Source organism: Diplotaxodon limnothrissa, linkage group LG5, assembly GCF_057381915.1.
Source record: "Diplotaxodon limnothrissa isolate DT_005_m linkage group LG5, D_limnothrissa_male_GT1.1, whole genome shotgun sequence".
Lineage (NCBI taxonomy): Eukaryota > Metazoa > Chordata > Actinopteri > Cichliformes > Cichlidae > Diplotaxodon > Diplotaxodon limnothrissa.
The window spans coordinates 31,734,224-31,806,312 of record NC_140600.1 but is presented as its reverse complement, the minus strand read 5'-3'; positions in this window follow the sequence as shown (position 1 = coordinate 31,806,312).

Genomic DNA, 72,089 nt, shown 5'->3' with positions numbered 1-72,089 from the left:
CGGTTGTTGGTGCTTTATAGTCCGTTATTGTCCTTAGTCCCCGCCACAGGCTCCTAGAGTCACTCTGTTGGAGTTGTGACTCTAGTTTCCTCCCGTAGCGCTGCTTCGCCTCTTTCACCGCCCTCCGCACGTTATATGACGCGGCTTTGTACGGGTCCATGTCCCCCGTCATGAGTCCCGTGTTGTAGGCAGCGGTGCGGGATCTCAGAGCGTCGCGGATGGTTTTATCCACCCACGGCTTCTGGTTGGGAAACGTTGTGATAGTCTTTGTCTCCACGGTATCATCCGCTAGTTTCCCGATGAATCCCACAACCGCTTCCGTAAACACGTTGACGTCATCGTCGGAGCTGTTTCTGAACATGCCCCAGTCTGCGTCATCGAGTGCGTCCTGTAACGCGGCCACCGATTGATCCGTCCAGCGCGCGACCTTCCTCTGAACCGGAACTTCCTGTTTCAGCCTTTGTTTGTATTTTGGCATGAGGAAGATGGCGGCGTGATCAGATTTGCCAAACGGGGGGCGGGATTGTGCCTTGTAGCCATCCTTGACCGTAGTGTAGCAGTGGTCCAGTGTCCTTTCACCCCTGGTGGGGCAGGTGATGTGTTGATAAAAGTTCGGCGCTGCGCGTTTGAGGTTGGCGCTATTAAAGTCCCCCGTCACAATAAGCGCAGCGTCCCGGTGTTGTGTCTGGTGCTGTGTGAGTGCCTCATGCAGCTCGCATAAGGCGGTGACCGTGTCCGCTTGTGGTGGAATATAAACGGCACTTACAATGACCGATGTAAATTCCCGAGGTAGATAAAAAGGACGACACATGATGGACAGTAGTTCCAGATTTGGTGTGCAGGAGCGTGTGAGAGGAACAACGTTCGCACTGTTGCACCAGTTGTTGTTCACCATTAAACACACGCCGCCTCCCCTTGACTTCCCCGAGTCCCGTGTCCTGTCCATGCGGTGAACCGAGAAGAACTCGGCCGGCTGGATGGCGTGGTCCGGCACCGCTGGGTTCAGCCATGTCTCGGTGAAGCAGAGGAGATTGCAGTCCCGAATGTCTCTCTGGAACTTTACCCTGGCCCTGAGGTCGTCAAGCTTGTTCTCCAGTGACTGGACGTTGGCGAGCAGGATGCTAGGCAGAGGTGTGCGGTGTGCACGAGCTCTCAGCCTGTTCCTGACGCCGGCTCGCTTCCCTCTAGGCCGCCGCCGCTTCCCTTTGTTCTCCCTCGAGATTTCACTCGGCCAGCTCGGATCCGGAGTTAAAAACTTCGAATTGTGAGTACATTGTATACCAATAGAAACAAGAGTGTCACTGTCATACCTAATGTACCCAATGGTGATGATTTTGCCGATTTAGAAACGCTGAAAACTAACTTAAAAAACAAAGACAAAGAAAAAGTGGTCGGAGCAGTCGTGACGGCAGCCGACCTCACCGGCGCCATCTCTCTCTGCGACTGTGTGTTTCTGGGTGGAGAGAGCACCTTTTTTTGTTGTTACGCTAGAGCTGCGCCGAGCGGTTGTGTTAGCGTGGTGTGTTCGTCTGTTGAATGCTAATACCTGGCTGTGCTCCCTGGCTGACTCTGCGGGAAGCAAGACCAAACGATACCTCTGTCTGCTCCTTGTCTGAGCTCGCCACAATAGACTTGATGCTGTATTATTATTTAATGTTTTGCATTCTCTATAAATTACATCTTTCGCAATAATTACATTTTAAAGAGAGCGTTTTTGAAATGAAAAAGGAAACTTTTATTGAAATGATCAAATGTAATGGAGAAGCTTGGAAAGAAGCGCCAAAGAGTGCTGGAGCAAGCACCTGTCACCAATTCCTGCCATTTCCTCCTCCTTCAAATGAGCACAGTTCAAAGCCTGAACACAATGCAGTGTCACTGTTTATCCATTTGAATAGGAGAGTGTGAAGACTGCAACAATGGGATATACAAAGACAAAGAACCTTTATCATATGAGAAAACATGTTTTCCAAAGGAACAAACATTCACTGTCTTCCGTCATTATTATGATAATCTTTTGTGATATATCTATTTTCTGATATATCAGTCTGGTCTTCGCCCCTCCCGTAGCACTGAAACAGCACTAATAAAAATAACCAATGATCTTCTTATGGCAGCTGACTCCAGTTTACTTTCCATTCTTATTCTCCTCGATCTGAGCGCTGCCTTCGACACTATTTTTCACTCCATTCTTCTCAGTAGGCTAGCCTCCATCGGTCTCTCCCATACTCCACTAGACTGGTTTAAATCATACCTATCTGATCGCACCCAGTTCATTCAACTCAAATCCTTTACTTCTCAGCCCTTTCCTCTGACCACTGGCGTGGGATCTGTCTTGGGGCCCCTTCTTTGCATTATCTACCTTCTACCGCTTGGACACATTTTCCGTAAATACAATATCCAGTTTCACTGTTATGCCGATGACACCCAGCTTTATCTGTCCACTAAACCTGATTCTGCTCTTCCCCCATCCTCCCTCACCCTCTGCTTAGCCGAACTAAATTCATGGTTCTCTTCTAATTTTCTCAAACTCAATAGTAATAAATCCAAGCTCCTCTTGGTAGGCACTAAATCAACATTATCCAGAACCAACTGTTTCTCTGTCACTATCAATAACTCGCCGGTCTTTGTTTCTTCCTCTGTGAAAAGTTTGGGTGTCATCCTCGACAGTACTTTCAATTCACACATTAATAATGTTACTCGGTCTGCATATTTTCAATTGCGCAACATTGATCGTCTCCGTCCTTTTCTCACCCCACATGCCACTGCCATTCTTATCCATAGCCTTGTTACTTCCCGGATTGATTATTGTAATTCACTTCTTTTTGGTCTTACTCAAAAATCCATCCACAAGCTTCAACGCATCCAGAACTCTGCTGCCCATATCATCACCAGGACCCCTTCTATCCACCACATTACTCCTGTTCTGCAGCAGCTTCATGGTTTCCCGGTCAAATATCGTATCAATTTTAAAATACTCTTGTACACATTTAAGGCTATTCATCATCTCTCCCCTCCATATCTTTCTGATCTGGTTAAGATCACACCCCATCTCGTTGTCTCAGATCTACTTCTTCACTCTCCGTCCCCTCCCCCCATCTTGCCACCATGGGGAGCAGGGCTTTCAGCTGCTCTGCTCCACGACTCTGGAATTCCCTACCTCCTGATTTAAGAAATATCTCTTCCTTCTCTCTCTTTAAGTCCCAACTCAAAACGCACTTGTTTCAAAATAGCTTATCCCACATAACCTCTCCACTCTGCTCTTTTAAATTTGTTTTATGTCTTGTGCTTTTATGATTGTGTAAACTGCTTGCTTTTATGTTGCTTTTTATTCTAATATGTACAGTGACCTTGAGTGTTTTGAAAGGCGCTTTCAAATAAAATGTATTATTATTATTATAAATAAGGTTATGCTTGGAAAATATTTGCCAGACTGCAGCAGCAGGATCCTGATGGTTATTTAGCCAAACTACCAACATTAGAAGTCACACAGGGTTGTATGTATTTGCCACCCTATGCTGTACCCTTCATTAGTCAGCTTGGCATGTACTTTGGGATTTAAATACCAGGTGTACATGTCAAGGTACTGAGCAGAAAACTCACAAAATTCCTGAATACATCCTATGAGGTTTATAGTTGTAACTGAATGACATTTTTAAGTTAAAATTAGAGGTTACAGTCTTTAATCACCTATGAGCCCACTATAAAATAAATAGTGTAGGGCAAAAATCTCATCCATTTGTATCAGAAAGCTATTATGCATATTTTATGACTTGGTATTTTAACACTTATAAAATGGTGTTACTGGAATGCATCTCAGATGTGAACAGTATGAATCACAGTTATACTCTGATCAACATCCAGAGGCATTAGACATGATGCTTCAGCATAGAGAAGTGAGGATGTGAGGAGTTCCTCCTGTGTCCAGTGTCACAGTGTTGAACAGGAGATAATGTCAGCACTGTAGAGATTAATCTGCTTCAGCTAAGGGCAGAGATTAAGGCCATCCATGAAAGTGGGACAACATGGCATCAGTGCTTGGCTAAATGGAACTGCTGTTTATGAGCTTGAATAGCGCCGCTCTGTGTACAGCACTTAGAGGAGAAGGTACAGCATCCTGTCAACAGAAAACCAGGATATTCTGTATTTAACCTCCCTGAGTGTAACAAAGGACGGTTGATTGTCTGTGGCTCACCCTTAGCTTTCTGTGAATCTCTTAACATGAAGTCAAGAAGTTTTCAGCTTGTGTCATTACAAGCTTTGAGTAAGCACGGGGTGAGAGCTTTTTTAAATCCCATTATAATACTTTAGTCATATAAATTTAAGACATCCTCATGGATTATTAGGAGTGGTAGACTTGTAAATGTTAAATAACATTGTTACAGCCTCCTAAATGCATCATAACTCAAAACATAGCCTCATATTAAGCAACCTTTATCATTATCCCTACTGCTGGTCCCAGTGACTCACCATTACTCATACATCAAACCCCTTAAATTAGAGCTAATTGCAGTCAGCATCATAAACAAGACACGTGCATATTAAGAGTCGTTAATGACCACACAACTAGCTTATAATTTGTGCGTAACAAGCACTTTTAGTGCTCATGCTGACTGAAGAGACACAGCTTTATTGCACTCTCACATATTAAGATAGTCCCAGTCTTTGCATTGATGCAGCTACAGAGCATCTGAAAATCAACCAGTTAATTATAGAGCTAGCTGAGGTTAAATCGGTAACAACTGTCATTAGAGAAGCCAAGGCGCATTCAAAGAGTAAAAGTGACACATTTATTAGTTCTTTCTGGCAAATTGGAATCAGATCTGACTTCAAGCATTTACAAAACACCTCCTTAATTACCTTGTATCCCATAAGTTAGTTTCTTCGTATGTGACCTAATGCATGAATCACAATTTGCCCACATCATCTCTCCCTCTCTCTGTATAGCTGCTATCTGTATAAAAGATCTGTATGTTTCCTTTTATATCTAGGAAACAAACATAACTGGTCTGCCAGAGATCAGTAATATCTTCCCCACTCGCTGTCTGAGGAGGGTGCACAGTATCCTGCGGGACCAACATCACCCTGCGCGCCACCTTTTCCATCTGCTGCCCTCAGGGAGAAGGTACAGGTCTATACAGGCCAGAACATCCAGACTGGCCAACAGCCTGTATCCACAGGCTGTGAGGCTCCTGAACTCTCTGCCCCCCTCTCACGGACAATAACCATATCCAACTTCTTAATAGCAATGAACTGGTCTGCATTGGTGCATCATATCTTTATTCTCTTCCCCCTCCTGCCCCCCTCTTTCTTAAATAGATAACTATCATATCTGATATCATATCTCACAGTACAATAATATTGAATGGGTTGCATTGTTGTATTTTGTCATGTTTCTCAGGTCTTTGTCTGAATTTCTACGAACATTATTGCTAAGGATTGTCTTATTGCATTGGAGTCACACTGGGTTAAATATGTACACTTGGGTTTTAAGGGGTATTTATTATTTTCTTCTTTTTTTTGGGTTGTATGGAAGCCCCAAACGCAATTTCATTGTTCTTGACAATGACAATAAATAAATAAATACTAAATACTAAATACTAAACTGCTCAAAAAGTTTCCAAATAATAATAATAAGACTAATATAAAATGGAGCTGAGTTACTATGATATACAGTGAACATTTAAAGGGACATTTTAATTTAACAAATGGAAAGAGTATTTACCTAAAAATTCTCATTAGTTACTAAAGGTTTGCCTTTGAAAATATAAAATTGTGCACTTGTGATATAAATAGACTTTGATAGTCCTCTGACCCTTTACAGATCGATTAAAGCTTGTGATGTAACCATAAAAGAAAACATTAAATAAGTCCATTGACAGTTAAATTAAAGCTAAATTTAGTGTCAAAATAGCAGTTTGCATAGCAATTTAATAGGGATATGGGAACAATATATGACTCTTAAATGTCAACTAAAAATAATGAATGAAGATCACTTTTATATGAAAGCGCAAACAGGCAAGACTTGACAAAGTAACATGATTTATTGAGAACCTGTCAACTGTAGACAGTCATTGTCTCTTAGTGACTTTTAATTATTGTTGCCCTCAGTTTCTTAACTACATAGTTATAATTAGTGACAATATAACTAAATTATTGAGGTTAGAATGCTAATTGTAACCTCAATAACATCACCATTATCTGAGGTTTGTTTAAGGAGCTTGGAAAGAAAAAAAAGCATCTGGACCTCTTTAAGTTTCTTGAAGACATTTCATCTCTCACCTGAGAAACTTCAGTTTTAAGAGCAATTGGTGGAGAGTCCCAGATTTTAAACCATATTGGAGTGGCTCCAAGAGGGTCATTGACCCCCTATTGATCCTCTACCTAATCACACGAGCCAAGGTGTGAAAACGGGTGTGGGTCACAATCAGCCAAGGTTTTGGGTGAACCCATTGTGAGACCTTGCCCCACCCTAATATGTGATTTACTGAGAACAAATGATAAGATGTGAGTGGGCATTAAGGCGTATGGGAAGGGATCTCAAAACTGGATTATAGATGGCAGACAGTTTGAGTCATAAACTATCCCCTCTGTTCAAAGATGGTCGTTCACAGTGGATATAGATGGCTTCTTTCACTCCTCTTTCAAATCATCTGTCCTCTCTGTCCAAAATGTGAACATTGGCATCCTCGAAAGAGTGATCTTTGTCCTTTAGATGCAGATGGACCGCCGAGTCTTGTCCCGTGGAGGTGGCTCTTCTATGTTGTGCCATGTGTTTATGAAGTGGCTGTTTGGTCTCTCCAATGTAGAGGTCTGAGCATTCCTCGCTTTGCTGTACAAGTTTGTGTTTGGATCTCCCTAGTTGGTGTCTGACTTTCTTCTCTGATTTGATGAAGGCCCAGTTAGGATAAACACATTTTAAGAGCTTTATTTTGTGTGTGTTCCCTGTTTTTCCCCTTCTAGCTTAGAGGGAAAATTTTCTGCCTGGTGTTTTAGGGTGGAGGATCAGCACCTCCAAATCTGAGGCCATGGTTCTCAGCCGGAAAAGGGTGGAGTGCCCACTCCGGGTCGGAGTTCCTGCCTCAAATGGAGGAGTTCAGGTATCTCGGGGTCTTGTTCGCGAGTGAGAAGGGAGCCGGAGATCGACAGACGGATTGGTGCTGTGGCTGCAGTGATGCGTATGCTACACCGGTCCGTCGTGGTGAAGAGAGAGCTGAGTGTAAAAGTGAAGCTCTCAATTTACCGGTCAATCTACGCCCCTACCCTCACCTATGGCCACGAGCTGTGGGTAGTGACCGAAAGAACGAGATCGTGGATACAAGCGGCGGTAATGAGCTTCCTCCGAAGGGTGGCTGGTAGGGATGGGTATCGAAAACCGGTTCTTGTTGAGAACTGGTTCCCACTATTTCAATTCCTTGGAATTGTTTGCCATTTTTCCCTTATCGATTCCAGTCGCCCCGAATGATGTCACCACGTTGCGGAGCTTCATTTACCTGGCAGGAAACATGGCGGCTCAAACGCTAAAAAGTTTACGAGAATGGAAGACAACAGGGCAACTTGCAATACTTGCAAAGTAGATATTTAATTTAAGGGAGGAAACACTACGAATATGCAAAAGCATTTGCTCACAAAACACGCGATGACCTTAAATGAATGTCGTGTTTTTAATTCCGCTCCGGACTCGTGAATCTCAACCCAGCAGCAGTGGTGGTAACGTTTGCACGTCCTCTCCCGTTAATGCGGCAGGTAAATAATCAACTAACAGTGCATATTATGTTAGCGCGATCTGCCTTATTACAAAACCTGCCATTACTGTGCATTTAGGTGACCATGATGAGAGAGACAGACAGAGTCTGGCTGGCTAAGATGCTGGCAGTTGTCGCTGCAGTCTACCGGTAGCGTCTCCTTTCAGGCCAGGATAGACGAATGTCACCGAGCAGTGACTAAGTTTGTGGTCAAAGGCTTGCACCCATTTGCCACAGCAGATGCCCCCGATTTTCGGTAAGTGAATTTGTTTAATTGTAGGCAGAGACATTACTGGATATTCTTGTGTAATTGCTACAGAATAATTTATGTTATACTTTGTTATTGCTACAGAAGAATATTTATTTTATTGTTTTACATTTACAATTTTTTTTTCCTGGGGACCCTGTGACACCCCATTGAAGAGCCATAGGCTGTGGATCTCTTAAGATCTCACTGCTGGGTTTGTAAGGCCATGTTACTCCTAAATTTCTATCTTGTTCAAAGAGAAGATATAAAACAAAGTTCTAAGCTAATCAACCTTAGTGTTCTCCTTTTTTTTAAAAAAGAATCGATAAGAGAATCGATAAAGAATCGAATCGTTAAACAGAATCGAAAATGGAATCGGAATCGTGAAAATCTTATCAATACCCATCCCTAGTGGCTGGCCTCTCCCTTAGAGATAGGGTGAAAAGTTCAGCCATCCAGGAGGGGCTCAGAGTAGAGCCGCTGCTCCTCCACATCAAGGAGGAGCAGCTGAGGTGGTTCGGGCATCTGACAAGGATGCCTCCTGGGCGCCTCCTGGGTGAGGTGTTCCGGGCATGTCCCACAAGGAGGAGGCCCCAGGGCAGATCCAGGACATGCTGGAGAGATAATATCTCTTGGCTGGCCTGGGAACGCCTTGGTGTTCCCCTGGATAAGCTAGAGGAGGTGGCTGGGGAGAGGGAGGTCTGGGCTTCTCTGCTAAGGCTGCTGCCCCCGCAACCCGGCCCCGGATAAAGCGGAAGAAGATGGATGGATGGATGGTGTTGTAGGGTCCTGATTTGAGGGTCTGATGTTGAAGTTTCCATACTCCTCAATATGCACAGCACAGTCCAGAAATGGCAAACTGTCTTCCTTTGTGTCTTCTCTGGTGCACTTTTATCCACTGAGTTGATGTGAGCAGTGAAGGATTCTACTTCTTGTATTTGGATCAGAAATCGGAAGTTAACAGCAGCTCAGATTAGAGCCCAGATAAATGCCACACAGAGTTCCAGTAGCAAACACATCTCTACATCAGCTGTTCAGAGGAGACTGCGTGAATCATGCCTTTATGGTCAAATAGCTGCTAAGAAACCACTAAGAAAAAACAAGAAGCAGAATAGATTTGTTTGGGACAAGAAACACAAGGAATGGACATTACACCAGTGGAAATGCTTTGGTCTGATGAGTCCTGAATTTAATATCTTTGGTTCCACCTGCTGAGTCTTTGTGTGACACAGAAAAGGTACAGGGATTGTTTCTACATGCACGGTTCCCACCATGAAGCATGGCGAAGGAGGTAATGGTGTTGGGGTGCTTTGCTGGTGACACTGTTGGGGATTTATTCAAAATTGAAGTCACACTGAACCAGCATGGCTACCACAGCATCCTGCAGCAACATGCCATCCCATTCGGTTGCGTTTCATTGGACCATCTTTTATTTTTCAAAGGGACAATGACCCCAAACACACCTCGGGGCTGTGTAAGGGCGGTCTGACCGAGACGTAGAGTGATGAGTGCTGCGCCAGATGGTCTGGCCTCCACAATCACCTGACCTAAACCCAGTCGAGATGGTTTGGGATGAGATGGACCATAGAGTGAAGGCAAAAGAGCCAACAAGTGCTCAGCATCTCTGGGAAGTCCTTCAAGACTGTTGAAAAACCATTTCAGGTAACAAGCTCACAAAGCTCATGCCAAGAGTGTGCAAAGAAGTAATAAAAGCATCGGGTGGGTACTTTGAAGAATCCAAAATATAAAACATGTTTTGAGTTATTTCACACTTTTTTGTTTACAACATGATTCCATATGTGTTCGTTCATAGTTTTGATGCCTTCAGTGAGAATCTACAATATATCATGAAAATAAAGAAAAACCATCAAATGAGAAGGTGTGTCCAAACTTTTGACTGGTGTGTATGTATATACAGACATAAACACACATACACACAGTTATAGATAGATTGATAGATAGAGTGCAGAAGGGGAAGATCTGCAGTGTCTCCCCCTTCTGGCAATAACAGTAATTGAATGATGATACTTGACTGAATTTTATGTCTGCATTGAACAACAGCCAGTTATAAATGGTAATCCACGATTTTTTCATTGTCTGTGACTTTATTTTTATTATTTATTGAAATTTTACTATTTGTTATACTTTGATCCTCCCTTTGACAGGCTAATAACAGATGAAGAACACGTATCCCATCGTGACATCATTGCCTGTTAGTTTTCCCAAGCAAAAAGTATGCATCATTATCATGTAAACACTATTCAGGAGTTGCTTGAAGAATACAACAAAAAGCTGTTGACCCCACTGCCAAAGTTCCCTGATCCCAGAGCAGTGGAGCATCTACAGAATGACCTGGAACTAGTGTGATAAATGGAACTTCCACCCCATAACTCACAGAACCCAAAGGAGTTGTTGCAGGTGTTCCCCAGAAGTCAGTGTTCTGCAGGTCAGAGCGGTCTTTTGGCGGCAGGATCGCTGTATATGCTAGTGTATATTATTTATAATATAATTTGTCATTAAATAGAAAAATGCTATGAATCTCAAAGCCATTGTGCTATAAAAAAAATCTCAAAGGGTTATGACATTGTGTAAAATGAGCATCTTGCAAATGAATTACACGTGTTACGGTTGCAAGCATTTTCATCATCATCCAGATGGAGGTTCAGTGTATAACCTAGATGGCTGATGGACTGTGTGACTTCATGCCTTGATACAATGTGACAGGTAATATGATTAATTTATGACACAAGACAATACAAATATTTTAACAGGGTAACTCATAATTAGATTTGTTTATTTCATTTCTTCTGTCTTTTTACATTAGAGATTTTCATCATATAAATACGTTATGTGGAGGCTTTTGCGATCATACATTTTAATTTGTAAACCATTATTTGTATGGGAGAGGATCACATTGCTTTACATTTAAAGTAACACAGCAGAATATTTTAATACCTGAATGTAAAAAGGTTATGTAAAAAACCCTCCAAAAAATGGAATATGTCACTTTATGATGTGGAAAAAGTGTTTATAAGATCTTTGAAACAACAAATATGCTCATAATTACTGTCATGGGTGGTGTAGGAAGGAAAACAACCCAAATAAAAATTAACAAGATGACAGGACCTGCGTTACAGGCAAAGACAGCAAATCTGAACAAAGCTAGTTGAGAGTGAACCTGTAATTGATTAAAGGGAAAAATTTGAAGGCAGGCGAACTTTCAGATGTAAGGACTTGCAGCAGTGTCTTGAACATGTGGCATTGTGGCATTTGATTGGAGTAAGGGCCAGTGTTAATTATTAGGCTGTTACTTGATGGAAATGAATAGTGAATCTGTTGGCAGGTGCAGCTTAGTTAACAGAAAAAGTAGGACAGGTCATGGTAGACAGGTTGTGAGTGGCAGATCTGGAAAGTTCCTGAAGGTTGGAGAGAAATGAGATGTGGATGGAGACAGGGACAAAGGGGCAGACTAAGCACAATGAATAATAATGAGGTAGTCATTGTGACAACTGTACAATAGCCTTCTTATTATGCTGAACTTTTTTGATAATAAAGCAAATTTGCTCTAAATTCTAACTTCTGAGATTAAAAAGAGGGAAAGAGCTTTTGAGATATGGAGTGTTTGCTGAAGTCCCACTATTTCTTTGCATTGCTGAAAGTGCTCATCAGTTTTGAAAACTAATAAATGTAACACGTTACGGCAGGAATGTCAAACTCATTTTACGTCACAGGCGATACCAGCCCATTTTGATCTTGTGTTGACCAGACCAATAAAACTGCCTTTTCTACCAGTGTACAGAAGTTTAACTACAAATTTAATACTGGACCTATTTTATATAAAAAAATAAAGTGCTATTTTAACAGAAAAAAAAATCCATCAACGGAACTCTGCGGCCTTAAATTTTAAGTAGTAAATGTTTAAAATGACTGAAATCTAACTTTGGTGTAGCATGAATGACCACAGGGGAGGTCATTATCAGCAGAAAAACTGTAAAACATATTAAACTACAATTAAAAGTCCAAAATTGCTGTTCTCCTTCACATTTTCAAAAATTATCCAGTAGGCCAGATTGAAGTCTTTGCAGGCCAACACTGGCTCCAGGACCTGATATTTGACACCTGTTCTGTCCTCACTAGATGTGGGCGTGATTTAGCTTATCCAGTTTGACAGACAGTGAACAGAATGAAAAGAAGAACTGAGATTCTTCTTTACTTCGATCTGCATCTCCAGTTTACATGCCATGTTACTAAGGCTTCTTATACAAGGTATCCCTTATCCATTTTCATCGTCTCTCCTTTCTCTTTTCTTTTGTAAAACTAAATAAACACAAAACAGATAATTACCTTCTCATTCACTGAGCATACATAATGTAATAATTGAAACTTAGTTTTCATGACAACCAGCAAAAACATAAATCTTAAGGTTGCCTAAATTAAACATAAACATCACCTTCAGTTAACTAGCATTATTGAACATAGCAAGTTAGCAAACACATGCTAATATACAGTCGCTAGCACAAAAGTAGCTTACAAATGAGTAATGACCACACAGCTGAAATAGTAACTCAGTATACTCACATTACACATGCATCACAAATCAGATAGTTAAGGTTATAGTACTTAATGGAAACTTACAGGCATGTGTGGGCAAAGGTTTCACCTCCACTGAGCACTTGTAGCAAACTAGCTGGGCATAACAACTTCCCAAGTACCAACTGTGCTGTACTGTAAAACATTGTTTTAGTGTGTTCAATAAATGTTTATCTTGTTTGGCCCGAGACCTAAGGTGTGCCTTGAGTTTTGGCCCCCTGTGCAATTGAGTTTGACACCCTTGTGTTAAGGTTATAACAACACAACACCGTAGTGTTTGACCAATAAGACATGGTTTCCTAAAAAGGCATTGTCTATACTGCATTTTAGCTTTTACAAAGTTACAGACATGTATTGCCTTCATCTTGAAACTAAACAAGGGACAGGGAGGGTGTGGGTGTGTTAACACATAGTTTTTATATGTCACTTATTTTTACTCGTGGAGCATTGACGCTTCATGCCAAATATCTTTGGCTCAGATATAGGACTGCAACATGGCTTTGCCAGATGTTAATGCTTTCTGCCAGGATCCAGTGCAATCTATCCATTTCCAGATGGATTTCCTCATTTCATTAGCTCTTTATTTGGTCATAAGCCATCTTGAGTAACCTCTGAAGTACCATCATAGCTGATGTGTTGGTGGAAATACCTATATATAGAAGGCCCATACACATGTAAGATTATATTGTACTTTACATGTCCATTTCAAGAGAGACAGACTGAGCTTTGTTGCTTTTTCCAGCTGGATATTTCTAGTACTAATCAACATTGAACAAAATTTTATAATTAATGCCCATAAAAATCTTATGGTAGTCCATGAAATGGTAACATTGAAACATTGTAATTAATTTAAGAGACCTCAGTTTCATTGCCAATAAACGACTGTTTTTGCAATTTTTCACCTTTTCATTGCCTATACTATTTGGTGTGCAACAACATTACTTAGGTGCGGGGTTTAAAAAAGATGACAGCAAAATTTTAACTGAAATCTATTACTTTTATAACCATGCTGGCTGCCATAAAAACAAATAAATAAATACATACATAAAAATATCCTTCTACACTAAAAATAGTACATATTTTGTTTCTCATTGCCCAGAGAACCTAAGGCTTTCGTCAATGACATACAAGGGGTTTTGTTTTGTTGCCCAGATGTAGCTGCTTATGCTATACAGTAATGTTTTAGTTCCCATGAACCATGTTGGGTTTTGTGGTTACAGACAAAGAAGTCCTTCCACCTACAGATGAGTTAAAACTACTTGAAGAAGTCTGAAGCACAATGATCCATGGGCTTGCCACTATCTCAGATAAGCAATCCATGTTCTTTTATTGAAGCAAGAGCTTTTTTCTACTCTGTAGAGGTTTGACTCTATATTGCCAGTACAGACCTTTATGAGTAATGGCCTGTTACATTCGTGATCCCCTCTCCCCAAACCCACTCCAACCCCACACATCTCCAATCATTCTTGTAATGGTACAGTGGGAGAGTGGTGGGATATACTTGCCTTAGGCAGTAATTACCCAGGTCTGACTGAGCTTATAGTTTTAGTTCAACATAAAGAATGCCCACCCAGGAAATTAGATTGTGGTGAAGCTTGTAATTAAACAGTTACTGTAAATGTCAAGGAGCCACTGACCCTTGACACACATTGTTCTCCTAAAGCAGCCTGTCACTGATGTTTGACACATTGTCAGTGAGGGTGCTGACATTTTTTTTCTCATTAGTGTGCTTTAAAAATAAATAAGCTGGTCTAAGCTGCAAGGTTTCATGCCAAATAACTGTCTGTCAATTAAAAAAAAAGAAAAAAAAAAAAGGCAACCATCAAGAATTATTATAATATAATTCTAATATAAAATCAGGAGAAACTGTGCCGTTTCTGTCCTGGTCATGGAACACTGCACCAGCTCTTTATCCTTCGGAGGATATTCTAGGGTGCGTGTGTTTTGTGGGCCTGGAGAAGGCATTTGACCATGTCCCTCAGGATGTTGTGTAGGGTCGCTGTGGGAGTATGTGGTATCAGGCCTGCTGTTATAGTCCATTTGGTCCCTGTATGACTATAGTGAGAGCTTGGTTTGTTTTCTGGCAATATGTCAGTTTCTTTCTTAATAAGTGCTGGATTCTGCCACAGCTGCCCTTTGTACTGATTCTGTTCATAATTTTTATGGACAAATCAAGGCTATTGATTTATCTGTGGATCTACATTCCCACTTATGGCCACAAGCTGTGAATAATGACTAAAAGGATAAATTCAGGGATATAAGTGGTGGAAATGAGCTTTCTCTGGAGGGTGCCTGGACTGTCTCTTAGAAATCTTGTTAGTATCTCAGTTATTAGGGAGGAGCTCAGATTAGAGCAGCTACACATAAAGAAGTTAGTAGAGGTGGTTCAGGTATTACACTAGGATGCCATATTTTAGGGCATGCTCATCTGTGAGTAGTCCCCAGCACAGACCCAAGATATGGTGCATGTGATATCTCTCGGGCTTGAGAACACCTTGATGTCTTACCAGAAGAGCAGAAGGATGTGGCTGGGGAGAGGAACCAAAGAGGTCTGGACATCTTTGGTTAAACCAGGTGTGCAAACTGTAAGTCACAGAAAATGAATAGATGGATGGATAGATTGTAAATGTTGGCCAGGCACTATAGTAACCTTAAAAACACAAATACAAAACACACAAAAACTGCCAGTATTCTTGGTGAAGCATGTTTTCATTCAAAATTGCCATTTTAATTTAGATTTCACATCCTGCTGCAGTTTGAATTGCTCAATTTCAAATAGAAGTGTAAGAACACCAGCAGTTTTTCATGTCTCAGCACATAGCTAATCTTACTCCTGATTTTAATGACTCCCTTTCTTCATTTTTCTCCCTCTCCACTGAGTTCTCTCGAAACGTATTGTTCTTCTGGGAAGAATTTTGGCTTTCGCTGCCATCCTGACACAAAAATATCTGCTTCTGCTATCTGGTTAATAAGTGTCTTAACTCTGTGGTTACTATACAATATTGTGGCACAGCTTACGCACATGTTTCCAAGATCGACTCAAGTCTCTTTGCACAATCACTCACTTGGAATAAACCATCTACAATATGTTCCCCGGAGCGATTGCAAAAGAGCAATATTTGTCAGACAAACAACAGTTTCTTGTTAAACAGCCTGCCCTTTAAAAGCGACAGCCTTAAAAGCTCATTAGTGACTTTCTCTGCCTTTTTCCTAGCTCCTGTAATGATCAGTCCATCAATTCAGCAGTGTAAGTTCTGTGGAAAGATGCTAGAGAACTTGTAGACACGACAAGACAATGACATTTTTAAGATGTGATATCTCACATTCTGTGCTGATCATACATGTCACTGTTAATTGGCTGCGCTGCTTATTGTTGCTGGGTCAGTACCTGGTGGCTAACACCTTCAGTGCCACTGTATAACTCACCAGTACTTTATACAGTAAAAATAGAATTATTGTTTAGTTTTACTTTTTGTAAACACATTGGAGCAAAACGTTCAAAACCTCAAAACCACTTTAAATAGATTTTTTGTGTGAATGTACAAAAACATTTAGACAATGCTATTCTGCTATTTTAGTCAGCATCTCATGTTATGCGTTTAAGGGTCAACACTCTCCTGCAAATAGAATTTCAGCATGAATTAGTTGATTATGTGTATTAATAATGGCACTGGATCAATTAACCTTTCCAATTTCTCAAACAAAGTCACATTTCAAATTATAAAATTCTCCAGAGTGTGCTGTGTGACTCATACATATATGACACAACTCCTCCAAAGAGAGATTCCCCCCCCAAAAAAATTGTCTTTGGTTTGAACAAAAAAAATAAAAGCTAAGCTTATATATCGAACCTGAATGATGTAGTTGAATGATATAACAGAGTAAAGACCAGGCTTTTGACCTAATTTATATTAAGAGGTTCACTATGCTGCGATGGAGTAAAAACATCCTTTCAGGTGGCAACTTCACTCCATTCTCACCGTCCCTAAAATGGGTTATTAGATAAGATAAAACTGGCTCAAATTAGGCGCTTTAAACACACTTTGTGTAGAGAACAAGGAGCTTTCATCAATTCTTTTACCACATTTCTAGTGACTGGGAACATTGCTGGTAAAGATGAATGTGGGGGAGGGAATAGTCCACATGGACATCCTAAAATATATTTTAGGATTTTTATAGATGTGTATAAAATGGGATTGGGCTGTAAAACAGAAACACCCATATTGAGAGAAACATCACCTTCTGGGAGCCAACCTGGCATTGCTTGTGCTGAGGTGGAATCAGAGCATGGACATAAGTATAATAATTTTGTGTTGTTAAGCTTTGCTGAACTTTTTTCATTATTTGGAAGTTAATGGCCATTTTAAAGATGGCAAAGTGGTTGTATACAGCAGTGGTTGTATATGTGTTTTGTCAGATGTGCACCTCAGTACAACAGCTCTGTTTGGGGCTTGTTTACCAATTAAATTGCTAATAAACACATGTCCATGAGATAGCACTTAGCGATGATACTAAGTTAAAATGCCATTAGTTTCAAGATGAGTTTTCTTTTATGTACTGAATGACAGTTCTTTTATTGTCCAATCTATAAAGTTTAATGGTTTTACTGTCCATGTTATAAATAAAAAGAGTCAAAAGATTTTTTTAAACAACAGTTTGTAGCGAGCATTAAAAAGCCAGTGTATCAAGAAGAACCTGGAAGGCGAAGTTGTTTGTTTAAATTTTATGATTTCTAATTACTGTATTGATTCTGACTACTTCAAGCCATTTTGCATTATTCAGTAAGGAATTAGAAAGTTTTTGTCAGGAAAACCAAGACAAAGTTTGAAAAAAGGATAATTTGCCAGGACCTTCAAGTTGGAAAAAAGACTTGTGGGTTCCATGAAATGGAAAAAGAAATTCTGCATTTATTTTTAAAGTTTTTAAAGCAGATCAGTTATGTTTGCCTTTTCTCTCCTGAAAAAAGATCAATACCAGTTCATTGTGGAACACAAAATTGCTAATCAGCACAACAAAAGAGCAGGGCCGATTGTGCCAATGATACTGTGAATTCTAAGTTAAACACCACTATCATCTCTACGAATTTATACTGATCCTATTATCCCATAATGTCCTTGTGCAACACCACAGGTACTTTTTCTTTTTCTTTTGGTGTATATCTTTCATCTCTGGAGTTTTCTAAAGCATGCAAACAAATAAATGCAATTTGTTAAATAATTGGAGCATGGCAATTGACCTGTTCTTACTTGCTCTCTGTTTGCCCGACATTTTTCCCAAGCTCTGAGAAGAAGAAGATCGTGTTTAATTTAATGGTCCAGATGGCTGGGTAGAGGCTTCAGTACTAAATCATGACTGTTAGAAGTCTGCATTGCACTTTCTGGCAAAGAAGTGGCCATGTACTGTTCTGGCAAATACTTCAAATATATATGAATGCAGTTTCTTTGTCACCCTATTATTAGACATTATATTTATTACTACTGTTACACTTAAATGTCCTATTTCATTGACATCCCCTTTTCCCCAAAATAATAATAATAATAATAATAATAATAATAATAATACTTCCACTGTAAAATGAAGATGAAGAAGTTGGGGTTATCATATGAACATATGAACCTAAAATGATTCAATGATGAATGTGCATCTCCCTGATCCTAATCCTAAAAGTTTTGGCATCCTGTAGCATTTGCAGCTACCAGAAAAGAAAAAAAGACCCTTCTGGATCCATAATCCCTGTTGAGATCAGATACTATCAGTTGATTGTCTTGTTCAGCAGATCCACACACTGTTTAGCTAAATATGAGTTTGTACCTGGTGAACTTTTCATTTTGTTTTTCATTCAAAATGATAAACTGAAGTAACTTGAGGCCTCCTGATAAAATTTTTATCTATTAAAGCCATTTTTAGCAAAACTACTGCATTAAGGTTGCAAATGCTTATTCTGTAAAAGGTTGAGAGCACAATTTAAATATTAGTGTTGCCTCAATTATTAATAAATGCAAATTGCTCATAATTTTGTTCATTATCTTACTTCATGGAATTCCATGTTTTGCATGCCACTGTTTATAACAATACTGGCTGAACGAGGGTCAAACAGTTCAAATGTGGTTGATCCATGTTACATGTGCCAAGGAATCTCTGAGACAGTCTGTTCCCTGTTAGTTTTTCTAATGAATTTTCAATAAAATTTTAATATAACACATTGAAACAATGCATGAATCATAAATAAATTTTTTTTTAAAAATGTCACGAATGTTTTGAATTGATACACTGCCAAACAGTTCCTTGCTTCTGACACCCTCCTGATTTATGTTTATAATCTTCTCAGATCATTATTGCCAAATGCAGACATTGTTTTAAAGCACCAACAGCCCACAATATATACAGCATTATCATTAGTTATATGCAAATCACAAACGGGAATACATTATCTGTGGATGATTTGTATCAGTAATTAGATGCCAGGGAGGCAGGATGGCTCTGGATATTTGATACGGCGGACCTACGGCCTCAGTCTCTGTCTGGCAGGTAAATTCATTCTAATAGCTGGATTAGAAGAATAGAATACAAGAACAGTATCAGGCATTCTAGTGAAGTCTGGTTCTTCTTCTCTCTAATGTGCCTGCACATTCAATTTGAATGCTGCTACTGTCAAATACAGTAATGACCATTTCTTTTTACTGATAAAAATAGCATGCACATCATGATTTTGTAAAATGTTAATGTACATCTTAGTATTGTAAATCAAGCAGATTGAGTAACAAAACACGCTGGAGATATTAACACAGTGAGATATGAATTTATCCCCTTGTGAATCACAAGTACACATGTTATGCGAGTACACATAAAACACCAAACAAACTCATCTGCATGTTGAATTAATATTTATAAAAGCAGTGTAATGTGTATCCCACTGATAGTCTAATGTTTGTGTCCAGGAGAGAATTAGAGAAGGAAGCCAAGTGCCTCTTGTGCTCTCAGCATGGGTGCCCAGCATAAACAACAAACTCTGGACATCATCTTGCTTCTTTGATATTTAGTTAGTGTTGCAGCAGTGCAATTGAAAACCGAGAAAACTAACTGGGGTCACGCTCCAGTTTTGTTTGTCAATTTCTGATGCATCCCAAACAGTTGACCATATAATAGCCCACTCTGTCTGAAGTACGCTTGTAATTGAGATAATTAACTGCTGTGTGTTTAATAATGCACAAAAATGGTTTGGAGTCTTCACACACCCCCGTTCTCTGCGGCCTGCTGGAGCGGGGGGGGAGCGGGGGGGGGGGGGGGGGGGGGGCTAGGAGGAGAAGTTGGCCATTCGACTGGGGTCTGGAATGTGGGGCCTCCCTGCTGCTGCAGAGTCGGGGCGGTCTGCTTCTCCCCACCCCAGGGAAAAGGGTAACACCACCTGGGTCTGGGTGCAGTTTCCCCCTCCAGGGGCAAGGGTACCTAGACCCGGGGCTTAGAGTACGCTTGGGGAGTACAGTGTCTCTCTATGTCTGTCTCCATGTTGGGTGAGTGTTGAGTAATTGCATATGAGAGCATGAGGGTGGGAATGGATGTTTGTATCTGTGTGTGCCTGTTTGTCTGTGTCCATGTGTCAGGTCGGGTATCAGACGTCACCTCTCTGGGGACATCCCAGGTCCTCCAAGGTATGGAGGCCTATCTCCCCCACCACTTCCCCTACCAGTGGCAGACGCCCTCAGACATCAGTGCGTTGGTGGTTCTTTGTGTCCAGAGATGGGCGTCCAGGTACACACCGGCTCACTCCTTGGTGGCTTCTTATTGGGGCCTGGAGCCTGGGGCTCGCTCGGGCCACTTCGGGGGTGGGGTGCCCTCGGTCTCTCGGCCTGGGGCTCAGTCACTCTGGCACAGCTGGCTGCCGGCGGAGCTCACGGGCACGTCACTGCAACCCCCCCCTGGCTTCTGCTCCGCATCGGCTGAGTGACCCCTCATCTGGGACTCTCCTCAGCTCTTTCTGGGATAGTGGCGCGGCTGCCCCTCTGTTGGTCTTCCTTTGTCTCTTGTGTTCTGAGGGCCTTTGGATGTCTGGAGTTTTGATCTCCTCCATACCTGCTTCATGCCCTGGAGGACGGGGCTGTGGCTCCCCACACCCTCTAGCACAGGGGGTGTCAAACTCCAGGCCTCGAGGGCCGGTGTCCTGCAGGTTTTAGATCCAACCCTGGGTCAACACACCTGAATCAAATGATTAGTTCATTACCAGGCTTCTGGAGAACTTCAAGACATGTTGAAGAGGTAATTTAGTCATTTAAATCAGCTGTGTTGGATCAAGGACACATCTAAAACCTGCAGGATACCGGCCCTCGAGGCCTGGAGTTCGACACCTGTTCTCTAGCAGATCATTACATGAAGGAACCTTTTAAAACAAGCGCGTTCATGCTCACAGGTGTACACACGGGTGCTCACACACACAAACTACACCCTTTTTGGCTCCTACCTCAAAGCACACTGTGCGCTGTCGATCTTACGTGCTGCACAATAATGTTTAATATTTAGTATTTACAGTTATATTCCCATAGATCATCGTGATGTTGTTTATTCTATTGCTCTCGTTTTCTTCTGCTTGTTTTCTTTTTTCATTCTCAACAGGTGAAATTAAAAAAGTATCTACTGTTATCTATTATTAGCTAATTTATTGTGATGGTGTTGTTTTTATTATGTTGCTCTTTGGTGATCGTGGTGATCCAGGTGTTTTGTTTGTTTTTCTTTTTTTTTTCTTCTCCCCTTTCTCACCATCTCTTCTCCCCTCTATTTTTCTTTCTCTCCCTCTCTTTCTTTCCTTCTTTCTCCCTGTCCTATCCCCCAGTCATGTCTGTCCCGTCTTTAAAAAACAAAAATAAAATAAATACATAATTATAATAAAGGTCAATCAAATGGACCAATATGGCAAGGCCATGATGATCCACTTGGTAAAGTAAATCCACTTGGCATCTTTCTTTAATTAAACAGACTAAATTTAAAACACATGTGACATAAACTCACAGTGCATTATTGCCATCTTAGGCCTTAAGCATGTATTCTAATGTCTCCTTGCAAAAACAAAATAAAAAAATGATTGCAGCTCACAAGGTCAAACATTTGGTTGGAAAGGTCATATGAACAATATGATTGAAATGTGGGATTTTTGCTAATAGCACTTTGTCTGCTTGTGTACAGGTGGTGAATAAAAAAATGATTAAGAATATGCTGTACAACAATTAAGGCCATGAAAAATGATTACTACATGTTTAAAGTAAGGCAATTTCACCTTCAGGCTGAAAGGTCTGAAGGTGTAGTGTAGAATAAATCCTATGGTTACAGTGTTAAAAGTCCAGCTCTAAATGTGGCACTGTAGAAAATGCATCTCAGATTAGAAACTTCCTGCAGAGTTCATGTAATGAAACTTTTAATTTGCACATTTTAAGAGCTTAATAATGTGGTTTTCTGCTTTAATGCACGAAGTTTTGAATTTTTATTTATATGAAATATATTTATCCTTTATTGATGTGAAAGACAAAGAATATTCTGTAAAGGGCTTTCCAGATAAAATACAAAGTGCAATAAATTTACTGTGTGTGGAAATATGCGCAAATAGTTCATTTGAGGCCCTTGTTAGTTTTTGTACTAGTTTGAGGCAGTTGACATCAGCATCGTCAGACAGAGGAGTGGCACTAAATGTGACTGAAATCCAAGTAAAACCCTTTAAAAATTACATTAACTACACCAAACAAAAGTAAAATGTAAAACAAGATGAGAAACCATGCAACTAGGTTTCCTTCAATTAATTTGATTTTGTTTACCATCCAAGGTCCCCTACAGTTGGGGATAGTGTGTTTGCAGGTCAGTGTGGCTTCACTGCATTTGCAGAAAAATTCTCAATTTTCAATCTAGCATTGGGGTATTGGCACCTGCCCTTGTCGCTCATCTTCCACATGATGCACTGACTAATCTAGCGTACCCTTCCCTAGCTGCAAATGTGTTTAGTGAAGGACAGATAAGACCTGTCACATATGAAATCTATTTTTCTCCCCACCTCACCTTACTGGTAATGTCCTGACAGATGTAATAGCCACAGCTGATGTTGTGACATGAATAAGGGAAGGAAGTTAATGGAACATTCAAATCTCATTGCATGGCTTCAACTGACTGATTTTGAATTGTGATGCCGAGACATGTATATTTGCGTATACATGTCGCAAAACGCTAGTCTAATTTTATTGCATTTTTAATGTATTTATTTCCAGTCTGGTGTAAATTAGATTACTGTTATTGTACCTTTAAAATTTCGACTTGACTGTCAGTCTTTAGAAATGTTAAAATTGCATTGCTTTGTTTAGCATTGTTTGGTTGAAGGCTAACAGTCAGATTGTCAAATAACTCACAACATTTTGCCAAGCACGCTGTCAATATTGAATGCTGTCCCTCAGTTTCTAATGGGTTGTTTGCCTGTCACTGCTAAAATCCTGTGCTTTTTCTGAGTATAGTGAGAGGCCCAGCAGTGCGTCTTTTTTTTTGCTGAAGGAACCTGAGTGTTTCAATGCTAGGAGAAACATTTTAACAGCTGTCAACATAATACTCACCCAGTCAGATCTCATTTCCAAAATCCTGTTTGGGTTGAAACTATTTTCTTTTTATTAAAAACAAATGAAACTTTCTCTGCTTGTCAACTATATGAAAAAAAAACAAAAACAAAACTCCTGGTCCTCTTTGTTGGACTACATACTAGAGGTGGTTTAGAAACCATTTGGCTGGGAAAAGAAGTAGCTGAATTAGATATATGGAGTGAAATCATTGAAGGAGGTTGACATGAGCAATTTAACCTCAAATTATTCTGAACTATTAGCAGAGAAAAGTCTTTTTGCAGCGCCATGTTGTTGCAGCGCCTCCCCCTCCCTTTCTCCCTCCTCCCCACATCTGAAAATCACTGAGGAGATCATGGAGCGGGTCAATGCTGGGCTCAGATCTACCCCCCGGCCCAATCCCTTTTTGTCCCCCATAAACCCCCCACCAGAGCGGCCAAAGGTTTGCCATCGAGCCCCAACCTCAACAGAGCAATCGAAGTCACATTGCCCAGCCTCGTCCCCCTTAGTTCCTCCTTACCACCTTCATGCCCTGTCTCCGCAGTCTGATGTGTGATGTGTGGAGGGTCCGGGCAGCGAGGATTATGGCAGTGGTGACTTTTCCCAGGAGAAGCTGGGACCCTGTTTACTAGAAGGTTTTAAAATTTCTGTACTTTTAGGTGACAGGAGACATGTGGCCTGGTCAAAACACAGAGAGCTGCACTCTAAAAGATCTTTAAACATAGTAAACATACCTTGTGTGCCACAGACTGCTCCCAAACACGAGGGGACAAGTAATACCTCTAAAACACTTAAGTTGGCTTTATTAAACATTAGATCTTTGGCTGGGAAAACATTTTTAATTAATGATTTAATCACTGAGCACAGCCTTGATTTTATGTTTTTAACTGAAACTTGGTTGGACCAAAGTAACAGTGGAGATGTTCTCATCGAGACGACCCCTCCTAACTACAGTTTTATCAGTGAGGCCAGGGTGAGCAGGAGAGGAGGGGGGTTGCTGTCTTATTTAATGAATCATTTCAATGTAAGCAGCTATCTCCTGGAAGTTTTCAGTCTTTTGAATATGTGGCTTTACAGCTGAAGGCCCCATCCAAAGTTGTGTTTCTTAATGTTTACAGGCCTCCCAAATACTGCACAGACTTTTTTAATGACCTCAGTGAACTGCTGTCTGTGATCTGTGTTGATTTCGACTGTAATTATTGTTGGGGATTTTAACATCCATGTGGACAACCCTCAGGACAAAGGGACTAAAGACCTGAGTAACACTCTGGGCAACTTTGGGCTGACTCAGCATGTAACAGAGGCCACACATAATAGAGGACACACTCTTGACCTACTGACCTCCAAGGCCTGAGCATTCCAAAGGTTACTGTGTCTGATGTGGGTGTGTCTGATCATTACTGTGTTTTCTTTGAAAGTAAAATCTCAGCCCACATAAATATATCAACAACAGTGATCACAAAAAGGTGTATAACTGAACACAGTAGTGCAATTTTTAACCAGGTCTTCCCATTAACACCTGACCTGTCCGGAGGGTCAGTCAATGAGCTCGTCAATAGCTTCAATGCTAACATGTTAAATGTAATGGACACAATTGCTCCCATTAAGGTGAAGGTTATCTCTGGAAGGAAAAAGTCTCCATGGAGAAACTCCACACTGGTGAAAAATGAAAAGAGAGAGTGTAGGAAAGCTGAGCGCAGATGGAGAAAAACAAACCTCCAGGTTCACTATGACATCTATAAAGAGAAACTTCACAATTATAATTTACAACTGAGGAGTGCAAGGAGGTCCTACTTCTCTGACATCATCACTAAAAACAGCCATAATGCTCGGGTCTTATTTTCTACAGTTGACAGGCTAACAAACCCTCCTGTGTCAGTGGCAGCTGAACTTCATTCGACCATGGCCTGCAATGACTTTGCCAAATTCTTCACAGAAAAAATCAAAAAAATTAGACAAGCAATTGGTACATCAACAGCAGATCCAGGATATGTACTGTGTCCACCGAAAAACTGTTTAAACACCATGAAACAGTTTGACCCTATTAACAGCAAAGACCTGGAGGACATCTTAGGTCAACTGAACTCCTCCTCCTGCTGTTTAGATGTCCTGCCAACAAGTTTTTTCAAAAAGGTCTCAAAGACTTTAGAGTCAGACCTGTTACAGATCGTCAACTTTTCTTTATTATCAGGTGTGTTTCCAGAATCACTAAAAACTGCTGTAATAAAACCTATACTGAAAAAGGACAATCTTGACAAGACACAAATGAACAACTACAGGCCGATCTCAAATCTCCCGTTTTTAAGTAAGATCATTGAAAAAGCAGTTTCTCAACAGCTCAGTTACTTCTTAAAACAGAATAATTGCTACGATGCCTTCCAGTCAGGTTTTAGACAGAACCACAGCACTGAAACCGCTCTGACCAAAGTGTTTAATGACATATGTCTGAATACAGACAGTGGAAAAATGTCAGTCCTAGTTTTACTGGATCTCAGTGCAGCATTTGATACAGTTGACCACAACATATTACTCAAACGACTGGAGAACTGGGCAGGTCTTTCAGGAACTGTACTAAACTGGTTCAAAACATACTTAGAAAACAGGATATACTTTGTATCAATAGGTAACTTCACATCTGAGCAGACAAGTATCACATGTGGAGTTCCCCAAGGTTCCATCTTGGGACCCCTTCTGTTTAACATTTATATGCTCCCACTGGCACAGATTATAAAGAACAACAACATAAACTACCACAGCTATGCAGATGACACACAAATATATATCACAATGTCACCAGGAGACCGAGGCCCTGTACAAGCTCTTGGTAAATGCATTGAGGAAATTAATGACTGGTTGTGCCACAATTTTCTCCAGCTAAACAAAAACAAAACTGAGGTAATAGTCTTTGGCGCCAAAGAAAAATGATTACAGGTCACCAGAGAACTTCAATCTATACACCTAAAACCCACAAACCAGGCGAGAAATTTGGGTGTAGTGATGGATGCAGACCTAAACTTAGAAAAACACATTAAGACAATAACAAAGTCAGCTTACTATCACCTCAAGAATATTTCAAGGATAAAAGATCTGATGTCTCAACAGGACCTGGAAAAACTAGTCCATGCATTCATCTTTAGTAGGCTTGACTACTGTAACAGCATCTTTACAGGTCTACCTAAAAAATCAGTCAGACAACTACAGCTCATTCAGAACTCTGCTGCTCGAGTCCTCACTAAGACCAAAAAAGTGGACCACATCAGTCCAGCTCTGAGGTCTTTACACTGGCTGCCTGTCCATCAGAGGATAGACTTTAAAGTTCTGATGCTGGTCTATAAAGCTCTGAATGGTTTAGGACCAAAATACATCAATGACCTCCTGACCCAGCATGAACCTTCCAGATCCCTCAGGTCATCTGGATCTGGTCTTTTATCAGTTCCCAGAGTCAGAACCAGACACGGAGAAGCTGCATTCAGCTTTCATGCTCCTTATATCTGGAACAAACTCCCAGAAAGCCTCAGATCAGCTGAAACACTCAGTTTATTTAAATCCAGGTTGAAGACTCACCTATTCTCAGCTGCATTTGAATAAAGCACCAAATCCACACTTTAAGCTTAAATTTCAAAACTTACATTTAACTACTGATTTTATCTATTGTTCTGATTTTATCTGTTTTGATTTTATATACTGTTTTGTTTGTTTATTAATTAGTTTGTTTGTTTGCTTGTTTTAATCAATTTTAAATCATGCTTTTTATTTGTTTTTGTTTCTAATGTCTCTGTAAAGCACTTTGAATCACCTTGTTGTTGAATTGTGCTATACAAATAAACTTGCCTTGCCTTGCCTTACAGTTAAAACTGACCCCGCCAATTTATACAAGATTTTTAAGACTGCTGATTTTGCTGAGGAACAAAAGACATTTTGAAAATCACATTTCTTTCTTTCTTTATTTGCTGACAACTAATGGAAAGTATAATTGAGACTCCTAATTCACTCTGGTGACTTTTTTAATATATTCAAAAATAACTAACACATTCTATTTATCCATTTCATAAAAATCTCAATTTAAGCCATCCTTTGAAGTTCTTTCCCAGAAACTACTCTACCTAATCTGAAAGAATGAAGAGCAAATTGTAGTTATGCCAAGTTGAATTTAATCACTACTAATTGCTGACCTTAAAAAAAAAATCAATTCATTATGCAATTTTCAATGATTAACATGATTAAGGAAAGATTATTGAGGGCACTTCACAATCAGCAGTGAAAACTGGGGCATGGACAAGCCACAATGGCTTTCATTTCAAAAAGGATCTAAAATTAACAAAGAACTTGCTAAATTATTGTATCCTTAGAGTTTGGGATGTGTTTTCTGGACACATACCACCAATAATGATCCAGGTAGTGTCATGGGTCAGGGCTGTGTGTCGGACAGGGTCGTCTGCAGTACGTGGCCCCACAGGGAACGGTTCTGGCTCCGTTCCTCTTCACCATCTACACTGCAGACTTCTCCCACAATTCCACCCAGTGCTTCCTGCAGAAGTTCTCTGATGACTCTGCAATAGTCGGCCTCATCACTGATGGGGACGACAAGGAGTACAGAGGTCTGACCCAAGACTTTGTGGACTGGTGCCAGCTGAACTACCTCCAGATCAACGCCAGTAAAACCAAGGAACTGGTGGTAGACTTCCGCAGGCACAAGCATTCTCCACTGCAACCACTGAACATCCAAGGTATGGACATTGAGGCTGTGGACAGCTACAGGTACCTTGGTGTTCATCTGAACAATAGACTGGACTGGACTCATAACTCAGACGCCCTCTACAGGAAAGGGCAGAGCAGGCTGTACCTGCTGCGGAGACTCAGGTCGTTTGGAGTGGAGGGCCCACTCCTGAAGACCTTCTATGACTCTGTTGTGGCTTCTGCTATCTTTTATGGCGTGGTCTGCTGGGGCGGCAGCATCTCTGCTGGGGACAGGAAGAGACTGAACAGGGTGATCCGAAGGGCCAGCTCTGTTCTAGGATGCCCTCTGGACCCAGTGGAGGTGGTGAGTGACAGGAGAACGGCGGCTAAGCTGTCATCCCTGATGGACAACATCTCCCACCCCATGCAGCAGACTGTGACAGCACTGAGCAGCTCCTTCAGTGGGAGACTGCGGCACCCACGGTGTGGGACGGAGAGATTTCGCAGGTCTTTCCTCCCCACTGCTGTCAGACTCCATAATAAAGACTTTAACTGATCAAGCACACACATCCATACATATGCAATAATACTAAGTGCAATAATCCTTTCTGTCATCGTTGTATTTTTACTCAGTTGTATATAGTATTTGTATTTGTATTCTATTTTTATCTTATTGTATATTTATTTTATTTTATTCTACTGTATATAGTATTTTATTTTATTCTATTCTGTACAGTTGTGTACTGTATTTATTCTTATTGTATTCTAATTTTTGCCTCATAACTTTTGCACTGTCCACTTCCTGCTGTGACAAAACAAATTTCCCACGTGTGGGACTAATAAAGGTTATCTTATCTTATCTTATCTTATCTTATCTTATCTTATGGGTCCGGGTCTTGGACCCAGTGTTCTGAGTTTTGGACTTGAAGTAAAAAAAATTTTCTTACATTTTAGCTTGTTTACTTATTTGATGGTGTTTTGAGTTTCCGATGGTTGTTATTTATAGTTTATTCCATGAGTTTCGGGTTTTCCTTTTTTCTTGGGCTCCGTGTAGTTTAGTCTTCATCTATTTTTCCCCTCCTGCTACTTAATGGGTGGCTGTAGCTCAGGAGGTAGAGCAGGTCAGCTGCTGATCTGAAGGTTGGTGGTTCAATCCCTGGCTCCCCCAGTTTGCAGCACTCACCGTATAGATAATAATCCTTGTGTGTATGGGGTGAATGCGGCGTGTTGTATGGAGAACTTCGAGTACTCCAGGAGAGTAGAAAAGCACTATATAAGAACCAGTCCATTTACTTGCTGGACATTTCATTCATTGTAATAAAGATTGATAAAGTTTTTCTGTTTATTCAACGCCAAGTCTGCTTTTTGCTTCCAAACATTCAACTCATTTCATATAAAAGGGATTATAGCTCTCCTTCACTTATAACACAATTAAATAGTAAAACTCAGTCCAATTCAGGTATGTGTTATTTTTAACATAGTAACTGGAGGAGAAGATCCAATATGCCAACATATGAACACTTTCCAAAGGGTGGCTTTGTGGACACTCTGTATGGGAGAAGGCTGTGTTCTTTTTTTTCTTTTTCTTTTCTTTTTTTTTTCAGGGATATGGTTGCAAGCTCAAAAGCACATGTTCATAAAGTAAACTTCCATTTAATGTTTGAGTGTTTGTTTAATGTTTTCTATCTTGAGTTTGATTGTTTAAGAAACTAACTGAGGACTGCATGAACTGACCATGTGTGTGAATGTATTTTCCAAGATGAATCCCATATCATTAAAATTAGTATTTATGTCTATTCCCGTCAAAGCATGGATTTTAAACCACACTTCACATTGTCAGTTTAAAACTAAGTGTGATTATTTTTTTCTTTTTTGAGACAAGTCTGTTCAGCACAAACTATGTAAATTTTAATAAATCTGCAAGTTGGAAAACAATAAGGACTTTTGATAGAATAAGCTGTGTTTACAACAAGGTTGAAAGACTTCCAGGTCCAGTTAGAAAAGCTGGAGGCTCTGACTGAAACTAAAAAGACACCAAAAACTCAAATCAGCATTTTATTTGTACCGTTTATCCAGTGGCTATGAATGCATGTGGCAAGAAAACATTTTCTTTGCTCTTTGACGGTTTTTCTTTCTTTGTTTCTCTGCTAGCAAACAACAAAGCCTGCAACAAACATTCATACAGACAAACATTTGGCACTGTGATCAAACACTTATCCAGCCATTCAATGACTAATCATGTATAGACAAATAGAAAATCAACCTGAAACAGATGGCATAAAAGAAATACATTGTTGCAGTAAAACACTTGTTCTATTTATAACCAAATGAACCTCTTAGAAATTAGGATTATGTTATGCAGGACAGATGGGCAATGGATAATGTTGCTTCAGAAAAATGCACATCGAAGGCAAATGATCCAAAACTGAAGTTTAACACCTCAGGAAAATTAGATTCTTTCTCTACAAGCATCTGCATCCGAAGCACATTGCAAAGCATGTGTACATTCAATTTTAAAAGTACCATGTATGTTGTTTTTTTTAATTGGTAGAACATTAATTGTCCAAACTGGTCCAAACATATTTAAATAATTCTACCAGTCTGACCCCGAGGCCTGTTTTAAAGTGTCTGCTAATGCCTTCTTTTTGAGTAACTTCTTTAAACATATGTTTTAGATCTCTGTACAAGTCATAGTATAACAAAACAGTGCTTTGTTTAGCATTGTTTGTTCATGAGTTAAACTCGGATCTCCCATTACAACATGAACCTAGGGCTGTGCCATATGACCAAAATCTCATATCCCGATATAAGAATTCTATCATCCGATAAGTCTGTGCCATCCAGGTCATCGTAGTCAAAGGAGCTTGCAAAGAAAAGCGTCTGGACTTCTTTAAGTTACTTGAAGACGTTTCACCTCTCATCCGAGAAGCTTCAGTTCTAAGGTCAAATGGTGGAGAGTCCCAGATATAAACCTAGTGGGAGTATCCCCCCACAGAGGGACAAAAGGACCCCCTGATGATCCTCTAATCGCCTGAGCCAAGGTGTGAAACTGGGTGTGGGTCCCAATCAGCCAGAGTTTCGGGTGAGTTCATTGTGAAACCTGGCCCCACCTTATCATGCGAATTCCTGGGATCAGATGGCCCAGGATGTGAGTGGGCGTTAAGGAGTCTGGGAAGGGATCTCAAAACTGGATTATAGATGGCAGAGAGTTTGTGTCGTAAACCACTGCCTCTGTTCAAAGATGGTCGCTCACAGTGGACATAGATGGCTTCTTTCACTCCTCTTTCAAACCATCTGTCCTCTCTGTCCAAAATGTGAACATTGGCATCCTCGAAAGGCCAAACGCCAAAACACAGACTTAACAATGTGGTGTATGCTGTACAGTGCAGCGAGGAATGCCCAGACCTCTACATTGGAGAGACCAAACAGCCACTTCACAAGCGCATGGCACAACACAGAAGAGCCACCTCCACAGGACAAGACTCAGCAGTCCATCTGCATCTTAAGGATAAAGGACAAGCATGCTGATCCACACAGGTATGCACACATGGGTATTCACAGACGCGGACTAAAGCTTTCTTGGCTGCTGCCTCAAAGCACACTGTGCGCTGTCTATCTTGCGTGCTGCACAATATCGTTTATTATTTAGTAAATATTGATATCTATGACTAGCTAGTTTATTGTGATGGTGCTTTATTTTCTCTATTATTATGTTGCTCTTTGTTGTTTGCTGTCTCCTCTGTTTGTTTGTTTTTTTTTTTTTTTTTTTTCTCCATACAGGTGACCCAGGAGTTCTTTTTTTTTTTCTCTCTCTCTTCCCCCCCCTTCTCACCGTCTCTTCTCCCCTTTGGTTTTCTTTCTTTCTCTCCCCCTCTTTCTCTCATTCATTCCCCCTGTCCTATTTATTAAAAAAAAAAAAAAAAAAAATGACAAAGGATGAACTGAAGCTCTGCCATCACGTAATGTCGCATACTGCTGTTTCTGATGTCATTTAAAAAAAAAAAAAAAAAAAAAAGGATAAAGGACACTCTTTCGAGGATGCCAATGTTCACATTTTGGACAGAGAGGACAGATGGTTTGAAAGAGGAGTGAAAGAAGCCATCTATGTCCACTGTGAGCGACCATCTTTGAACAGAGGCAGTGGTTTACGACACAAACTCTCTGCCATCTATAATCCAGTTTTGAGATCCCTTCCCAGACGCCTTAACGCCCACTCACATCCTGGGCCATCTGATCCCAGGAATTCGCATGATAAGGTGGGGCCAGGTTTCACAATGAACTCACCCGAAACTCTGGCTGATTGGGACCCACACCCAGTTTCACACCTTGGCTCAGGCGATTAGAGGATCATCAGGGGGTCCTTTTGTCCCTCTGTGGGGGGATACTCCCACTAGGTTTATATCTGGGACTCTCCACTATTTGACCTTAGACCTGAAGAAGCTTCTCGGATGAGAGGTGAAACGTCTTCAAGTAACTTAAAGAAGACCAGATGCTTTTTTTTTTCTTTGCAAGCTCCTTTGACTATCATCCGATAACAATATAAATCACACAAATGTAACATTTTCTGTAAATTCCGTGAATCTCGGGCAGCTCGACTTGCGGGAAGTGTTTCCAGCTCCGCGTCATGTAGCTGGAGTCGAGTGTTTTAACCAATGACTGTATAACAGATGCATGAAACTACACATTTTTAGACATAAGTTGTAACGGCCGCCGTTTTCTTTGTGAGTATTTATTACACGGCGTGCTGCGGGGGAAAGCCTGTTCTAACGTTTGAGTCTAAGGTTTATTTTTTAGCACCTGGTGGCTCTTTTTTTTACTTCTCATCCGTAAATAATCTGCTCTTTCACGTGATTCAGTTTATTTTGAAAAGTCTCAACAGGATCTTGAGCTTTATTGTGAAAGGTTTATGTGGAACATAAACAAGAGGACACGCAATGCTGTTACCGTCGTTGTTGCTAACCACAACGCATAAAAACAGGCGCTTGTCCGTCTGTAGTGTGGTTATATTAAATGTAAGAGAAAGAGAGAACTTTAAGAAATTAATATAGCCACTAAAGTGACCATCAAAACGATGAAAAAATATTGCCGTAAACAGTTTATTTTGCGACACCACGAAACAAACGATAGTGTAAAATGAAACATAGACGTTTTTATATCGTCATCCGATATATATCATTATATCGAACAGCCCTACATGAACCCTCTAAAATATGCTAGCTATATAAATGCTGTTTTACCAAAATAATTGACAAGCCAGAAAAAACAAATGTTAAAAATACAAAAAAACAAAGGAAAGGAAAATACTACCAATTATTACGGATGATCTGATATCCTTGTGTTGGTGTTGTTCCCAGACCATCATGAAAATGTTGTTCCAGGTTCAACATTGCAAGTGACCAATCACATTGTTGTGACGTTATTCTTTTGCGCGCCAAGCCATTCGTGCATTTATGAAATTCCAATGTTGCAAGGACAATATCAATTCTGCTTACTGTTTATTAAAGGGTTACGGTTAGGGTTAGGGTTAGGGTCAGGGTCAGGGTCCGTTGATCGGCGGACAGAGGCGGTTTCACGCAGCTTTAGTACAGTTTTTTGTTTTACGCCGGTTTTTCCCGAAGTCGCAAAAGTATGACGTCACAACATTCTGATTGGTCACTTGCAATGTTGATCCTGGAACAACATTTAGTATGATGATCTAGGAACAACACCAACACGAGGATATCAGATCAACCAAATATTACCAATTAAAAAAAAACAATATCTGAACCCTTCTTACATTGAACAAAAAATTGAATAGAGAAGGAAGAAAGAAATGCTTTCCCTTACTTGTCTCAGACCTATCAAGAAATCAAAGTGAGTGCTTCATCTTGCTCTTTTAGATGACTGCTACTTTGCTGCCTCTCAGTAGTTCACAGCAAACTGGTTATTTGAGGTAAGGTTTGCTGGCATGAAGTGAGGCAGATGGCAGAAGCACATTTACTCGCTGGCAGCAGATAAGTGGCTAAGAGAAGGGAAGAGCAGAAGCCAGTGAACCCTAAACAGCTTAGTGTAAATATTTCCATTTAATATGGAAATTACTTGATTAGACTTCAATATTCAGTGCTTGATTTTCCACACTAGAATTACATGACAGCGTGTGCAGATATTGTTTTACCCTGTTTTTTTGTTTTGTTTTTTGGTAGGTTAATGCCATTAGAGTATCCCAAATATCTTTCCTAGAGTTAAAAATAGATTTTTAAACAGATTTTATTACAAGAATGCATAAATTGCAGTCACACACACTACACACATAAATAAAACATCTTGTGGGTTTTTTTTTTATTATTTGTTTGTCTCTGCATCTCCACATATACTGATAAAGGCAAGGCAAGGCAAATTTATTTGTATAGCACAATTCAACAACAAGGTGATTCAAAGTGCTTTACAGAGACATTAGAAACAAAAACAAATAAAAAGCATGATTTAAAATTGATTAAAACAAGCAAACAAACAAATTAACTAAACACACACATTTCACACCTGTTCGCGCGATCTGAACCCTTATCGTAAGGGGAGCTACCAGTCCTTCTGTGGACGAGCTACTTTCTATTTTAAATTCCCTGAATTTAAAATACTCTCTAGACCCAGTCTAGACCCAGCTGGGGAGCTACCCAGAGCTCTAAACCCACTTAACAAACAAACAAAACAGTATATAAAATCAAAACAGATAAAATCAGAACAGTAGATAAAATCAGTAGTTAATGTAAGTTTTGAAATTTAAGCTTAACTAATTAACAAACAAACAAAACAGTATATAAAATCAAAACAGATAAAATCAGAAATAGATAAGATCAGTAGTTAGTGTAAGTTTTGAAATTTAAGCTTAGAAGTGTGGATTTGGTGCTTTATTCAAATGCAGCTGAGAATAGGTGAGTCTTCAACCTGGATTTAAATAAACTGAGTGTTTCAGCTGATCTGAGGCTTTCTGGGAGTTTGTTCCAGATATAAGGAGCATAAAAGCTGAATGCAGCTTCTCCGTGTCTGGTTCTGACTCTGGGAACTGATAAAAGACCGGATCCAGATGACCTGAGGGATCTGGAAGGTTCATACTGGGTCAGGAGGTCACTGATGTATTTTGGTCCTAAACCATTCAGAGCTTTATAGGCCAGCATCAGAACTTTAAAGTCTATCCTCTGATGGACAGGCAGCCAGTGTAAAGACCTCAGAGCTGGACTGATGTGGTCCACTTTTTTGGTCTTAGTGAGGACTCGAGCAGCAGAGTTCTGAATGAGCTGTAGTTGTCTGACTGATTTTTTAGGTAGACCTGTAAAGATGCTGTTACAGTAATCAAGCCTACTAAAAATGAATGCATGGACTAGTTTTTCCAGGTCCTGTTGAGACATCAGATCTTTTATCCTTGATATATTCTTGAGGTGATAGTAAGCTGACTTTGTTATTGTCTTAATGTGTTTTTCTAAGTTTAGGTCTGCATCCATCACTACACCCAAATTTCTCGCCTGGTTTGTGGTTTTTAGATGTATAGATTGAAGTTCTCTGATAAAGAAAAATAATTCATGCTTTAACTTGCATGAATTAAATAGAGAAAAGCAAATGATTTCAAGGAAAGAATGGTTCAATTTAGAGTTACACCTTGTGCTGTTGAATTAAATACGGTAGATGTAGGCAGAACTTTCCTAGTCATGAAATTCAAAGGAGATAATATTGTGTCTTTTGTTCCACAGATAAATAAAAAAGTGTGATGGAAAGTAGACATATATTCATTTAACAGCTGTGTGAACAGTTTTGTAGCCTAGTTTCCCAGAGTTGTATTTCTTCTGTTTTTTGTGTGCAATGTGACACTAACTGCAAGCACAAGAAAAAGAAAATCCACCAGCAAGTGAAGAAAATAGATCTGACAGGGCTCCAGAGCAAAAATCCCCATCATTAGCCTTAAATCTTAAGCAATTAGTAAATGTAGCTACAGCTCAGGGGATTCTATTTTCTGCAAAACGGTTGATGGGCTGTTTTTTGCGTTATAAAACATAATGATTGCTTAAATTTAGAAAGTTGAGTATTTGCTCAAATAGTGTAGTAATGAGGGGGAAGTGGAGGTAGCCTCTCCATGATACAGGAGAACGTAGTGTGCAAACTATGTGCTCTGGAAGCAGATGAAAGCTCATAAGTGCTGTAAGAATACAGCTCATCTCTTTGGTTTTATGGCCACTTTCTCTGATGTTTAAATGATTGTACCAACTACAGGTTAGTGGTTAGAGAGCTTATTTGCACTTCAGTGTCACACCAGTGTTAGATAAAAATCTTATCATAGATAACAAATTGCTTTTCTTCCTTTTGCAATAATGGAGGTGCCGCCAATGACATAATGGCCTTAAATCTGTACTGTATGTGAACGTTATTTGAAAAAAAAAAAGTTCTTTATTGTCTTGTTGACATTGTAGTCAGGTTTAAACTCTTACTGTACAGCTTAGAATGGTTGGAAAATTACATGAATTAATTTCTTTTAATTATTGATAGTTGACCTATTTCTGTAGACTATTGCCAACTACAACAAAAGTCACATTGGCATTTTGTGCATTGGGTGTGCATTACTCTTAAATGAGTACTCAGTGTTCACAGGAACTTGCATGATTGTAACATGATTTTATTTTATTTTTTACAAATTGTGACCAAAGAGACAAAAAATTGATAGTAGATAAGATGAAGTTCCTCAATGTTTTGAGCTGTCTTAGTTGAAACATCTCTGCAACAGTGAAGGGAATGCTTTTGCCTGGCAGACTGGGGTAGTGGTTTTCATCTTTAAAAAGGGGAACTGAACTTTGAGCTCCAATTACACTCCACAGCCTTCCCAAGAAGGTCTGACTTGTTGTAATGAGCCATTTGGTCACTGCAGCAACTGCAGCAAGAGCTTATTCTGCATTACCAGCAATAATTTGGACTCATTCCTGGTGAGTTGCCTTCATTTCCTAATTCTGTTCATAATTTTTAAGACAGAATTCTAGGCGGACCTAAGTGTCAAAGTGGCTGATGGATCTCGTCTGTTTGCACATTATGTTATTCTTTGGTTTCATCAGATGGTGTCCTCCAGCTCACACTAAAGCTGCTCACAGCTGGGGAGAGTGAGGTCTTGACTTCTTTGCTGAGTATGATGCCCCTGCAAACTGGCATCAGGTAAATGGTAGAAAATCCTCCAAATGCCAATAATGCTGACTATAAGTTGAGAATTACACTTTTTATTGATTACACGCATATCTATTGCACTCGACATATTCCTTTTAAAATATTTCTTTTTATTGTTTCAGTTGACCCAACAATAACAAAAAAATTACTTAATTTATGATTTATTTAGTTTATTATTCATAACATAACAGGAATGAACTATGGTTGAAGGCCCTCCCATGAACTTTTGCCTAGGGCCCCAGCAGTCTCTAGAATTGCCATTGGATATATCACTTGCCATAACATCCTCTGTGCCTCAAGTTTCACATACAGAGGGCCATACAGAGCAGGAAATGACCCCTAAATTTACCTTTAAATGCACTTGAAGTCTGTTCTCCTCTGACTTTGTGGGTTTGCTGAATTGCTTTCCTGGAGTTAACATCCCAGGAGGGTTGTATTATCCATTAAAATTTTCTAAAGTGCAGCCATAACTAAGGAGATTCATTTTGTTAAAAAGAGTTGCATTCATTTTATCCCTAAAAAGCAATTATAGCACACATTTGGTGTAAAGCTGCTTTGTCTGGGCATGGTTTTAATTTCTGTAAAGATAGAAGCAGAATGCCCATAGTGCTGTCAGTTAAGGGCAGACTGACAGGTCCTTCTCATTGCAGAGTTTATAGTTAAATATATTCGCTTTTAACACAAACTACAGCGCTTTGAAAAATGAACTCTGTATTTTTCATGGAAGGAAAACAGTAACCCACATCTTTTAATTGTTATTATTTCAGTTGACCTATTTCAGCTTTACTTTTTTTTATTTTTTCAAATGTCAGATAATCTACTGTCAGTTAATTTAAAAAATAAACTTAAAAAATATATTAATTTGGGGAGTAATTTAACTGCACCACAGACTGAACATCTGAGGAAACGTCCCCCTACAGACAGGTTTTGTCGGTGTTATGACCTGTGTGCAGATTTTGGTCTTCTCTCTCAGCACTTGCTTTTTGTTTAACTAAAGAGTCTAAATGAAAGTGCAGCACATTTTATTTTATTTTACCCAAACATTTACTCATAAACATTAAAATTTTTACTAAGTGGAACTGCAATAAAATGCAGAACTTCATTACACTATAAAACCGTTGAATAAAGCCAAAATTTAAGTGTGTGACATTTCTTTTTATGTTTGGTTAAGTAAGGACAAACACAAAGTACATATCATATAAACTGTGATGCCTCTCTCCAGACTAAACAAAACATATGCAGTATAAAAGAAACCACATTCAGTTACACACAAATAATGTTAAATACAGTAAAAAAAATACTTACTTTGACACCTATTGTAGCTTGACAGGTATAAAAGAATAGGGGAGTATCTCACCTCAAAAATATTATTCCAACCCAAATGGGAGAGAGTTGAGTGAGTGTTCTATGAGCAGGCAATGTGCTAAACTAAAAAGCAGGGCACCAACATCATATCAGCACAGAACATCTATAACAAACTGCGCAGACATTTGCTCTCCGGTTTGCATGTGCTATTAAGTCAATCATTGGTTCCAGTGAGCATATTGATTTTCCTCTGGAGTCTCACATCAAATAATGCTTGTTTGCACTACCATCACCCCTCCCAAACTTTGTCACTCCGTACTGCAGATGGCACAGAAATGCATGGCTCATTTCTCCTGATGTAATTCTTTCTGACCTATAAAGTCTGCAAAAGAGTGATGAGTCAGTGCAGGCAACATACTGTACATAAACAGCCAAGCAATTAATAGAGTGACGAGGTTGCTAGAGGGACTGTCAGTACCATAACAAATACAAGTGCAAATAAATAGTGCAGATAAATACACATCAAAACAATGTAAAATCTATGCACGTTTGGTAAAAAGAGGCTTGGGTGAAAAGTCTGTAACTTTCCAGCCGTACTGAAAGTGAAATGGTTTGTTTTCTGACTGGGTGATGTGTTCAGGTTCTATATATCTTGAAGAGGGTATGACCTTTTGGAACAACTTTACAACAGAAGGGCTTGAGAACCACCACATACAGAAATAAAATCAATAGGTGCAGAGCAACCACAAGACTGACAGCTACCACAGCAAAATGTGGTGAAAGAGCACAGTGAGCCCAAAGTCCTTACAGGCATATTTCTTATATCATCATGAGTCATTTCCAATACAACAAGCATACATAAAAATGGCTGTATAAAGTTACTCTTCACTTGAGCAGTGAGGCAAGGGTATCTCATTTTTAGCTCAATTAGTTAAGTATCCTCTTGTCTTACTTGGTAATTTATCTTAGGAGTTTAGTTGTGTTTTCCCACTTGCTTGAATGTGTTGTGAGAGTCTCTGAGTTGTGCTTGTAACACAAAAAAAATGTGAGAGTTAAGACAACTAAAACACTATGATGAAACGATTTTCCACTCAAGGGTGTGAAAACGGGCCTTCAATATTTGGCTGGACCATAAATTCACAAAAGATTTCAGTTCCACTTCTAAAATGGGCATCAAAATCTGGAAGTTGCATTACTGAAGATACCCAACCAGTGGTGTCTGACTAGTCCATAGTCACTTGCCAGAAAAAAGAAGAACAGTATCTTCAGCAGTGAGAAGTAGAAAAGGTTCTGCAACATATGATGTGGCCCAAACTAAAATCCATACAAAAACCTTTTCTCAGAATCATTAAGTCAGTCTGCAAAGCAAGTGAGACAGTCTCAATTTTTTTCAATACAGCATCTCCAAGATGTTTGAAGCAATGCACCAAACACAGACAAAATTTAGTCCAAAGTTCAAACTGGTGCTGCTATTGAAGGCAAATGGTATTCATACACAAACATGGACTGGTTTTAGGCATTTTCTGAAACCGATTAAGTTATTGGTAAAGGAAAACTACTGAGTGCCTAAACCTTTTCATTTTTGCTTTTATAAGCAGGATTCCTGGCAATTTCATAACTGTACAGTTTACCATCATGAACTTTTTATACATTTAAGCAGCTTTTTCCCCCCACTTCTTAGCTATTCCTGTGATTCCACCGTCTATCTCACTCCCTCTTTGTTACATTAAGAGGCAAGCTGTCCCAGACTCAATACAACAACCTCTGTCAGAGTTTGAGTTTCTTCAATCAGCAAAAGCATTCCAATAAACACAGTGTAGCAACATTAGATGTGACAAGCTCTTTTATGTGACCTCCAACAGAAGGCTTTGCTAGTTGTACACAACTTAATCACAAAGCCCGAGACACGACAGTCAGAGTCCAGTTCTATTCAAGCAACATGCTGACATTCACATATTCTTTTTTTTTTTTTTTTTTTGGCCTGTCCCGTTTGGCTCTTTTGCCCTCAGAATTGTTGTCTAAAGGCAAAGAAAGATGCCCAACGGATTTACTTTACCAAACTGACCATCCCAGCCTTGCCGTAATGGTCCATTTGATTCACCTTTTATTGTTTATTTTATTTTCACTTACTGAATACGGGACAGACTTGACTGGGGGAAAGAAGGGGAGAAAGAAAGAGGGAAAGAGAAACAGCTGAGAAGAGGGACGGGGGAGAAGGGCAAAAGACAAAAACCAACAGAACGGGCAGAGAAAAAAAATGCATATATCAATCACCTGGATCACCTGCTGAGAAAGAAAAAAGAAAGCAAGCAGAAGAGAACAAGAGTAATAGAATAAACAATATCACAATGATATATGGGAATATGACAGTAAATACTAAATGTTAAACATTATTTTGCAGCACATAAGATCAACAGAACACAGTGTGCTTTGAGGTAGGAGCCAAAAAGGGTGTAGTTTGTGGGTGTGATCACCCGTGTGTACACCTGTGAGCATGGACGCGCTTGTTTTTTGTTTTTTTAAAAGGTTCCTTCATGTAATAATCTGCTAGAGGGTGTGGGGGGGCCACAGCCCCGTCCTCCAGGGCTTGAAGCAGGTGTGGAGGAGATCAAAACTCCAGACATCCAGAGGCCCCCAGAACACAAGAGACCAAGGAAGACCAACAGAGGGGCAGCTGCGCCACTGTCCCGGAAAGAACTGAGGAGAGTCCCAGATGAGGGCTCACTCAGCAGCCGCGGAGCAGAAGCCAGGGGGAGTTGCAGTGACGCGCCCGTGAGCTCAGCCGGCAGCCAGCTGCGCCTGAGTGACCGAGCCCCAGGCCGAGAGGCCGGGGGCACCCCACCTCCGAAGTGGCCCGAGCGAGCCCCAGGCTCCAGGCCCCGATAAGCGGCCGCCAAGGAGTGAGCCGGTGTGTACCTGGACGCCCATCCCCGGACACAAAGAACCACCAACGCACCGATGTCTGAGGGGGTCCGCCACTGGCAGGGGAAGTGGTGGTAGGGGGAGATAGGCCTCCAAACCTTGGAGGGCCTGAGATGTCCCCAGAGAGGTGGCGCCTGACACCCAACCTGACATATAGACACAGACATACAGGCACACACAGATACAAACATCCATTCCCACCCTCATGCTCTCATATGCACTTACTCCACACTCAACCAACGTGGAGACAGACATAAAGAGACGTTGTACACACGATCACACTCCCCAAGCGTACTCTACAAACCGGGTCTAGGTGCCCCCGCCCCTGGAGGGGGGAACTGCACCCAGACCCAGGTGGTGTTTCCCTTTTCCCTGCGGTGGGGGGAGGCAGACCGCCCCGACTCCGCAGCAGCAGGAAGGCTCCACACTCCAGACCGCAGTCGGACGGCCAACTCCTCCTCCTAGCCCCCCTGCTCCAGCAGGTCGCAGAGAACGGGGGTGAGAGAAGACTCCAAACCTCCCTCCACCCGCTCATTGTAATGTTGATGCATGTGTGTTCTAAGGTGCATTTAAAACCCAGGAGGGCATGGAGCTACCTGCCAGAGAGCAGCAGGTAAGCGCATGGACCCTCCTGCTAGCCCTCAATGTCTACGTGTATTTAAAATTGAGAGGTGGGCAACGATGCCAGGGGTGGGGTGTACACCCTGATGGTACTTTGGACTCCGTGTATCGTGCCCACCCCCAAGATCCTATATGTATGTGTAATGAGAGTGTGAGTAATGTGAATGTCTAAGTTGTGGGATAAAATTGAGGCAGAGGCAGCCAGAAGGGGACAGAGGGGGGGATAGCCTCCCCTGCACCCTGGTGACATACCCCTACTCCAAGGCCCTGCATGTGTGGGTGGTTGTGGTGGAGCGGGAAGAGGGAGGCAGCTGGAGATGGGGAGGGAAGGAAGGGAGGGGCAAGTGACCTCTCCCTGGGGCCAGCTCCCCCGCTGACCCCAGTAGGCACCCCCATACTCCGCGACCCGCCAGGGAAAGGGGGCCCAGGCCCATCCAGACCGGGCCCAGTGCAGCAGCGCCGCCCGGCCCCACAGAGCCCGGGACAGTCCACCCAACCCCACCACAGAGAAAACTGCACCCACCCCACCATCCACTCATCTTCCAGACTACATAAGACAATAAACACCCAGGCTGAGATCTTCCTCCACCTCTCCTGTATCTCCCCCTCCTGCAGAGGGAGCTCCTGAGGAGAGGAAAGCTCCTGCAAGATGTGACAATCTCCCCCACCAGTTGAAGAGCCCCCCAGGTGGCTCGACGCACCGGCGGCACCCTGCTCCAGGGCTGGGCCCCCATGCACCCACCCGCCCACAACCCCGGCAACACACCAACCAGGACCCAAGCCCCCGAGGCCCGGTCCGGGTCCCAGCCCAGAGACGGAGCGCCCCCAGAACCTCACGCCCATCCCGGACCCACCCAGGGCCAGCCAGGCTACCAGGTCAGTAACCCACGTCCGTCAGCACAGACCCTCCCCTAGCCCCGCTGCACGCAGCCGCGAGGAAACAGTCACCGGAGAGCCAACAGAGCCCCTAACCGGACATGACCGCTACCCCGGGTTGAGCCCCCCAAGGAAGATGCCTCCGGGGAACCCCCCGACGCCCTAAGCCTGTCCCTACCCCCACACCAATCACAACAGTGAAGGCGGGACCAAACTATGACCCCCCACCCCCACTAGGTGATGGAGCTGATCAAAGGAGCCCAGAGCAATTGATCTGATGTGGTGGCAGAGGCTGTATCAAGACTAATGTAATCTAATAGATAATTTCTATATTGGTTAGAATTAAGATTATTTTTATTTTTCCAGTTCATGAGGACTGTTTTCTTGGCTATGCATAGGGCAGTGAAAACCATATGGGCGATATTCTTTTCTGAAGTGACATTATCTAAGCTGCCCAACAAACACACTAAGGGGGAAGTTGGAATGTTACATTTCAGACACTTCGATAAGTCTTCACATATCTCGCGCCAAAACTTCTGAACTGGTGGACAGAACCAAAGAGCGTGGATATAATTGTCCGGTGAATTGGTTTGGCAGTGTGAGCAGTTGTTGGTAGACGTAAAGCCCATCTTGAACATCCGATGACCTGTATAGTGTACATTCACATATTCTGTTGTCCCAGCACCTGGGCACACCCAACTATCTGCTTGTTAACACAATGTGATCAGCATAGAAATGCAACAAATGCAGAAAAACAGATGGAAAAAAATAGTTGCAATCATGGTATTCATCAGTTAGTATTTAGCCTGGAGAAATATGAAACAGGAACTTATTTTTCATAGTGCAGTAATATATCCCATGCAAACATAGCAATACTGATATATAGCCTTCACAAATACAGAAGAACGTGAGATGAAAGTAATATTTCTGTGTCTTCCTCTTATCTGTTGTTTTTTTGGTTTTTGTTGCTGTGGTCAGTCCCTTCTTATCTTGATAACGTCAATCCTTTTATATCTTGCTCGCGAGTTATTATTTTCAATGACAGCTCCTACAATGCTCAGATTCAAGAAATATGTGTAAATCAATGCAGTCAAGCAACACTTTGACAAGTTAGTCTTCTACAACATCTTCCTTATCTTTACTGGAATGGCTATGCTTTATGAGCCCACATAGTCAACAATTTTCACAGAAACAATTTCTCTGTTGCAGAGACGTACACATTGACTAGGTGTTATCCTCTACTTCATTTTCTATGCAGACACTTTAAAAGTAAAGAGTTTCTTTCTGTTTATCTTCCTTAATGCAGAAATTCATGTCTATTAAAGCAGGAAGATGTCGAAGCCCGTTGTTTTGTCTCGCTACATGTTGGATATTAAACTAAAAATGTTGTAAAGTATTTCATTTGTTTGTTGTTCACTGTAACTGTTCTCTTGACTTGTCAGGAGGATCAAGTTTTTTGGAGACTGGATGTACCCCCTTTTGCTGACGAAAACAATTTGTCTAGTGTTATTTTCTCTGGGTTATGAGTTTTCTCATGTTTTATGAGCTTCCATTTGTTTTTTATTGAGGACAAAAGGAAATGTTATGTTGGTTCATAAGCAGAGACTCGGATGATAAGATGCAGAAGAGCAGAGGTACCTGCTATCTTTTATTATTAAAACACATGCATTCGTTCTACTGATATTTTATCATTCACTACAAACAACTCAAGGAGCAGAACCACTGACATGTTTTTCCTCACCCTGAACGTTTTAAGAAGAAAGTGATACATTTTCTTTCTCCTTTTCATCCTTTTCAAGAGAAAAGATCTTTTGAGAGGTTTGTTGGTGACTCTATCAATGCTGCTTCAGTATAGGTTTCAGTGTACTTCATTTTACTTACAAATATAATTTTTGCCTTTAAAACGCGAAGTTAGTGGCAAGCTCTAAACAAAAACAGAGCAGTGAAGTTTTTAGACATTTAAACCACGTGAGTGTTATCAGTATTCTGCACCTTAACTGTCTAACAGTTTGTGTAAGGGACGTATATATAAGGGACACTGGAAATTTAGATTTTTATTTGACTTAAAGCATAAACACTAAGCATAATGTCATAGCTCTAGTAACAAGCTCTAGGTCTTGTTACTTTCTATAGTCTGCATTTTGACTTTAGTAAATGGTAAATTTGTATGGCACTTTACTAGTCCCTAAGACACCCCAAAGCGCTTTACACATCCAGTGTAACACACACTGGTGATGGCAAGCTACATTGTAGCCACAGCCACCCTGGGGCACACTGACAGAGGCGAGGCTGCCGAACACTGGCGCCACCGGGCCCTCTGACCACCACTAGTAGGCAACGGGTGAAGTGTCTTGCCCAAGGACACAACGACCGAGACTGTCCAGGCCGGGGCTCGAACCGGCAACCTTCCGATTACAAGGCAAACTCCCAAATCTTGAGCCACGATCGCCTGATGACTTTGTTCTTATGTTTCTAGTTTAATTTCTCCTCGTGCATTTTTGTTAGTTTCCTTGTTAAGGCTCCTCATGAATGACCTTGTGCCTTTTTATAGACTTTGCCTTTTGTCTGCCCCTGCCTGCATTGTCTGCTGACTGACTGACCACTGACTGGCTGTCTGATTGGTCTCCTGTGTCCTCTGTTTGGGTCCTCCACTGCTGAAGCCATTACTCATAATTTCTAAAATTTTTCAGCCTGCATCTTCTGAAACTGCTGCTCCATCAAGGAGCCGCTCCCTTATTACTGCTTACAGTTTGTTATGAAAGTGGTCTTCATGTCTCTGTTGTGCAGAAGGTCTAGGGCATCTATAAATCCCTCTAAAATCACGACATATGAAAATGAAAGCATTTCAGTTCTGAGGCTATATAATTTTAGAAGTAAAGCAAACAAACTCTAAGATAAGATTTATTCATAACACACCGGAAAAGATCCTGGGAAAGATCCTGAGTTAATGATAAAAACGATAAAAATAAAAAAATAACAGTAAAAACCCTGAAAACCATAAATTTCACACCCGAGCCTCAACTCTCGCAGCCCGGTACCAAACGGCCTTGGGGTTGGGGACCGCTGGGTTAGAAGATGGGTGGTTTTCTTAACTCTGTCTATGTTTATTCCTCTTTAACCTGCTCTTTAAAGCCAAGATGTTTCTGTATATTTCTTTACATTCTGGTGCAACAATGAACATTGCAAATCCACTAGAATCAAAATTTAAGTAAACAATAAGAAGCATAGAGGCTTTTATTTAACTCATTTAATTAGAATTGTAGCTAGAGGTAACACATTCACAGAAGTTACCAAAGCAGGCAGCATACCTGTACTGGAACTGTTTGTATGTTATTTCTCCAGGCCTATAGGGGGCGCAGGTTTGCACAGTTTGCTATGTTGAGCCAATTAGTCACTAAAAGAAGTGTGATAGGAAGTGTTTGCTCATGAGTGAAGCAAGACATGGTGTGTTTTCCTCCGATCCAAAGCCATCCACTCCGTTAAATCCCTTTGAGTGGCAATATGAGTAAGTTTCTTAATTGTGTTTACCTTTAAGAGAGGGTATATGACATTATTGAAGTGATTTGGAAACTTTTGATGTGTTTTATATGTCCACTTAAGTTCAACCCAAGCTAATGTTTATGTGACATTTCTGTATTCTGTATCATTTCAGTTTCACACTTTTTTGCATTAAATCCTGTCCAAATACAACACGTGCCTGTTCCTTGGAGGAAGTGATGCAAGAGAGAGTTTAGCTGGCTGTGAATCTCAATATAGGACACTGGGTCACATTGGGTGCAACAGTACAGTGAAATCATAGCGCTCTGCGAGGGACGTCGAGTGACAGTTCTACTCTAACATGGAGAAATCAGAGGCTGAAGGTCAAAACGACGAGGAAGCAAGGTCCACTCGCTCAAGAAGGTCCTCAAAGTCTTCAGGAAAACTGACTGTTAGATCATCTGCAGCATGTTCAAGCAGGTCGTCAGCATCAACCCGAGCCAGTATGGCAGCAGCGCGGGCACAAGCAGAAGCTCAAGCAGCAAAAGCCAGATTAGCTTACGCTGAGAAGGAGATGAACATTAAAGTAGAAAAGGCCCGTCTAGAAGCAACTCTGGATGTAATCAACCTCCAAAAGGAAGCAGATGCAGCCTTGGCTAAAGCAGAGGTAATGGAGTCAGCAGCAGCTCAATTTGACAAAGCTGAATCAGGGGAAGAGTGGCCATTGTCACCCCTACAAGTAACCCCAGAGCAAAAAGTGAGTGAATACATAAATAAACACAGCCACACTGACCTGGTTCCAGACATTACATCTCACCATGATGACAGTAAATATCAGAATGAACAATCCAAACAACCAGTAATGTACACACCTCTTTGTCCCAAACAAGAGCCAGTGCAGTACTCATTCATGCCACAAGATGGGGCAGAGAGACGACTACAAAGAGATGTAAGTCCACAGACTCTCCACGATGCATTACAACTGCAGCACGGATTAAGCTCAAATGATAATGCAGACACCATAGCAAGCGACCTCGCCAGATTCTTAGCCAAGAGTCAGCTAATAACTGGAGGGCTGTCTAAATTTGACGACAAGCCAGAAAATTACCTTAGTTGGAAAGCCACATTCCAGAGCACTGTTAGGGACCTTGGTCTAACAGCCACTGAAGAAATCAACCTACTCATTAAGTGGTTAGGCCCAGAGTCTTCTGAACACGCCAAGAGATTAAAAGCAGTCAACATAAAGCATCCACCTGCCGGTCTGAACATGATATGGTTGAGACTAGAGGAATGTTACGGCTCACCAGAAGCAATAGAAAACTCCCTGTTTGCCCGAATACGAGACTTTCCAAAGCTCTCCAGTAAAGAACCACACAAGCTTCGCGACCTATCAGATCTGCTGTGTGAACTCCAAGCTGCAAAGCTAGATGGTTATTTGCCTGGTTTAAGTTACCTCGACACAGCTAGGGGAGTACATCCAATTGTGGAGAAGCTGCCCTTCCATCTTCAAGAGAAGTGGACAATGGTAGGGTCAAAGTTTAAAGAAGACCACAATGTTAGCTTCCCACCATTCTCATTCTTTGTCGAATTTGTGAAACGTCAAGCAAAAGCAAGGAATGATCCAAGCTTTACCACACCTTTCAACACGACTCTTTCCTATGCCAACCACATGTCCAGCTACAGAAAAGAAAAACCGTTAAGTAACCACAACCAAAGGTCATCGGTTACAGTGCACAAGATGGACATATCATCAGAGGGATCAAAGGTAAAAAAAGCAGACGAAGACATTGAAAGACAGTGCCCCATACATCACAAACCCCACCCACTCAAAAGATGCAGGGGCTTTAGAGCTATGCTGCTTGAGCAGAGGAAGAGGTTCCTCAGAGACAATAGCATTTGTTACCGCTGCCTTGCTTCCACCGGCCACCAAGCCAAAGACTGTACAGTCATGATTAAGTGTGAAGAGTGCAATAGTGAGAAACACCTGGCAGCTCTTCATCCTGCCCCAACACAGCAAATGCTCAGACCTCCTTCATCTCCTGAAGTGCACGGCGGGGAGCAAGCAAATCCACAAGACCCGGATGTTACTGCCACATGCACAGAGGTATGTGGAAATAAAATCACAGGGAGATCCTGTTCTAAGGTTTGCTTAGTGCAAGTCTATCCCAAGGGTCAGCGAGACAACGCCAGAAGGATGTATGCAATAATTGACGATCAAAGTAACCAGTCACTTGCAAAGACAGAGTTTTTTGACATATTTAACATACAAACCACACCTGAACCATACATGCTGAAAACTTGTAGTGGTGTAACACACACGACTGGTAGAAGAGCATGTGGCTACATGGTTGAGTCATTAGATGGAAAAATGAGTTTCCCTCTCCCCGCGCTCATTGAGTGCAATGCCATCCCCAACAACAGGGAAGAGGTGCCAACTGCAGAAGCTGCCTTACACCACCCGCACCTGAAAGCAATAGCTGCTCAAATACCACCTCTCGACCCAAGTGCAGACATTCTGTTGCTGATAGGACGCAACCTTCTGAGAGTTCACAAAGTGAGGGAGCAAATCAATGGCAGAGATAATGACCCATTCGCACAGAAGCTTGACCTGGGCTGGGTTATCATTGGCGATGTGTGTCTTGGTAATGCCCACAAGCCAAGTAAAGTGAATGTTCTGAAAACCTATGTATTGGACAATGGGCGCCCAAGCTATCTCACTCCCTGCGACAGTCACCTTAGTGTAAAGGAGGACTTCAGTCTGAGCCAAACCAAAGCCATCTCCAGTCAACCGCCATCTGCTCTCTCACACCAAAAGCCCACGGCTGAGAATTTGGGAGACTCTGTGTTTTGTCACACCAGCAACGACAACCACCTTGCTCATTCAGCTGAAGATGTAATCTTTTTGAAAAAGATGGCAGGCTTCTTCAAGGACAATACAAACAGCTGGGTTGCACCACTCCCGTTCCGAACCCCCAGACGCAAACTCCCGGATAACCGGTCCTACGCCTACCAACGGCTGATGTCGTTACGACGTACGCTCGACAAGAAACCAGAAATGAAAACACATTTTGTGGAATTCATGCAGAAAATGCTAGATAACCAACATGCAGAGCTCGCACCACCTCCCAATAGAGACAAAGAGAACTGGTATCTCCCCATTTTTGGTGTGTACCATCCCCAAAAGCCAGGGAAGATACGCGTTGTGTTTGATTCGAGTGCACAGTTTGATGGAGTGTGCCTCAATGAGGTGCTGCTTTCTGGCCCGGACCTGAACAACACACTTTTGGGTGTGCTGCTTCGCTTCAGGAAAGAACCAGTCGCAGTCACAGCTGACATTGAACAAATGTTCTACTGCTTTGTGGTCCAAGAAGACCACAGAGACTACCTTCGCTTTCTTTGGTACAAAGACAACGACCTTGGCAAAGACGTAGTAGACTACAGAATGAGGGTGCATGTCTTTGGTAACAGTCCTTCCCCTGCAGTGGCAATTTACGGGCTGAGACTGGCAGCAAGGGAAGCAGAAAGCGAGTATGGAACTGATGCCCGAGACTTCGTAGAGCACAACTTCTATGTCGATGACGCATTAAAGTCTTTCCCAACTGCAGCTGAGGCTGTTGATGTCCTACAGAGAACTCAGAAAATGCTTGCCCTCTCAAATCTACGTCTCCACAAGATTGCTTCCAATAAAGTGGAAGTGGTGAGTGCATTCCCCCCTGAGGATAGGGCCAAAGATATCAAAGATCTCGATTTAACAACAGATGAGCTTCCAGTCCAGCGCAGCTTGGGGGTAAGTTGGAACCCCACAACAGACACGTTCACATTCCACGTTCCACAAGAGCAAAAACCCTTCACTCGCCGGGGCGTACTCTCAACAGTGAACAGCTTGTTTGACCCTCTTGGTTTGCTTGCACCTGTAACCATCAAAGGCAGACTTCTTCTCAGAGAGCTCTCCAGCGGCAACCTTGAGTGGGACAGTTCCTTACCCCAAGACATGTACGACGGCTGGAGAAGGTGGCATGACTCGCTACGAAGTCTCACAAACCTGCACATTCCCCGCCCCTACGTCACGTTCTCCATCTCACAAGCCACATTCATCGAACTTTGTGTTTTCTCAGACGCTTCAGTGAAAGCCATCGCTGCGGTAGCTTACCTGAAGGTCACACATGAAGATAGGCACAGTGAGGTCGGATTCGTTATGGGTAAGGCCAAACTAGCTCCTTTACCAGAACCGACCATTCCTCGATTAGAGCTGTGCGCTGCAGTGCTTGCTGTGGAGATGTCAGAGCTTCTCACAGTAGAACTAAACGTAAAGATTGACAAGACAACATTCTACACTGACAGTAAAGTGGTGTTAGGATACATTAACAATCAAAACAGAAGATTCCATGTATATGTGAACAATCGTGTACAGAGAATCAAGCAGTCTTCCCTACCAGATCAATGGAGATACGTCCCATCAGAGCACAATCCTGCCGATCATGGCTCTCGGTCTGTACCAGCAGACAAACTCTCTGGTACTTCATGGTTGTACGGCCCAGCATTTCTTCTCAATCACGAGACTCTCTCCCCAGAAAAGGGTCCATTTGAACTCGTCGATCCAGAGTCGGACATTGAAATTCGACGTAACGTCAATGTGCTTGTGACCACAACTGCTCCAGGTTCCTTGGGTTCATCACGCTTTGAAAGATTCTCAAAATGGACTTCCCTTGTCCAAGCGGTGGCCTACCTTCGCCACATCTCCCACAGTTTCAAGTCTAAAGATGGTGGTGCCTGTAGCGGCTGGCATCTTTGTAAGGCTAGTCTCACAGATGAAGCGTTATATGAAGCAGAGCACACAATCATCAGGTGTGTCCAGCGTGAAGCCTATGCAGAAGAAATAAAATGCATCATGGCGAAACGAGACTTACCTCGCAACAGTGCTCTTCACAAACTTCATCCCATCGTCGATGGCAAAAACTTATTGCGAGTAGGAGGTCGACTTGCAGAGTCTGGCTTGCCGAGTCATCAGGCTAACCCTCTTCTGATACCAGGGAAGCATCACATTGCAACACTGCTCATTCGACATCACCATGAAGCCACCCAGCACCAAGGAAGACACTTCACTGAGGGGGCTGTGAGAGCAAGTGGCTTATGGGTAGTTGGTTCTAAGAGGTCTATCAGCAGTGTAATCCACAAATGTGTCACCTGCAGAAAGCTTCGAGGTAGAACAGAGCAGCAAATCATGTCTAACTTACCTGCCGAACGCCTTCAGACGGACCCCCCATTCTCTTATGTTGGCCTCGATGTATTTGGACCGTGGGAGGTTTCAACACGCCGCACCAAAGGTGGTCATGCAAACAGTAAGAGATGGGCAGTCTTGTTCACTTGCATGTCTACACGGGCTGTTCATATTGAAGTGATTGAAACTCTCAGCTCTTCCAGTTTCATCAATGCTCTTCGCAGGTTCTTTGCGATCAGAGGCCCTGCCAAACAGTTGAGGTCAGATTGCGGAACCAATTTCATTGGTGCCTCCAAGGACCTAAAGTTGCATTCCCCAAAACCTGGTGATACAAGTGTGGATGACTACCTACGCAAGCAGAGGTGTTCCTGGGTGTTTAATGCTCCTCACTCATCTCACATGGGTGGCGCCTGGGAGCGTATGATAGGCATCTCACGACGCATCCTGGACTCAATGCTCCTACAAGCAGGAAACCCTACTCTAACTCACGAGGTCCTGACAACGTTAATGGCGGAAGTCACGGCTATTATCAACGCAAGGCCACTTGTACCCGTTTCCTCGGATCCAGACGCTCCCTTAATCCTGACCCCCTCAGCTCTGCTCACCCAGAAGTTCGATCCGATTCCAACTCCACCTGGGGAATTCACCAAGGCCGACATATATACACGGCAGTGGAAGAGAGTTCAAGCCCTTGCCGACACATTCTGGGCCAGGTGGCAGAGGGAGTACCTCCACATGCTCCAAGGTCGTCAGAAATGGCAGCGCAGCAAACCAAACTTGAAGGAAGGAGACGTTGTTCTTCTGAAGGACAAGCAACTAAAAAGAAATGAGTGGCCTATGGGTGTCATCGTGAAGACACTTCCAAGCAGAGATGGAGTTGTCAGAAAGATGGAAGTGAAGGTGACACGCGACAAGATTGCAAAGACATTCTGTAGACCCATTTCGGACTGTATCCTTCTTCTGAGAGATTGGTCTCATGTGTAAATAGGGTCTAGTGGCAATCTTAAAATAATGCCAGGCGGGGAGTGTACTGGAACTGTTTGTATGTTATTTCTCCAGGCCTATAGGGGGCGCAGGTTTGCACAGTTTGCTATGTTGAGCCAATTAGTCACTAAAAGAAGTGTGATAGGAAGTGTTTGCTCATGAGTGAAGCAAGACATGGTGTGTTTTCCTCCGATCCAAAGCCATCCACTCCGTTAAATCCCTTTGAGTGGCAATATGAGTAAGTTTCTTAATTGTGTTTACCTTTAAGAGAGGGTATATGACATTATTGAAGTGATTTGGAAACTTTTGATGTGTTTTATATGTCCACTTAAGTTCAACCCAAGCTAATGTTTATGTGACATTTCTGTATTCTGTATCATTTCAGTTTCACACTTTTTTGCATTAAATCCTGTCCAAATACAACACGTGCCTGTTCCTTGGAGGAAGTGATGCAAGAGAGAGTTTAGCTGGCTGTGAATCTCAATATAGGACACTGGGTCACATTGGGTGCAACAGTACAATACCCATGAATTCTCCAAGCTGATCGTACAGGTATAAATGTTTCCTTGTCAAGCTACAATCAAATAGTCAACTTTTTTGATCTTTGTTCATTGGGTAGGTTTTCCATTTTCTCGATTCAGAGAATCAGGAGGATTCAAAATCAAATGTAAGCAAAAAGTATCTTAAGCAGTTTCTGATGTAAAATGTAAGTGAAAGTGAAAAATAAAAAACTGCTGAAAACTTTTAGTTTCAAATTAACTAGATGATTCTGTAAATTGTGTGATTGGTTGTCTGTCTCTCTGTGACTGATGACCTGTCCAGGGTGTACCCCGCCTCTCACCCTATATTAACTGAGATGGGCGCCAGCCCACCCTGATGAGGATAAGCGGCAAAGAATGGACGGCTAGATTTTTTACCTGGTATGTTTTATCTTGGGTCAAGCTTTTTAACTCTCCCCATTTACCTCATGTGTGTTATTAAGCCCTGTTTTCCTCAGTTTCTTGTCACGTCCTCCCCACGTGGTAGTGTGCTTTCCTTGCACCACATGCACTTGTTAGTTTTTCTTACTTTCCTACTTTTCTAAATGTTTTCTAGATGATTAGCTCCAGCCTGGCTGATGCCTTTGTTTTGTTTTTTGTTTTTGATCACTTGGTTTTGATCTTTTATAAATTTTCCTTTTGGGGTTACATTCAATCTCATGCATCCTGCATTTGGATCCAAATCCTGCTGCCACACGACCATAACAAGACATAGAGGCACATAGAGGAACCACAGTTTTTGCCACTTCTGGCTTAATCTTTCAGTTCCAGATGCTGCACCTTGGTTGCACATAGAGCTAAAATAACAGTTCAGACATTTTCTTTAACTTGTGTTTATGATCATGTTTTTTTCCACATTTGTGGTCATAAAACCCAGTCTAAGATTTGATTTGCAATTGATTTGATCATTTGGGACAGTCCAAGCTACTACCAACCACTGCTCACCTGAGCAGTTTAAATCAAACTCTGATTAGTTTTCCTCCTTGGTGAAGTTTACTTATACAAATGTGAATTCAGTAATCAGATTTGGTTGTGGAAAATCTCAGTGCAGTTGTGTGACAACTTCAGAACAATTCAGTTATAGTGAGAACATGAACCAACCTTGCACCAATACAGCTATATACTGCAAAACTGAGCTAAAGACAGTCAGCTGTAAGTTTGTTGCCTTCTGGGAAGTGGCAGATTACTGTAGATATGCAGAGAACGCAAAATGTAAAAAGGAAAAACAAATTTAAAGTAAATGTTTCTTGCTAGTTCCGAACACAGCACTTCCATCCTTCAATTACTTTTTTGGTTTCGCCCCGGCCATATCAGAATCAGAATCAGAATCAGAATACTTTATTGATCCCTGGGGGAAATTATTTTTTGTTACAGTGCTCCATTTTAAACCAACATTAAGACAAGACAGACAATACGCTAACTAAGAATAGTACAATATATATATACATACATACATACATAAGTCACTTATAAATAAATAGCTGGAAAAGAAACATGTGTAGCTGTAGCAGCAAACAGTGTGTTAAGTGGATGCATTGTACAGGGAGATGGCCACAGGCAGGAATGATTTCCTGTGTCGTTCAGTGGTGCTTTTCGGTAATCTCAGTCTCTCACTGAACGAGCTCCTGTGACTGACCAACATGTCATGGAGTGGGTGGGAGGTGTTATCCAACATTGTCTTTATCTTGGACAGCATCCGCCTCTCCGACACCACCTTGAGGGAGTCCAGCTCCATCCCCACAACATTGCTGGCCTTACGGATCAGTTTATTAAGTCTGTTGGCATCTGCGACCCTCAGCCTGCTCCCCCAGCATGCAACAGCATAGAGGATCGCACTGGCCACCACAGACTCATAGAAAATCCTCAGCATTTTCTGGCAGATGTTGAAGGACCTCAGTCGCCTCAAAAAATAGAGACGACTCTGGCCCTTCCTGTAAAGTGCTGTGGTGTTTTTAGCCCAGTCCAGTTTATTGTCAATGTGTACTCCAAGGTATTTATAGTCCTCCACAATGTCAACACTGACCCCCTGGATTGAAACAGGGGTCAAGTGTTTCCTGGTCTTCCTGAAGTCCACGATCAGTTCCTTGGTCAGTTCATGGCCAATAAGTGGAGTTAATGTTTTCATGTGGTTTATAGTGCTGCGTTTTGGTTCACTTGGAGTTTTTTCTGCATGAAAAGAAACCAAACCACTGAAAAAACTACAAGTTTACAAACTTGGCAACTCATCCGAACCAGTAGACAAACTTTAGGTGTGACAGCACCCAACAAAAACTGGACTTTCTATGTTTGGCACCTTTTTAAAAAAAAACTTAGTATATGGAAAGAAAGAATGATTGGAAATGTTGCGTGCGAAAAGATGTTGGGAAAGTTACATCATGTGACGGAAGCTGTGGTGGAACAGTGGGACAATTTTTGCACCTACATGTCTACCTGACTTGGACATTTGAGCTTAATACAACAAATGTTAAAACCTCACTGCTTTTGTTTTGTTCTGTGTTTTGTTTTTTGTTTGTGTGCTTCTTGCTTTTGGTTGCTGCATTTTTGTATTTGCTGTTATAAAATGCAAAATCTAATAAATACTTGAATTATAAACAAAAACAAACAAAAAAACTTAGTTGTTGAGATTTACTATTGTTAGACACGGAAAAGTAACAAAAGAAAAGACAAACAGGTAAACATCGGTTGTTGGTCTGCGACACTAATGTAGTTTGACTGATGCAGCTGAATGCATCTGTAGTAAAGTCTCAGGAGGGTTATACAATTCTGGGTACAGCCCAAGCGCTTTCTGTTCACCTTACTGCTTAATTAATTAACACTTTTGTCCCTTGAGTAGTCCAGGCTCAAACTATCAATTTTGAATGTGTGCTCTCCTATCAGCAACCTTGATTATCAAAGCGATCATGAAACCAAAAAGAACGCTCTCTGATTAATAATGAATGCCAAGAGAGAGACAGAGAGACATACCTCACAAACTGTGACAGGCACTGCAGATACTTCTTAAGTTACCAAGTGAACATCTAAACATAGTGTAGATATATGAGAAGAATTTAAATATGCATAATCTGTTGCATTATGTAAGCACACTATTTTTTTTTTGTATGTATCATCAGTGTTTGATAATTTGATATAGAAGAAGTATTTCCGTTTGAGCAAGGACTCAGAAAATCAGGCTACACTTTCCCTGACATTGTGGTTGACCACTGTCTATTGAAACTATTTGGTATAGGATGCTTGCCCAAGGGGAGCATTTTAGTAGTGAAGTAATACAAAACTTGTAATTGAGATACTTTTTGTCTGCACAAATCTGCTTTTCTTTCATTACTGGGGCATTATTCTAATGTCCACAGATATCAGCTCACACGAAATTGCCCCTAGACAAATACAGATTTTATGCTGTTGTGCACCATAGAGTGCACGAAGGAAAAATGGTCCACATTGGATTTTGCAGCGATATGGAGGATATATGGATTACATGTGCACTTGCTCGATAAAAGATGTGAGCAATTGGATGTGCAGTACAAGGCAGCAGGTAAAGTTTCAAGTCTAATGATAGCTTGTAAAGTTTTTCAAAGTGTTGCTCTAGCGTAAAAACACATTCAACCATTAACTAATGTCTCAGCTCTCAATACAGTATGTTTACAGCGGCATGATCCACTATAATTTTCTCTGCAGGCATAAATCTTAAAAGTTTGGTACAGTTTTTCAAACGTTGACATCGTTTTTTCACATTTTGCATGGAGAGATTGCTTCTGTACATGCTCATGTGTCACTGCCACAATCCATTTGGATGTACTGACACTGACAGCACATCTAGTCTCCCCTGCTGACTTGAGTGCTTTATTGAGCTACGCTCAGTATGGGCTTTGGATCTCAAATGTGAAGCAAGTGTGCACAGTAAGCCAACCATGAGTGGCGTAAGCTGTCTTCCTCCAAGATCTCTGTCTCCCTTTATCTCTGTCTCTCTTCCTCTCTCCCTCTTTCTCTCTCCCTCGCTCACTCTCTCATTCTCTGTTGTTGTGATGAGCCACTGCAGTGGGAAAAGGACTTTGATCCACTGGCTTGACAGCAGCCTGCCAAATTCCTTCTCCCCACGCAAAAATGCACAGATCCTGCCTTCCAGCAGCAGGACCCACTTATTTGTAATCTCATAGATTACTGTCCCCAGGCTTAACTATAATGAGCCACAAACATCCAAGAAAAACAGGTTATTTTTCACTCTAACTTTCAGGTGTAGTATAAAGAAGACTTACAGTAAACCAGGATATGGAATACATGTATTTTGTGGTGTGCTGTAGCATATGCTACAATCACAGCAGAGGAGAATTAATCTGCGATAACAACCAAAATGTGTGGTGGACACTGGATGTTATTTTCATCTGAATTATTCTTTATATGTTTTTTTTTTCTTTTCAGATGTATTGAATTAAATCGGTTAGGAGAACCAGTCAGGAATCAATTTCCTGTCGAAGACTAAACAGGCCACTGCAAATAATCAAATTCTTTGCTCAGATGGAGTACCTGTATAGTTAATTAGAAGTGTTTTAATCAAAAGAATTAAGCAAAGAATTGTTGACAGGACAACAAAACACACCGAGATGGAGTCATGAGAGAGCAAATACTTGCCTGGGATTGTTTGAGGTAGATATTAAAATCACAGCAACAATTACAGTCTGCAGGAACACAAAGCAAAAGAAAACTAGCAGGAGGACTCTAATATCCATTAATAAAGAGAAGAGGAGTTAATCAGAGAGGAATGGGCTGCAAATAGACACATTTTTCTCATCCCCTATGCAGATGAAAACATATTGATGCCATCTAAATATCTTATTTTCAAAAATCAAGTCTTATAAAGAGGTAGTTACACTTTTTAGCAGTTTGCTGATTAATTTATGAAAAGGCAGAGGTATAAGCAATATGACCTTGAACCTTGTTAGTCTTCTTCCCAATACTCAACCCAGGAGGATCCCATTTCCATTCTTTATTTATTTCGCTTGAATGACAAAATCTCATAACCCAGAAGTTAGAATTTTTCATTTTTCCTCTGTAGTCCCTGCTGCCTTGAGAAAGTCCCTTAGGAAAATGTCTTCGTAATAATAAATAAATAAATAAATAAAACCAAATAAAAGAAAGGGGGGGGGGGGGGGGCATAATACATTTCCTGTATATGCCTGGGTTTGTAAGGCAGGATGGCTCAAGAAAATTAAAAAAAAAAATGTCATTCAATAGGTAGTGTCTAATATTTTTCCACACACTGGTCTTTTTATCCCCACAGGCAGTTTTCCTGCAAGCAATAAAAAATGCTGACCATTCACTAAACCCCAGCCCAGTCTGAATTCACCCTCTATTTTACCCAGAACTGCCACAGAACATGAAAAAGTAAATAATGGTTACTTAGGCATCTCTAATATTGGATGCACTCACCTCTGACAAATTGTAATTTAGATTTACACACAATGCTGAAAACAGCTTTTCCTTCTTTCTTCAGAATACATTAGCCAGGTCAGCATGACTTTTGGAGGGCTGTGGGGATGGCAGTTAGTGTTAGCGTTGCAGGTGAGGGCTACTATGGAGAGAGATACTATAGGAGGTGGTTTTTCTTTTTAAGCAGGCTCTAAATGCTTTTTATGATCTTAGTAGGAGCAAATAGACCATTTCAGGGAAACAGCTACCTGTGAAGAGAGATACCAGTTCACACACATTTCCAGACTATTTTGATTTCACGAGAAGAAATATAAAGTCAAATGTCTGATATTCTGAAAGAAACTAATTAGATCAAGCAACAGCATCATGATCCTATGCACAGTTTTCATCTGGTTGTTATTGCAAAGATATCTGCTCAAAGTTGAGGTCAAGTGCTTATTTAAGTTTAGTTGTCAACCTCACTCAGTAGAATAATTTTTAGGTTAAATAAGAAAAGTTAAAGCATTCAGACGTATGCACACATACAGTAGGACCCCAGGAAGTGGTCAAGTACCAGCCACTTCCTTGATAAGTAACCTTTCTAATGGCACTAATAAAGGTTTCTCACATCTGCTGTAACACAATGAGGAATATTGGAATGATTTTTGACTAGTATATGTCTGAGCACATAATAAAAGCCTGTAGAGGACTACTTTCTTGCATTTGTGCAATATCTCTAAAATTAGAAATACCCTGTCTCTAATAAAACTAGTTAATCCATTTATTATTTCTAGCTTTAACTAATGTAATTCATTATTATCGGGCTGCCCTAAAAACTCCCTGAAAAGCCTTCATGAACCTGGTTCTGTTGGAGGTCTTTTATTGTCAAAATGGAGTTTTTCCTTCCCGCTGTCACAAAGTGATTGTTTGTTTGTTATGTTATGAAATGAAATACTGTAACAACATGTCAATACAACCCACTATTAGCTTACAAAAGAAGCTAGTATAATTTAAAATGCACACGTGAACTCCATTAGGCCCTTTGCCTGACAACAGAAAGAATTAGGGGAAAATTAGTCTGTGCAAATATTCAGATGTCAGAAATGTTAGTTCCCAACCTATCCGTCTGGAGTCATACGTGTCAACTGTAAATCTTAAAGGTGTTCCATTATTTTCCATGCTTAAAGTTTTTGGATTATTTATTGTGAATTCACGGCCACACACGGTGGTTGAAAGCAAAATACACACACACGTTATTACATTAATGTATGTAAGGTGAGCTAAACACCGTCGTAGTTACATGCGGCTGTCTTCTTGTTTGATGGCAGATACTCCCTTCACCCTGGCCAAAAAGGCTAAAATAACCAAAGAAAAAGTGGGAAACAGCTAAACATGAGAGTTTTTTGGACAGTGTTGGTGTTTTTTTCCCCCATTGATTAAGCACTGCTTCCAGCCAAGAGTGATACCATAAATCCCCTATAGCTACAGAAAATGCTAACATTGTTATCTTTTTACAAAAAAAACAGCTGAACATGAGAGGTTTTAGGACAAAGTTTGTGTTCTTGATTCTTTAAGCACCGGTTCAAGCACCGTTTAAGCACCGGCACTGTTTCAAAAGTACCGGTTTGGTAGTAGTATCGGATAAAACCTAAACAATACCCATCCCTACCCAGGGTTGCTGTTTCCTGGTTGTAAAGCAAGTTGAGGAGGATGAGGGACATTCGTGCAGTTGATGGGCACAGTGGTGAGGTGTATTTTTGCCCAAATACACCTTCAGTTTGTTTTATTTTTTATTCAACCGCAAATCATTTTTAATGCTTCATTTGAGTATAACTGGGCTACATGTTGATTAACAAAGGGCTTTAATGAATGTAAAAATACAACGACAAAAAAACAGCTGAACTGTATTTGCAGATCTTAGAAGTTTTAAATGATATTTGTTATACAGTATGCCCTTGAAGTGGCATATAGGAAGAAGAATAAAGCAACTTCATCTTCACTTTTGAAGTACATGCTGTATACGAAGTGATTTCGACTTTAGTCTGGTGCAATCAGCATGAGTTTAACACAAAATCAGACACAGACTGACATTTAAGATTGTTAAGGGCAGGAACATTTTGTGATCTATCAAAAATCTCGCTTTCCTTTTATTTCTCACCCAAACTGCAATGTGCTATAATTTTGTAAAGCTTTCTAAAATTGCAAATTTATATCTGATTGGGTTGTTAAAACTATTTGAGTGCTATGAAATATCATTTTGCATAGCAACACACCCCATGGGCTCAGTGGTATAAAGGTAATTTGTAATATATGACATTAATAGATGTCTAACCACAGTGGCAGCGCATTATAGCAATAGCCCATCAGTCAGCTCTCAAGTCCTGATCTGGAAGTGTGCACCCTTAACCTTTTTCACCCATGTGACTGATGACTTGTTTAGCCCTGTCCATGCAGAGCTGCAGTAAAGAAAGCATTGTCCTTTTCTGCTCAGGAGTGAAAGCTAGCTTCTGACCACTATTAGAAGCCTAGGCTTTCAGTGACCTTATGTCGAATCTGGAAAATTCACCTCTGCAAGCTGTGAAGCACGTATTAGACCTTGACCTCAGAAGTTGGAAAGTTGGCTAGAACAAATTCAAAACTTGCTGGACAGCAGAAAAAGCACATATTTCCACATCCTACAAACTCAAAAATCAATCTGGTATTGTGGTACAAGTAGTTAGCTCCCAAAAAAATAAAAAATAAAAAAAAGGTTTAAATCTGACCCATTATTTGTGTGCATCAGCAATCACGAGGAAGTGCTACATCACAGAATTCATTTCATATTACACATGATATTTTGATATGTGGGTTTTTGTGATTACAGAATATGAGGTGGAAAATGAGTTTTGAAAGCCAGCAGTCTCAGGACCTGCCAAAGCAATCAGTGAATCATATTGATCAGCCACCCTATCAATCACGGCAGATCTATTATGGTGAAACAGGGCTGCAGAGATCATATCTCATTATTTGAACCCAGCCTTTAAACACAATGTCCAGCGAAGCAATTATTTCACTTCAAAAAAAATTCAAATGAGGCAGCTGGCGTTTGTGCAACATATGCAATGGATGAGTCACAGGTGCTGATCAGCTGACATGGTCAAGGTGCCAGGTATTAGGGGATGTGAGGGACAGGATGTATTAGTGGAAAGCATGATGAGTGTGACCCCTTCCTCCAGCAGAGACACAAAGCGACAACAAGTACTTGGCACCAGCCTCGCACTGATTGACTTGTCTCCACAGTGGCTCATATAAGTCTCTGTCACCATTTGGCATACCGTGCCAACACTGGACCATTAACGTTGTTGTTTTTGCCACACAGCATTAAAATGCAATCAGTGTGACTTATTGTGGTCAGTTACGCATTAAGACAGGATCACCACTTCTCAGACCATTTACTTGATGCTGAACTCCAATTACTATGAAGGTCATTGAAATGCCCATTTTTTCCAGATGTCTATACCCGCTGTAGAAATGGGCCAGCAGAAGGGTTCAAGACCGGACAGATAATTACCTTTAGTGTTGTTTGTATTGTTGTTATGAACTAAATTTGTCAGTTTTCATTTTTCTGTTCTATTAATACAGTTCTTTCAAAAATCTTTGAAAAATATTTTGAATAATACAGTAAGAGTATAGTGTAATCATTAGTTACTAGAAATACACAATACACCACAAAATGTGCACTTGTTAAATTAAAGTATGCAGGTACGAAATGAGTTCATGAATACGAGCTTTTTGGACAAATTAAAGATTGTTATGATTAAATTACTTAGTATTAGTTTGTAATTTCTTTGTTTTTTGGACATTGTGTAGATTATGCCATCAGGTGGGATACCATACCATATCATTTTTCTGGCATTTACCTCAGCAGTCCGCAACCTTTTTTGGGCCACGGGCCGGTTTAATGTCAGACAGTATTTTCACAGACCGGCCTTTAAGGTGTCGTGGATAAATACAACAAAATAAAATGATATGACCAAGACAAAAACTGTGGTATTTTGCAAACATAATAATAAATGCGAATTCACTGTGTAATTGTGTGAGTTTATTAGCAGCGTTCTCCTGAAATGCGCCAACAACATTGAGAGTAACATCCTCCTCTCTGCCCCTTAATGCTCTCTGGTCGCTATGGTATCACGCAAATATTTCTTTCAAAATAAGACACACAACTACAACACGGGAAAAGACCAAGAGTTAATGATAAAACCCCTGAAAACCATAAATTTCGCACCCGAGCCTCAACTCTCTCGGCCCGGTACCAAACGACTCACGGACTGTTACTGGTCCGGGGTAACAGTCGGGGGTTGGGGAACGCTGATTTACCTGACATCTGTCTTTAGCGTGTATGAAATGTACTTTAAAGACTTATTGAGGTGCGAGGTACTACATAAACAACAGTACATCACTTTCTGAAATTCTTATATACAGTGGCTTGCAAAAGTATTGAACTTTTCCACATTTTGCCACATTACAGCCACAAACATGAATCAATTTTATTGCAATTCCACGTGAAAGACCAATACAAAGTGGTGCACACAGTGAGAAGTGGAACGAAAATCATACATGATTCCAAACATTTTTTACAAATAAATAACTGCAAAGTGGGGTGTGCGTAATTATTCAGCCACCTTTGGTCTGCGTGCAGTCAGTTGCCCTTAGAAATTTACTTGATGGGTGCTAATGACTAAATAGAGTGCACCTGTGTGTAATCTAATGTCAGTACAAATACAGCTGCTCTGTGACGGCCTCAGAGGTTGTCTAAGAGAATATTGGGAGCAACAACACCATGAAGTTCAAAGAACACACCAGACAGGTCAGGGATAAAGTTATTGAGAAATTTAAAGCAGGCTTAGGCTACAAAAAGATTTCCCAAGCCTTGAACATCCCACGGAGCACTGTTCAAGCGAATCGTACTGTTCAGAAATGGAAGGAGTATGGCACAACTGTAAACCTACCAAGATAAGGCCGTCCACCTAAACTCACAGGCTGAACAAGGAGAGCGCTGATCAGAAATGCAGCCAAGAGGCGCATGGTGACTCTGGACGAGCTGCAGAGATCTACAGCTCAGGTGGGGGAATCTGTCCATAGGACAACTATTAGTCGTGCACTGCACAAAGTTGGCCTTTATGGAAGAGTGGCAAGAAGAAAGCCATTGTTAACAGAAAACCATAAGAAGTTTGCAGTTTGCCACAAGCCATGTGGGGGACACAGCAAACCTGTGGAGGAAGCTGCTCTGGTCAGATGTGACCAAAGTGGAACTTTTTGGCCAAAATGCAAAACGCTATGTGTGGCGTAAAACTAACACTGCACATCACTCTGAACACACCATCCCCACTGTCAAATATGGTGGTGGCAGCATCATGCTCTGGGGGTGCTTCTCTTCAGCAGGGACAGGGAAGCTGGTCAGAGTTGATGGGAAGATGGATGGAGCCAAATACAGGGCAACCTTGGAAGAAAACCTCTTGGAGTCTGCAAAAGACTTGAGACTGGGGCGGAGGTTCACCTTCCAGTAGGACAACGACCCTAAACATGAAGCCAGGGCAACAATGGAATGGTTTAAAACAAAACATATCCATGTGTTAGAATGGCCCAGTCAAAGTCCAGATCTAAATCCAATCGAGAATCTGTGGCAAGATCTGAAAACTGCTGTTCACAAACGCTGTCCATCTAATCTGACTGAGCTGGAGCTGTTTTGCAAAGAAGAATGGGCAAGGATTTCCGTCTCTAGATGTGCAAAGCTGGTAGAGACAAACCCTAAAAGACTGGCAGCTGTAATTGCAGCAAAAGGTGGTTCTACAAAGTATTGACTCAGGGGGCTGAATAATTACGCACACCCCACTTTTCAGTTATTTATTTCTAAAAAAAATGTTTGGAATCATTTATGATTTTCGTTCCACTTCTCACATGTACACCACTTTGTATTGGTCTTTCACGTGGACTTCCAATAAAATTGATTCATGTTTGTGGCTGTAATGTGACAAAATGTGGAAAAGTTCAAGGGGGCCGAATACTTTTGCAAGCCACTGTAAACCTATAGAGATAAACAGTAGCTAACCTGACTAAATAAAGGTCAAGTACCTACAACTTACAAATACTTAATGATAAAAAATCACCAGTGTTCTAATCTAAACAACATTTAAACATTTATCTTACTAAAGATTATTTATTATTTTAGTTCAATAAATCTCCCAATATAGTAAATATGACACACTTTTGACTGCCAACAGGAACTTGGGGTGAGCATGATATAACACTTCTAACATTTAAAGTCCAAACAATCATTAGGATTTGGCCTCACAGATAGATATTGATATAGTCAGGGATATAGTCAGGTACCTACTATTATTTGTATGTTTTCTTTTTAATTATCATTTAATTGCATATTTTTTATTTAATTCTTACATTATTATCAGATAGCAGACCCCATTAACAGAATCATTTACCAATAAAAAATCCTAAGTTTCATAACAGTGTCACTCCTACTGTGTCATCATAAAGTTGCCTGTATCCAGGGACTAAAACATTTGCTAAATTTAATTGGTATTATCACATCCAGGCAATATGTTTGCTTATTTTCCAGTAATTTTGCCTTGAGATATGTTTTACTGAATTAGGACAGTCATTTTCATATTCCTAAGAAACACCAATAATGAACAGGGAGAATGGCAAACATATTAAAATTGCATTTTATCTCTTAAAATAGCCTGAGGTTATACATGCACAGTGTTTGTTTTTTCTTTCTGTGGAATAGACAAAATGATTTTACTGTTCTTCTTCACATGGACTCTATCACCACTGTGCATTTGAAACAAGAATATGAAGAAGAATATGAAAAACAACATAATTGACATGTCTTTTGTCCAGTATGAATTTGCTTGTTCAGACAATTAGTTATGAATTATGTTAGTAGTGTTGACAAATGTAGGACTTAATTATCATTATCAAAAAGCTCCTTGTTACAGTAGGAAATGTTGAAAAAATAGTGATCATTGTTTTTAAAATCTATCACAACCAAGGGTCTTTAAGGATTTGCTCTAGAGATTAAGAAAGGTGCCACAGAATTTCAGAGTCAATATCACTGTAGATTGTTTTGCTTGGTAGTTCAGACTTATTGACTTGGCATCCAAACATGCTGGTTTAAATCTGTTGTCCCCAAGGGAACTAAACTGATATGGATTCTTTAAAATAGAATAGAGGACAAAGCATTACTGTGCTACACAAATATTCTTCTTGTGTCATTCTAAGTCTCTATTGTATTTCATGTCTTCACAACGTGCCTTTTCATCAGTTAGGATCCATTTGATCATTCAGAAATACAAACTAGATCCATTCATCATTCCCTCTATCTTAAAAAAAATGCATTGATCCCTTTTTATCTATGTGTCTGGTGGCTGGTGAGGTACACTTGTGCATAGAGGACACTATGGAACAAAATTACAGTCATTAGCCTTGTTTTGAAATGTGAGAACCACAGAATCAAACAGTTCTAATCAGAGACATAGTCTGTAATGGGTGTCAAATTACCATTATTTTCTTCTCATCTAACAGCTAGCTTAAAAATCTATCTGTGGTGTCATGATTTGTTGGGGAAAAAAAAGAATGCTGACAAGAAAAAACATGTAGTTTGAGTTCGATTTTCTAACATACTAATATCATTTTGCCCTTTGGAGATATCCGTTTCCACCTTTGACAATATAGTATTCTTTATACCTGTTACTGGTGAGAAATCCCACCAATACCTTCTCTCTTGTTACTTCAGGCCAACCCATCAAGATCTTTGACCAGTGTTACACATTACAAAGTAATGCTCTACTGTAGTCACGCACTAATAATGCAGTAATGTAATGCATTATACCATTTTCATTAATTAATCACATTATAGTTACAATTATGCTGCTTACAGTACTTGCATTAAAAAGGTTCTTCAGCATCTCCAAATAGGAAGAAAATAGTGGTAATAATGGTGCAACTTTAAGGAGTGGATATATGAACATTTACTTATACTTTAATTGCACAAAAGGTCAAGAGTGTGATTTTAAAGTGAAAACTGAATCCAGGACACAAACAATTGCGTTATATTGCTAACACACCACAGACTCTTAACAGTTTTGGAGAGTAACGGAATACATGTACTGTGAGTAACTGCATTCCATTACAGTTACCACTTAAATAGGTGATAATTAGAATACAGTTACTTTGTTCAAATAAATGGATTTGATGGTGGTGTTTTCCTGTTTCATATGTTAGGCTTTCCCTAAATAGGAGGCTTCAGTGTAAGCGTCCTGTTAATGTTAGTGGCATCAGTCACACAATGTGGTAGCTACCTAGGTTATGTGCCACTTCAGTATCTTTGATGTAGTATTGCTGTGTGATTTATTACTATTAATGAAGGCTGCATTACAACCTGCTAGCTGCAAATAATCATGTGCATTTCTGAACGCACACAGAAAGAAAAACATACAGAAATAGTTTTCTATACAATATCAAAATGTGCAGCCTTACCTAATGTCCACCGTACTGTTACAAATTTTAGTTTGAGATTTAAAAATTAAGTTGGTATTTCTTTCAGAACTTCACATGATTATTTGCAGCTAGCAGGCTGTTAATGCTATCCATCAAGTCTAACAGTCTGCGGTCTATGAACTAACCTCAGCTAACACCAGCTAACAATGTTAGCTTGGTGGTGAGTTGCGTTCAGTAATGGTAATAAATCACACCGCAACAGTACATTCGTGTTGTTGTAAGAAGCATGATAATATATCAAGTAATCCAAAGTATTCAGAATACATTACAAAATACATTTTGGGCCATCTATTCTGTAATCAGTAGTGGAATACATTTTAAACTAACCGTCCCGACACTGTTAACAAACACAAAGCATGCTAAAACAAAGGTAGTGAAGCACCCAGAATGATGTTAAAGCTGAGGGCACATTGACCTTGACATTGCTCAGTAGGAACCACAGCTTCTTCTGAAACCCTAGGACATAACCTACGTTGTAACTTGACATGCACCTTCCGGGAAATGTAACTGCACGTTGCATCGACACATCCAACAACTACTGGGATTAGCCACAGTAGCTGCAGGCTCAACTATTCAATTCAATCCAATCCTATTTTATTTATATAGTGCCAAATCACAAAAACAGTCACCTCAAAGCGCTTTATATCGTAAGGTAGACCCTACAATAACACATACAGAGAAAAACCCAGCAATCATATGACCCCCTATGAGCAAGCACTTTGGCGACAGTGGGAAGGAAAAACTCCCTTCAAACAGGAAGAAACCTCCAGCAGAACCAAGCTCAGGGAGGGGCGGGGCCATCTGCTGCGACTGGTTGGGGTGAGAGAAGGAAGACAGGATAGAAGATATGCTGTGGAAGAGAGACAGAGATTAATGACAAGTATGATTCAATGCAGAGAGGTCTATTAACACATAGTGAGTGAAAAAGGTGACTGAAAAGGAAAAACTCAGTGCCTCATGGGATGCCCCCAACAGCTTATGGCTATTGCAGCATAACTATGGGAGGATTCAGGGTCACCTGATCCAGCCCTAACTATATACTTTAGCAAAGAGGAAAGTTTTAAGCCTAATCTTAAAAGTAGAGATAGTGTCTGTCTCCCGAATCCAAACTGGAAGTTGGTTCCACAGAAGAGGGGCCTGAAAACTGAAGGCTCTCCCTCCCATTCTACTTTAAATACTCTAGGAACAACAAGTAAGCCTGCAGTGCAAGAGTGAAGTGCTCTAATGGCACTACAAGGTCATTAAGATAAGATGGGGCCTGATTATTTAAGACCTTGTATGTGAGGAGCAGGATTTTGAATTCAATTCTGGATTTAACAGGAAGCCAATGAAGGGAAGCCAAAACAGGAGAAATATGCTCTCTCTTTCTAGTCCCTGTCAGTACTCTTCCTCCAGCATTTTGGATTAACTGAAGGCTTTTCTGTGAGTTTTTAGGACTTCCTGATAATAATGAATTAAAGTAGCCCAGCCTGGAAGTAATAAATGCATGAACTAGTTGTTCAGCATCACTCTGAGACAGGATATTTCTAATTTTAGAGATGTTAGAATAGAATAGAATAGAATAGAATAGAATAGAATAATCCTTTAATTGTCCCACAAGGGGAAATTTGGTTGTAACAGCAGCCAAAAAGACATATTACATTAAGGACAATGGTTACTATATACAGAGAGTATTGTACAGTTATTAAATTAAATAAAAATAACTACAGATAAGAGGCAAACCAGGTTGTAGTGCGAATCGGTTAATTAACTTATTGCAGTTACAGCATTGATGTAAACATCTATGTTTGTTGGGAGCAGTTCTGATTGTACAGTCTGACAGCTGCAGGGAGGAAGGACCTGCGGAAATGCTCCTTCGTGCATCTAGGATGCAGCAGTCTGCCACTGAAGGAGCTCTGCAGTTCATCAACATTTACATGCATGGGGTGGGAGACTGTCCATCAGAGATGTTATTTTGGCCATGTTGTGCAAATGGAAGAAAGCAGTCTTACATATTTGTTTAATATGTGCGTTGAAGGACATGTCCTGGTCAAAAATGACTCCAAGGTTCCTCACAGTGTTACTGGAGGCCAAGGTAATGCCATCCAGAGTAAGAATCTGCTTAGATACCATATTTCTAAGGTTTTCAGGGCCGAATACAATAATTCAGGTAAAACTGAGTTGAGTTGGGTGTCATCAGCATAGCAGTGAAACTGTATACTATGTCTTCTGATGATACTCCCTAAGGGAAGCATGTATAATGTAAACAGAATTGGTCCTAGCACTGAACCCTGTGGAACTTCATAATTAACCTCAGCGTCTGAAAAAGACTCTCCCTTTACATGAACAAATTGGAGTCTATTAGATAGATATGATACAAACCACTGCAGTGCAGTACCTGTAATACCTACAGAATGTTCTAATTGCTCTAATAGGATATTATGGTCAACAGTATTGAACGCTGCACTGAGGTCTAGCAGGACAAGCACAGAGATGAGTCCACTGTCAGAGGCCATAAGAAGATCATTTGTAACCTTCACTAAAGATCTGATTGGTTGAAGTGATGAACGTGGCATCGTTACTGCGAATCTATTGGCTCAAACGATTAAAAAGAGGTGTCAATCACGCAAATTGACCAAAAGAAACCAAAGTTACAGCCCCTCGGAGTTTAAAGGGCCAGAGGCCAAAGGGCCATTGTCATGTAAATGTATGGTTAATTCTTTTAAAAAATATATTTAAAAAAAAAAGCATGTTTAGGCCTGTTAATAAAATTTATTAATTTCTGCTCTTTAATACCTAAAAAATCAACTGGCATGGTGTCCAATCGTGTGCCAAAATTGGACATTTTTGTACAACGATAGGGCTGTAATTTTTCACTGTTTCACTTTAGAAACATAAATCTTTGCACAGACGATGTTTATACGTTGGTTACTGAATTTCTGGAACCAAATGTGATCTGAGGCATATTTTTCAAAGGGTTATATGCTAAAAATTAAAAAAAAAATAATTAGGCAAGGATAAAATCTACTTACATTTTCTGCTCCAGTCCCCCCCCCTTGGGGCTTAAGAGGTTAAGGAACACCTTGACTCTGCATTGCATTGTAATACATTTGTGTGTCGGGGGGGGGGGGGGGGTGCTTGATTCTATTTACACATTTACTTTCTGGATATGAACAAAACAGCTCAGTTATGCAGTTAACGTTACACAGTCCATTCAAATAGCACACTACAAAAGAATGAGGCACTTGTAATTACATTTTTTATCAAAACATTTAAACCCAGAGCTGCACACTCATCCAGCACATATCTCATGATTACTTGTGAGATTTACATGGTAAGCAAATCATCCTTGAGTAAATAAATACACATGGACTAAAAATGTATGAAATTGAAAATGGCAAGAACAACCTTTGTACCTTTTCTGTTCTTGGTTCATATCAAATCAGAAATAATGGTCTGCCATGATGAAATTGTTTGGTAATACTTTTAGGAACATCAAGTCCTTTTTTCTATACATTTGTGTATTTATGGATTTTCATACACATTTAAAGTGTTATATTTCGCAACAATGCTCAAAAATATTTATTAACACGTTTTACATCATGCATTCATTTCTAAGAGATGAGGATTGCTCCCGGGAACCTTTGCAGTGTGGTTCTAAGAAATAATTTTCTGCTGCCATTGCACTGCTTTGCCTTTATGTTTCACACAGAGTATTCCCAGTTGTTCTTTCCTTAATGGAATGTCTCACACACACCTTGTCTTCGATGACACGCCATACATAGCTCTCTGCTCCCTACCTACACTGTTGATTCATTGGCTAGTGGATTGAGAGCCTTCACTTGCAATTTGGGAAAATAATGTAATCTCAGGATGGGCAGAATTGTTGAACCCTCTCTGAGATTACTCTCTCCTGCCTGCCTCAGTGATTACTGATGACAGGCAAAGGGGGTAAAAAGAAAGTCTTCCCTCCATTGTATGTTTCTATTTTCATTCTCACCTCATCTGTCTAGCAAGAGTAATTTTCAATAGGTTTTGAGAATTGGAAATCTCTCTACTACTCTCCTGCCCTGTTTGTATTGCTTGTAGTGTGGCAGTGTTTTAAAGTCCAAGAGCATAGGTTGTGTTCCGTCTCACATTCACTTGGACTGATTTGCAATCAACACATTTTTGAGTAATATTGTGGCAAATATCGAGACATAAAAGTGAGTCTGCATGCTCAGAATTTTGTTTTCATCTCCACTGATCACAGACATGCAAAGACAAACATTTTCTTGGCAGTTCTTAACTTTACACCTCTTGTGAATACTATGAAAAGGCAACAGGCCTTCTGAAATAAAAAACAAATATGCCCATATTTAATTTTTATCTTTATAAGTGCAAACAAATCTACTTTGCACATATGCATACATGTTTAAATATTAATCTATTAAGGGTTTTATGGCTTCACAAAAATCTACACCAATCTTTTTTGACCTTTCTACTGAACCAGACGGGCAGAAACAGGGGCACAATGTAATACTCTTGTGAGTAGAGTCACTTGTAATAGGTGGAAATAGTGCATATGAAGATGTTGTCAGATGTGTGTGTAAAAGACTGTGTTTGAGCTTTGGTTAGAGCAGAAAAACTGACTCATCAAGTTATCTGAAGGAGTCTTTCCAAAAGTTAATGATCCAATTAAAATGTCCATCCCAGTGACAAATTCCTTTGAAGCCATGCTCTGAACTTGAAATCACAGAGGCTCTTCTTTAAGAGAAGGAGAGAGTGCACATCAACATTCGTGCCCAGTGTTAAACGATCTCATCTGTTGGGAGTTACTGTGATAAATGGTAAAAGTAAAGGAAGGATGAACGGGAGTTGATGCCGAATGGCTGTCTTGCATCAATATAGACCAAAGAGAGAAGAGAAACTGTGGTCATTACTATTTCTGACATGGTGAGATGGATGTCACCCTTATTTGTCATCAGATTAGGGAAGCCAGGTGAGGTATAGCTTTTAGCCAGTACATCACATAGCCATAATTAAATGAGTGAGAGCATTGACTGCTCCTTTGAGCACAGTGAACAAAAAGATCTGTAACACCTAGGTAGAAAAGTGTTCATTGAAAGGTGTCCTCGAATCTAGAATCACACGCTGAACAAGGTAGAAAACAGTGAACCATCATATGGCTAAGGACAAACAATCCTGCTATAATCTATTTTT